The sequence below is a fragment of the Muntiacus reevesi genome, chromosome 3, assembly GCF_963930625.1.
Source record: "Muntiacus reevesi chromosome 3, mMunRee1.1, whole genome shotgun sequence".
Classification (NCBI taxonomy): Eukaryota; Metazoa; Chordata; class Mammalia; order Artiodactyla; family Cervidae; genus Muntiacus; species Muntiacus reevesi.
In genome coordinates this window covers 269,064,046-269,133,297 of record NC_089251.1, presented here as the reverse complement: position 1 = coordinate 269,133,297, position 69,252 = coordinate 269,064,046, and the positions used below count along the sequence as shown (strand labels likewise).

Here is a 69,252-nt window from a genome sequence, read left to right as displayed (position 1 = left end):
ACCTTCAGAAATCTAAAATTAGTAAAATTCTCACTTATTTATTATATTACTTTAAATAGAAAACATTACAGTTATAGCTTATGAGAGTTGCTGTTATGTGCTCCATATTAGCATTGTGTAAACTTAACTTTTTTTTGAAAAACAGATCATTGCTTCTTGCTGACCTTGACAAAGAAGAAAAGGAAAAAGACTGGTATTATGCTCAACTTCAGAATCTCACTAAAAGAACAGATAGCCTTCCTTTAACTGAAAATGTAAGTAACTTGACAAAATAACTTATTTTTATATCTGAAAGTGTATATAAGTTTATAACTATATAGTTATTTGTAAACTGTAATATGTTTTATCCAACTTCAACATAAATATATAGTCAATGAATTTTGTATGTAGAGATGATAAAACTAAAAGATTCAGGATTCAACTAGGTGTTTTATTATTTGACGTGTTGAATTACCAAAGATACTCTGTAGAAATGTTTATTACCGTCTGTCTGTTTTTTGAACTATATTACAGGACTTGTGCCAGATGGTTTTTGCAGTGAAGGTATCTTTGAGATAACCTGAGTCCTATTCTAGTTATTGTAAATGACAGTAGCTGTTGGCACAGATGTTAGAGCTTTTTGCAAGCACTAAAAGTTGTTTGTTTTGCTAATATAACTATGTAAAAAATAACTTAATTCCGTCAGCCTCTCCCTCCCCACCCAAGCTCTCCAAGTCAACTGTTCTATTCATGGGGTGACACGTATAAGAACATTTCTGAAATACATTAATAATTTTAAATAAGACTTTATTTTAACTGTTACCCATAAATTTTAAAACAATTTTTTAGAAATAGGCCAGTTAAAATTAATCTTCCACTCTTAGCTTAGATTTTTCATTTTCTAATAGTTTTGAGAGGACATTATAAAAGAAAAAGTAACAATGAAGGAAAAACCTTTTCCAGAACACGCAGTTAATCACATTCCTGCGTGGGTGGGCATTGTCTGGCGGGAGCTAGAACTAGAAACTTCAGTGGTCAGCCTCCTGAGCACAAACTTATCCAGGTTGTGAGAGGGAAAGAATCTCCCTTCCTGACAATGTCGTTAACATCATTTTGGGAGCTAAGGAGACACCACAAGTGAAAGAACAGTTCATAGAGAGTGTGGACGTATGAGGATTAGGAACTCAGTAGGGTTTGGAGGGATCGTTGCTCTTAATATTAAAGCACTGTTTTGCTTAACATTCACTTTGGTAATTAAAATGTACAGTATTTAGAGTCTAGCTGTCTGCATGCAGTTGTGTATGAAACAGTTCAAGAGCAATTGGTTAATACCTGAAACAAAGATCAGTTGTCAGCTCATTCCCATATTAATTTACCATATAGTCAGTCACATTTATTTAAGAGGATATGTAAGACATTATAGACCATTAGGCAACATTAGCAAATGTAAATTGCTTATATTTCATAAATATTTTTAAATTCACAAAATTTTTATTTTATATTGGGAAGGCAGGTTAAGAATGCTTTCATATAGAAATACTTATCAGGTTACCAGGCATTGCTTAAAACATCAAATATAAACCACGTTATTGTAATATAATGTGTCATCTTCAACCTTTTGCGCAAGGGATTTTTGGAAGTGGAGGACAAATAAGTGTAGTTATAACATGACTCACAGCATGGAGACTATTTCAACTGTGTTGCAACACATAATGTGGATATGCCTATAGGAACGCATCCTGCATATGTCGTCTGTATATTGCAAGGGGAAAGGGTGAAAGCTTCTCTAACTTAACCTGACAACACATTTTGGGATTCTTAGGCCTACAGAATGCTATTCTGAGTCAGACATTTCTGATCAGGGATCAGACCTTCACCCTTGACAGTGAGTGTGTGGAGTCCTAACCCCTGGACCTCCAGGGAATTGCCCACATGCAGCTTTTTATTGGACTTACAGAGCATGAAGAATCTACAGCACTTCCTTATTCCCTTCGTGGTCTGTTATAACTGTCACTCATTATTTTGTCCAGCTGTTCTTTTAGCCTTGGAGCATGTCTTTGTAAGTTTCTTTGCCTTCTCCTTTTTTCATTTTTTATACCTAGCAGTTACCACAACATCTGGAATTGTAGTTAAGAGGGCTAATAAAGTTTTGAATGCACTAACACCCACTCCATGAAGAAGTACTTTTTTTGGTTTGTTTCAACTTTGGTTCATATTTATATTTTTACCAAAAAGTTTGTGTTATCTTGCAACTTATTTTTATATAAAAGCTTTTCTTTATTCTGTCTTCTTTATTTTACATGTGGGAAAGTTCTCTCTATTTAGTCTCCATGTACATAAGAATCCTGAAGTGAGGTATAAACTTAAGGATGATGGACCTGATCCTTGATTTTTCTATTTTGTCCACATTAATATTCTAATTTTTAACAGTTCAAAGTAGTGCTTCTTCAGGGCAGAAGAATTGTAAGGTAACTGAAAATAGGCTTACCTTAACTAGATAAATATATATATTTTAAAGAGCTAGTACAATTTAATTAAAACTATTTGTGACTGTGGGGCAGTAAAAGTGTTTCAACTCTTCACTTCACATCAGAAAGCCAGGCTGAGCCTAGCAGTGATCATCAAGTTTTAGGACTTCTTAGAGTAAAAAATAACTTTCTTATGATAACTTATGTATTTGTTTATTCATTTTCTTTATGGATACTTATATGCTTTTTTATTTTTACTGATAAACACAAGATATTAACATTTCCATTTTACTTGTGGTTTTAGTTTTCCTTACAAACAGATATGACCAGAAGGCAGTTGGAATACGAGGCAAGGCAAATCAGAGTTGCAATGGAAGAACAACTAGGTAGTTGCCAGGATATGGAAAAACGAGCACAGGTAACATATTTATTATTAAACTATGAAACAGTAGTAGCTAGATTTCTATGAAGAATCTAATGAATTACAGCTCTGTTAACTTTGGTCAAGTTTTATTCTTAAAGATTTTTTAAAGTCTATCTTTACTTTGGCACTAGTTCAAAATAAGAATAGTTTACTATGGCTGCTGGGAAGCATAACCAGTATTCACATAATTCTGCCTTCATATTTCAATTCTCGGATACTGTTCTGCTATGCCTTGGAATTATAAGAGGGAAGAAGAATTCAATTCTGGTCATCTTATTAGTTGCTAGCTAACTTCAGTTATCCTTTGAGATTTTTACTTCTGTGTTTGTGTAATGAAAAAAGGAAAGTCTCATTCGGGGAGAGAAACATATAAAAAGAACCTTGGGAAGAGAAACAAATTGAATGGAGAACATTCTCATGTTTCTACCCTCAACTATGTAAAGAAAGAATATTGGCATAAGAAAGGATTTCTTAAGACATTAGACTAATTATAAAGACTGGTAAAATTCTACTATTTTAAAATTAAGAATTTATCTTATATTAGGTACCTTAAAGAAAATGAAAAGGGGAAAAAGCATGTTTGGGAATTCCCTGTCTGTCCATTTGTTTGGACTCAGTGCTGTTACTGCCAGGCCCTGAGTTCAGTCTGTGGTCAGAGAACTAAGATCCCGCAAGCCAAAATGGCACGGCCAAAAGAAGAAAATAAAAAGGTGAAAAGATAAGTTACATATTGGGAGAAGGTATTTATCACCATATAAGTGGTATGGAATCAAGAATATATAATGAATTTCCAAAGATACTTTAAATTATATGATACAATTAATACAGATTTAGTATTTGTAACAGTTGGTGTTTTCATGAAATTATTTTAAAATACCAGGCAGATTTTGTTTGTTGATAGAAAAACTATGAGAAATTTTACTCTGGTTTATATGAATTTACGTTTTTAGAATGTGAATTTATGGAATACTGTATACATGTTTTTCTATATCTGTTAATGTGTTTGCTTTTAGAGGTTCTTAAGAAATGAGATGTTGATATGAAAATGTCTGTATTAATGTATAAATATAAATAAGTATATTCCAGACAGCTTACTCTAGAACAGGTTAACCTGAGTTCTTTCTTGGCCATTTTGTCCAGATATGTGCAGATGTATTCATTTTAATTTTGTTCTGGAATATAGTGTTCTTTTGCTAGTTAATATTCTAAGGAATTTTTAGTCCATATTTTACAAATACAGCAAACATTCATTTATTCTGGAAATATATTAAGCTTAGGGCTAAAGAGATATTGTACACAAAGCAAAAATGGAAGTATTTGCAGTACATATGAGGAGTTACTATCCCTAATATACAGGGAGCACCTACAAATCAATTGAAAACAAGACAACCAAAGAGGAAAATAATCAGAAGGTATGAGTAGTCCCATCACAAAAGTACAAGTGGTTAATAAATCATTGTTAAAATATACTTAAACGTCACTAGTTATCAGGGAAAAGTAACATACAATAATGTTGTTTTTTGTTTGTGGTGGTGGTTTCTTGTTTGGTTGGTTAATTTTCTGCCTATCAGGCTGGCAAAAGCTTTAAAGTTTAGTGTCATGTAATACTGGTGAGATTTTGAGAGATTGTAATATGAAGCATCGTTGTCTGCCTGTTGTAAGAATAAACTGGTACAGTCCTGAAGGACTCTGTAGCACTACCTGTCAAAGTTAAAATGTTTGTACCCTCTGACATAGTAATTCTGTAAGACTCTCAGAATATGTCCTCCAGGAATGTCGAGTTAAAGCAGCAAGAATATAAGTATGGATTTTATGCTATTCATCACAACACTGTAAGACAGAGAGAGAGAGACGATTGCAGTGTCCACCATTTGGGTAGTTATTAAATTATTACATTAGTAGTATGCAACTCTTACAAACACTAATAATTAGGTAATGGGAATAATGAAAATAATTGTCCATAGTAATTCTCTCCCTCATAACTCTGCTTGAGTGACTCAGCACGTAAGACTAGAATGGTCAGCTAACGAACATGAAAGTGAATTCCAAGAAGGCCTGAGGCCATGAGAAAAAAATGTGTTACCTCCTTTGCAAGGAAAAGATGGATAAAAATTCCAAGTAAAATAAAAATAGAGTGAAAGTTTTTTTTAAAAACAATCATGTACCAGAAACAGAAGCCAACATTATATTAGATTGAGAAAATAGAGAAATAATTAGATTATTACCTTTGCAGTCATTAACATGGTTTGCCGCTTGCTCTCATCACTATTACTTAACTTTGTTTGGAGGTTCCACTAATTCAGGTAGAAAGAAAACAAATTGTTTAACTACTGCACTATTTTCCAACTAGAAGGGAAGAGAGCAAATAATTGTCATTTGTAAACTACATTGTTGTCTACCTAGAAAAACCATGGTGAAGAGCCAAAAAGTTTTTCAGCTAATGAGAGAACTCAGTAGGGTGGCTGGAGTTAAGATACATTAGGGTTTCTCTATTAGCAATGACTACCATTTGGAAATGGAAATTGGGTAGAATGATCTCTTCATAATGACAGGAAATTTTAAAATACCAAACACAGACCACATGAAGAAAAATATAAAATTGCTAAAGGACACACTATGGGGCCCTAGAAGTAGAAAAGCCTGTGTGGCTCTCTGCATTGTATTTGTGTTATCTGGTTGCAGCGATGCCAGGGATATCACAGAAGAGGGGCCAACTAAGATTGTAAGGTCCTGCAGGGTATGGAGGAGTGAAGTGAGTAGTCAGACCACTCTTGCTGTCTGTACATCCTGTGAGTGCCTGCTTCCCCTGCACCCTGCATACAAGCCTGACCTTCCCACACACTTGCCCCTGGCCCCAGCTATTGTCTGTGCTGATCACTGGGGCAGTGAAGGGCATTCCCCCTCTGTGGCTTTCCCTGGTAACTGATGAGCCAGCCTGACATCACTGTGTAACTGGCACTCTCCCCTTCCACCCAAGAGGGAAGCCTGCTGCGTGTCCTGCCTGCCATCCGTCACACATGGTAGGGTATCACTCCAGGACTTTGTTTCAGGTGTGTAAGATCCCCCTTCCATTAAACCACTGATGTCTCTGTTGCTAAAAATAAATAAGATCCCTGGGTGAGAAGATTTTAATATCCTAATAATGTCTTTCTTTAAAAAGTTGATATAGAAATATAATATGATTCTAGTCATAATCTTAATTTTTTTAGAGCCCGGAAAAATGATTTTTAAGTTTGTAAAGTAAGAATTTCCAAAAGTATTTAAGAAAATTATAGTGAGTGAGGATTTACCTTACCATTTGGTAAAATTTGCTGTAAAGGTGTTGCAGTAATCACAGTATGATATTAATAGCACAGGAATAGACATAGGCAAATAGAACAGAATAGAGACTAGAAAAAGATGTAAGAAAATCTGGAATCTTTTAATGATAGAAGTTGCAAGTTTGGGGGGGGGGAATGGTAAATAACTCAGTGAGAACATAGATGATAACTGGGAACCTTTCTGGTGGTGGTGGTTTTTTAGTCACTAAGTCGTGTCCGATTCTTTCGTGACCCTGTGAACTGTAGGCCGTCAGCCTTCTCTGTCCATGGGATTTCTCAGGCAAGAATACTGGAATGGGTCGCCATTTCCTTCTCCAGGGGATCTTCCTGACCCAGGGATTGAACCCACATCTCCTTCATTGGCAGGCAGATTCTTTACCACTGAGCCACCAAGGAAGCCCTATCTAGTAGTAGAGAAATTAAATTAGATCCCTACCTCACATCTTGTACATGAAGAGTTACAGGTGAGTTAAATATCTAAATGTAAAAAATAAAATTAATAGAAGAAAATATAGGACAAGAGAGATCTTAATTAAGAATGGAAACTCAAAAGCAATAGGAGGGGACAGGATTTATTTTGTAAAATTTTAAAGCATTCATCCTGCAGGAAAAAAAAATACGGGAAACTATTTGTGACACATCAAGGGGGAAAGGTTTAATATCCCTGTACTGTAAGAATTCTACAAACTAAGAAGAAAAAGACAACTTTTTATATGGGCAGAGGATGTAATCATTCAGTTTATTGAAAAGAAAATGCAGATGACCAATAAAACACATACAAATGACTGTGGAACAGTTTTGGGGAAATTGAAACAAAATCCACTCTTGCCCATGCCTATTTGAATTAGTCTCTGCCTGTCTCCATTAACAGTTTGGTTATTTATTTATTTGTTTCTTTATTTGTTCAACACAAATTTGGGCTCATAGTATGGTGCTCCCTACTCTCCTCTATGCGTGTAAGAAAAGGTTGGATAAATGTACATCAGCTTATTCATAAGAGCTTTTTCTGGGAGTTGGGGATTGGTAGAACGAAAGTTACTTATCCTTCTGTGCTGCTGTAATGTTTTATAAATACATGGATGACATAGTTCTGTGTAGCTTTACCTGTTTTCTGCTTGACATATATTTAGGTGATTTATAATTTCTCACTGTTGAAACAACTCTGATAAACATACTTATCCATATCCTATAAACGTGCACAAAAGTTTTTCTAGGTCAAGAGTCTTTTTCTTAGAGGGCTGTATGGTAAGTAGCTTAGACTTTGTCAGCCATGTGGTCTGTTGCAACTACTCAACTCTGCCTTTGTAGCAAGAAAGCAACCATAGACAACAGTATATGAGCAAATGAGCATGACTGTGTTTCAGTAAAACATGATTCATAAACAGATGACTGGCAAGCCTTAACTTGCTGACCTCTGCTCTGGTACACATACCTGAAAGCATAATTGCTGGTCCTAAGGTAGGAGTGTTCTGAATAGTGTTGGCCAGATTGCCCTCAAAATGATTTTATCAGTTTGCGTTTCTCCCAGGAGTATATGAGAATTCTGTTTCCTTTGACTCTTGTTTTCTTTTTTTCCTTCAGAAATTGTGAGTCAAACTTTATAATTAACAATCAATGAGCATATGAAACATTATCTTGTCATTTAGTTTATACTTTCATGAGTGCTACTGAAGTTGAATATCTTTTCATATATGTATTAGACTTTTAAGATTTTCTTTTTGCTGTTTTTTTCATATTGTTAGATGTCTTATTCATTTATATTTGAGAGATATTTTAATATACTCTTAATACCCATCTGTTATACATGATGTATTTCATAACTGTTCCCTGCCAAATCTGTTACCTACTTTTGCTTAATGATAACAAAAAATTATTTTTTATTGTAATGCTAAATTAGTTATATTGTCGTATTTGTGCTTTCTTCAACCTATTTTTACATCTTTTCCTATCTTTAAATATACCCTATTTTTTTCTAGTAAGTCTAATGTTTTATTTTTCAATTAGATCGTTAATTCATCTCAGATTTGCTATTATATATGTTTTAGAGGTCAGTAAGTCAGTTCAGTTGCTCAGTGATGTCCGACTCTTTGCGACCCCATGAACCGCAGCACGCCAGGCCTCCCTGTCCATCACCAACTCCCGGAGTCCACCCAAACCCATGTCCATTGAGTCGGTGATGCCATCCAGCCATCTCATCCTCTGTCATCCCCTTCTCCTCCCGCCCTCATCTTTCCCAGCATCAGGGTCATTTCAAATGACTCATTTCTTCACATCAGGTGGCCAAAGTATTGGAGTTTCAGCTTCAATATCAGTCCTTCCAATGAATACACAGGACTGCTCTCCTTTAGGATGGACTGGTTGGATCTCCTTGCAGTCCAAGGGACTCTCAAGAGTCTTCTCCAGGGAGGTGGGAGAGGGGATCGGGATGGGGAATAAAAAAAAAAAAAAAAGAGTCTTCTCTTTTGAACACCACAGTTCAAAAGCATCAATTCTTCGGCACTCAACTTTCTTTATAATCCAACAATCCATACATGACCATTGGAAAAACCATAGCCTTGACTAGACGGATGTTTGTTGGCAAAGTAATGTCTCTGCTTTTTAATATGCTGTCTAGGTTGGTCATAACTTTCCTTCTAAGGAGTAAGTGTCTTTTAATTTCATGGCTGCAATCACCATCTGCAGTGATTTTGGAGCCCAAAAAAATAAACTCAGCCACTGTTTCCCCAACTATTTTCCATGAAGTGATGGGACCAGTTGCCATGATCTTAAGTTTTCTGAATGTTAAGCTTTAAGCCAACTTTTTCACTGCCCTCTTTCACTTTCATCAAGAGGCTCTTTAGTTCTTCACTTTCTGCCATAAGGGTGCTGTCATCTGCATATCTGAGGTTATTGATATTTCTCCTGGCAGTCTTGATTCCAGCTTGTGCTTCATCCAGCCCAGCGTTTCTCATGATGTACTCTGCACATTAGTTAATTTTAGCATATGTGCTGCCAAAGCGAGCACTGCACTTTAGTTAAATAAGTAGGGTGACAATATACAGCCTTGACGTACTCCTTTTCCTATTTGGAACCAGTCTGTTGTTCCATGTTCAGTTCTAACTGTTGCTTCCTGACCTGTATACAGGTTTCTCAAGAGGCAGGTCAGGTGGTCTGGTATTCCCATCTCTTTCAGAATTTTCCTCAGTTTGTGGTGATCTACACAGTCAGAGGCTTTGGCATAGTCAATAAAGCAGAAATAGATGTTTTTCTGGAACTCTCTTGCTTTCTCGATGTTCCAGCGGATGTTGGCGATTTGATCTCTGGTTCCTCTGCCTTTTCTAAAACCAGCTTGAACATCTGGAAGTTCACAGTTTATGTAGTGTTGAAGCCTGGCTTGGAGAATTTTGAGCATTACTTTACCAACGTTTGAGATGAGTGCAATTGTGAGGTAGTTTGAGCATTCTTTGGCATTGCCTTTCTTTGGGATTGGAATGAAAACTGACCTTTTCCAGTCCGATGGCCACTGCTGAGTTTTCCAGATTTGCTGACATATTGAGTGCAGCACTTTCATAGCATCATCTTTTAGTTTTAGAGGTAGGAATCTAATTTTATGTATATATATATATAAACACTCATGCATATGATTTTTAAATGTGTGTATATAGTATATGTTATATGCAGTATAATTTCTATTCAATAATTATATAATTAGTGATATATACAGACATACAGATACACACAGATAGATATATATTTATGTTGTTAACAGAATTTTCCATTAACATTTATTGGATGCATCTCTGTTTCCCCATGGATTAGTAATGCTGTTTTTGGCATTTGAGAAGTTGTATTTGCTGAATATTTGTGAACTCTGTTCCATTAGTCTGTTTTAGCTTCTCTGGATACCACACTTGTTTTATTTGCTATAATTTTATTAATCTTAAGTCTTGTAGTATGAGTCCTACTTATTTACGTCTGTAAAAATGTGTTTATATTCTGTTTCATTACTCTTTTATTTGAAATTTAGTATCAGCTTATTTTCTTCAAGGAAAAACCTTATTGACTTTTGATTAGTTATACATTGAATTTATAAATTAATTTCAGGAGAATTTATATCTTTACAGTATGAAGATTGGATCTTGGTTGAAAGATTGGTCTCTGGATTCTAATTCCGTGTCACTTATCAGCACAGTGATCTTGTTTAAACTCTGCCTCAGTTTTCTCATTGGTAAAATGTAGAAAATGATTCCCTGTAAAAAATGTAAGGATTAAATGAGTTAATATGCATAAAACCCTTGGAGTTTAGCAAATTCCAAGTAAATATTAGGTACTGTTACTCGTTTTGTATCTCATTCATTTGGGTCTTATTTTATGCCCTTCAGAAAAGCTTTATAACATTCTTCATAAAACCCTTGTTGTTCAATTGTTAAGTCATGTCCAACTCTTTACAGCCTCATGGTCTACAGCATACCAGACTTCCCTGTCCTTCACTTTCTCCCACAGTTTGCTCAAATTCATGTCCAGTGAGTCTGTGATGCTATCCAAACATCTCATTCTCTGTAGTCCATATTCTTCATGATCCTCTTACACATCTTTTTTTTTTTTCATTTATTCCTAGATATCTTAGTTTTTGTTGCTATTGTGAATGGAATTTTCTCTAGTTTACATTACTAAATTTGATGTATCCAGGACTCTTCCTGAACTCTTTTGTTAGATTGTCTCAGTAGTTTAAGATTTTCTTGGATTTTTTCATTTAGATGTTAAATTGTCTCCAAGTAATGACAGTTTTGTCTTTTCCAGTCCTTTTTTCCCTCTTTGTATTATATAAGAAATGTAATACATCTTTGAATAAAGCAATGATAATTGGTCTTCTTCATCTCACCTTGGCTTTAAAGAGAATTCTGAAATTTCACGATTAAGTATGCTGTTTACTTAAGGTTTTTGATACCATTTATCACGTTAAGGAATTTACCTTCTATTCCTAATTTCTTGAGAGCTGTCCTGAATTCATACTGAACTATTCAGTTCACTTCTGTTCAGTGGCTCAGTTATGTCGGACTCTGCAACCCCATGGACTGCAGCACACCAGGCCTCCCTGTCCATCACCAGCTCCCGGAGTTTACTCAAGCTCATGTCCATTAAGTCAGTGTTGCCATCCAACCATCTCATCCTCTGCCATCCCCTTCTCCTCCCGCCTTCAGTCTTTCCAGCATCAGGGTCTTTAAATGAGTCAGTTCTTCGCATCAGGTGGCCAAAGTCTTGGAGTTGAATCTTCAGCGTCAGTCCTTCCAATGAATATTCAGGACTGATTTCCTTTAGGATGGACTGGTTGGATCTCCTTGCAGTCCAAGGGACTCTCAAGAGTCTTCTCCAACACCACAGTTCAAAAGCATCTATGCTTCGGCACTCAGCTTTCTTTAAGTCCTACTCTCATATCCATGCATGACTACTGGAAAAGCCATAGCTTTGACTAGACGGGCCTTTGTTGGAAAAGTGATGTTTCTGCTTTTTAATGTGCTGTCTAGGTGGGTCATAAATTTTCTTCCAAGGAGCAAGCGTCTTTCCTTTCACGGCTGCAGTCACCATCTGCAGTGATTTTGGAGTCCCAAAAAATAAAGTCTGTCACTGTTTCCATTGTTTCCCCCATCTATTTGCCATGAAGTGATGGGACCAGATGCCATGATCTTAATTTTGATGTTGAGTTTAGAGCCAACTGTCTCGCTCTCCTCTTTCACTTTTATTAACAGGCTTTTTAGTTCTTCTTCACTTTGTGCCATAAGGGTGGTGTCATCTGCATATCTGAGGTTATTGATATTTCTCCCAGCAGTCTTGATTCCAGCTTGTGCTTCATCCAGCCCAGCATTTCTCATGATGTACACTGCACATTAGTTAAATAAGCAGGGTGACAATATACAGCCTTGACGTACTCCTTTTCCTATTTGGAACCAGTCTGTTGTTCCATGTCCAGTTCTAACTGTTGCTTCCTGACCTGTATACAGATTTCTCAAGAGGCAGATCAGGTGGTCTGGTATTCCCGTCTCTTTCAGAATTTTCCACAGTTTGTTGTGACCCACACAGTCAAAGGCTTTGGCATAGTCAATAAAGCAGAAATAAATGTTTTTTCTGGAACTCTCTTGCTTTTTCGATGAGTCAGCAGGCGTTGGCAATTTGATCTCTGGTTCCTCTGCCTTTTCTAAATCCAGTTTGAACATCTGGAAGTTCATGGTTCACATACTGTTGAAGTCTGGTTTGGAGAATTTTGAGCATTACCTTGCTAGCATGTGAGATGAGTGCAATTGTGTGGTAGTTTGAGCATTCTTCAGCATTGCCTTTCTTTGGGATTGGAATGAAAACTGACCCTTTCCAGTCCTGCAGTCATTGCTGAGTTTTCCAAATTTGCTACCATATTGAGTGCAACACTTGCATAGCATCGTCTTTGAGGATTTGAAATAGCTTAACTGGAATTCCATCACCTCCACTAGCTTTGTTCGTAATGATGCTTCCTAGGGCCCACTTGACTTCGCATTCCAGGATGTCTGCTCTAGGTGAGTGATCATATCATTTTGATCATCTGGTTTGTGAAGATCTTTTTGTACAGTTCTTCTGTGTATTCTTGCCACCTCTTCTTAATACATTCTGCCTCTGTTGGTCCATACCATTTCTGTCCTTTATTGTGCCCATCTTTGCATGAAATATTCCCTTGGTATCTCTAATTTTCTTGACGAAATCTCATCTTTCCCTTTCTGTTGTTTTCCTCTATTTCTTTGCATTGGTCACTAAGGAAGGCTTTCTTATCTCTCCTTGCTATTCATTGGAACTCTGCATTCAAATGAGTGTATCTTTCCTTTTCTCCTTTGCCTTTCACTTCTCTTCACAGCTATTTGTAAGGCCTTCTCAGACAACCATTTTGCCTTTTTGCATTTCTTTTTCTTGGGGATGGTCTTGCTCCCTGTCTCCTGTATAATGTCACGAACCTCCGTCCATAGTTCCTCAGGCAGTCTTGTCTATCAGATCTAATCTCTTGAATCTATTTCTCACTTCCACTGCATCGTCATAAGGGATTTGATTTAGGTCATATCTGATTGGTCTGGTAGTTTTTCCCTACTTTCTTCAGTTTAAGTCTGAATTTGGCAATAAGGAGTTCATGATCTAAGCCACAGTCAGCTTCTGGTCTTGTTTTTGCTGACTCTATAGAGCTTCTCCATCTTTGGATGCAAAGAATATAATTAGTCTGATTTCAGTGTGGACCGTCTGGTGAAAACCATGTGTAGAATCTTCTCTTGTGTTACTGGAAGAGGGTGTTTGCTATGACCAGGGTGTTCTCTTGGCAAAACTCTATTAGCCTTTGCCCTGCTTCATTCTGTACTCCAAGGCCAAGTTTGCCTGTTACTCCAGGTGTTTCTTGACTTCCTACTTTGCATTCTAGTCCCATGTAATGAAAAGGACATCTTTTTTTGGGTGTTAGTTCTAGAAGGTCTTGTAGGTCTTCACAGAACCGTTCAACTTCAGCTTCCTCAGCATTACCGGTCGGGGCACAAGCTTGGATTACCATGATACTGAATGGTTTGCCTTGGAAATGAACAGAGATCATTCTGTCATTTTTGAGACTGCACCCAAGCATTTCGAGTGCTTTTGTTGACTTATGACATTTCTTCTAAGGGATTCTTTCCCACAGTAGTAATAATGGTCATCTGAATTAAATTCACCCATTCCAATCCATTTTAGTTTGCTGATTCCTAAAATATTGACGTTCACTCTTGCCATCTCCTGTTTGACCACTTCCAGTTTGCCTTGATTCATGGACCTAGCATTCCTATGCAGTATTGCTCTATCAGCATTGGACTTTGCTTCCGTCACCATCACATCCACAACTGAATGTTGTTTTTGCTTGGCTCCATCTCGTCAGTCTTTGTGGAGTTATTTCTAGGAGCATAGTGGGCACCTACCAACCCAGGGAGTGCATCTTTCAGTGCCCTGCCTTTTTGCATTTTCATGTTGTTGTTGGGGTTCTCAAGGCAAGAATAGTGAAGTGGTTTGCCTTTCCCTTCTCCAATGGGCCATGTTTTGTCAGAACTCTCCACCATGACCCATCCATCTTGGTTGACCCTACAAGGCATGCTCATAGTTAGATTGAGTTAGACAAGGCTGTGGTCCATGTGATCAGTTTGGTTAGTTTTCTGTGATTGTGGTTTTGAGTCTGTTTGCCCTCTGATGGATCAGGATAAGAGGCTTATGAAGCTTCCTGATGGGAGAGACTGACTGAGGGGGAAACTGGGTCTTGTTCTGTTTGGCGGGGCCATGCTCTGTGAACCTTTAATCCAATCCTCTGTTGAAGGGCAGGGCTATGTTCCCTCCCTGTTATTTATCTGAGGCCAAAGTATGGTGGAGGTAGTGAAGATAATGGCGACCTCGCTCAAAAGGTCACATGCCTGCACTGCTACATCCAGTGCCCCTGACCCTGCAGCAGGCCACCGCCGACCCCTGCCTCTGCCAGAGACTCCTGGACACTCATGGGCAAGTCTGGGTCAGTCTCTTGTGGGGTCACTGCTCCTTTCTCCTGGGTCCTAGTGCACACGAGGTTCTATTTGTGCCCTCCCAGAGTCTGTTTCCCCAGTCCTGTGTGAGTTCTGGCAGCTCTATGTTGGGTTAATGGTGACCTCCTCTGAGACAGCTTATGCCATACTCAGGTCTACTGTACTCAGAGCCCCTGCCTCTGCAGCAGTCCACTGCTGACCCACATGTTCACAGGAGACACCCAAACACAGTTCTGTCTCCGTCTCTGTGGAGTCTCTGGGTCCTGGTGCACATAAAGTTTGTTTGAGCCCTCTGAGTGTCTCTGGCGAGTATGGGGTTTGATTCTACATGGTATTTCAATATATATATCAAATTATATTACTAAATAATTTTTATATCAGTTTTTCAAAAGTCATACCATGTCTATATGCCTGAACAATTAAGCATGTTGCATTTTATTTAATTTCATAAATATTCAAGATTGTCATACAGAGAATGGAAAGAAGTGCTACTGACTTCTTCCATTTTATGTTGAGTAACGAAAGCACAAATGTTATTGTGGAAGCAGTCATCAAGGTGCAGACTTGATTACAGGGTCTAGTGACCTAATAGCAATACAGAAATACAGTTCTGTGAAGAGGAATGTTAGGTATATTTTCCTGTTTTCACCCTCTAAATATTAAAAATTTTGACTTGGGACTTTATTGGTGAGGGGGAGCTGGTTATATAGAGAGAGGAAAACAATGAAATATTATGAAACTAATAAGTGTAGATAGTTTTGTTGTTTCTGTAATGCCAGGATGTATTTGGTGTCTGATGTAGAAGTAATCACTCATCTCTGCAGAATCTTTAGAGAGCTACTAAAAGTATTTCTTCTTCAGCATGTTTTCATGGTGAAAATTGGACACGGTAAAATGTCTTAAATAGAAAATATTATTTACCTTCAGTTCAGTTCAGTCGCTCAGTCATGTCCAACTCTTTGCGACCCCATGAATCACAGATCACCAGGCCTTCCTGTCCATCACCAGCTCCCGGAGTTTACCCACATTCATGTCCAGCGAGTCGGTGATGCCATCCAGCCATCTCATCCTCTGTCATCCCCTTCTCCTCCTGCCCCCAATTCCTCCCAACATCAGGGTCTTTTCCAGTGAGTCAACTCTTCGCATGAGGTGGCAAAAGTATTGGAGTTTCAGCTTCAGCATCAGTCCTTCAATGAATATTCAGGACTGATCTCCTTTAGGATGGACTGGTTGGATCTCCTTGCAGTCCAAGGGACTCTCGAGTCTGCTCCAGTACCACAGTTCAAAAGCATCAATTCTTCGGTGCTCAGCTTTCTTCACAGTTCAACTCTCACATCCATACACGACCACTGGAAAAACCATAAGCTTGACTAGACGGACCTTTGTTGACAAAGTAATGTCTCTGCTTTTTAATATGCTATCTAGGTTGGTCATAACTTTCCTTCCAAGGAGTGAGCGTCTTTTAATTTCATGGCTGCAGTCACCATCTGCAGTGATTTTGGAGCCCAGGAAAATAAAGTCAGCCACTGTTTTCACTGTTTCCCCATCTATTTGCCATGAAGTAATGGGACCAGATGCCATGATCTTAGTTTTCTGAATGTTGAGCTTTAAGCCAACTTTTTCACTCTCCTCTTCCACTTTCATCAAGAGGCTCTTTAGTTCTTCACTTTCTGCCGTAAGGGTGGTGTCATCTCCGTGTCTGAGGTTATTGATATTTCTCCCAGCAGTCTGGATTCCCGCTTGTGATTCTTCAAGCCCAGCATTTCTCATGATGTACTCTTCATATAAGTTAAATAAGCACAGTGACAATATACAGCCTTGATGTACTCCTTTTCCTATTTGGAGCCAGTCTGTTGTTCCATGTTCAGTTCTAACTGTTGTTTCCTGACCTACATATAGGTTTCTCAAGAGGTGGGTCAGGTGGCCTGGTGTGACCATCTGTTTCAGAATTTTCCACAGTTTTTTGTGATCCACACGGTCAGAGGCTTTGGCATGGTCAATAAAGCAGAAATAGATGTTTTTCTGGAACTCTCTTGCTTTCTCGATGTTCCAGCGGATGTTGGCAGGTTGATCTCTGGTTCCTCTGCCTTTTCTAAAACCAGCTGGAACATCTGGAAGTTCACAGTTTATGTATTACTGAAGCCTGGCTTGGAGAATTTTGAGCATTACTTTACTAGCGTGAGAGAGGAGTGTGATTATTTACCTTAAGTTCACTATTTTCAGAATTGTGATAGAGAATTAGCATAGTTGTAGTGATACAACTGAGGGACTGAGAGAGGAAGGTTTCTTTTTTGGTGAGCACATCTGTTTTGAACTTTTCCAAAAAACAGCAACAATAATGATTCCTACTATGGCAATAAAATCATAAGGACATTGTATTTAAACAAAACTATGTATGATTCAAGGGTAAGTTTTGTATGTAAGCTTTTTAGCTGTATATACTTAAAGCTATTTGTTATAATACTTTAATTATCTATTGAAGTATACATGCTCAAAAATCTTTCATTGATGGGTGCATAATCATAAAAAGTTTGCAAATCACTCCGTCTATTTTCTGACACTTTTTCCTCATTGAAACAATTACTCTTACAATACAGTTTCTTATACCAATGTTACGGTGTCAACTATGGAATTCTGGCAGTTGATGATAAAATATTGGCAGTACTTATTTTTAAAACATTTCCCACATTTTTCACTTCCACATTGTTTGATCTGTAGTTACTGCTTTGTGTTCACTTGAAGATCTCAGTATATGGGGGAAGCAATAACTCCTACCATCATTGTGATCTTTAGTGTTTGGAGTAATGTTTAGCTGAAGTATTTGGGAAAGCTAACTCTGAAAGGTACTGCTGACCTGTAATAGGAATAACTTTAGGGAAGATTGTTCTTATTGTTTACGTACTGGTGCTTCTTAAAAAAAAGCAGATGCTCTTTCTCTTTACAGGATGCCATACTTTACATAAACTCATTATACTGAACTGACATCTGAATTAATATAAAAGTTTAAATTCAGATGTAATTTTCTTTTTGAAAGTTTTTGAGAACAGCTTTTATATACCAGTTTCACACTGTTATGTATCATGTGTTGTTCAGTTGCTCAGTCATGTCCAGGTCTTTGCTACTCTGTGAACTGCAGCATTGCCAGGCTTTCCTGTCCTTCACTGTCTCCCTGAGTTTGCTCAAACTCATGTCCGTTGAAATCCATGATACCATCTAACCATCTTATCCTCTGTTGTCCCCTTCTCCTTCTGCCTTCAATGTTTCTCAGCATCAAGATCTTTTCCAGTGAGTTGGCTCTTCGCATCAGGTGGCCACAGTATTGGAGCTTCAGTTTCAGCATTAGTCCTTCCAGTGAATATTCAGGACTTTAGGATGGGCTGGTTGGATCTCCTTGTGGTCCACTGGACTCTCAAGAGTCTTCTCCAACACCACAGTTCAGAAGCATCAGTTCTTCAGCCCTCACCTTTCTTTATGGTCCAAGTAGATACATAACTTGCATTTGTACAGTTTTCCTAAATTTAGGGATCTGTTTTATAAAGTTAGATATGTTAAAAAGTTGAACTGATGCACTGATGTCCTCAGTATATGAATATGTATATGTATATGTATCTAATTCTCACATAAGAATGACTTGGCATAGAAAAAAGAATGATTTGATATAATCCTACTTTTAAATGGTAACCATAGAATGGTTAATGTTAAATTAATATTAAAAACTAATGTTTTTTTTTAATAAAAATAGATCTAACTTGGTTACTTATTTTATTTTAGCGAAGAATAACCAGAATTCAACAAATAGAAAAGGACATACTTCGTATACGACAGCTTTTACAGTCCCAAGCAACCGAAGGTTAGTGAATTGTCTCTTTTGTTTGTAGTTATAATGATAGGTGGTTGTTCTAAGAAAAGAAAATATGTATAATTAGCATGGCGTCATTGAAATAGATGCTCTAGAGAATTGAGACACTTGATAAGCTTTTTCATTAAATTAAGTATAGATTTCAAAAATCTATACTAGTATGATTTCTTCATAACTTTTATGCAATTAAAGCTTATAGAGCCATAAATAGATACCTTACTTCAGTTATCTGTTTACATATAATTTGGCTACTAACAGTTTGTAAATAAGCTATCTCCTTGTGTAATCCATAGTAAAAGTTGATCATATACATTTATCTGTGCTTACTTTACAAACTTCATTAAAATGACAGTAAAAGGGTAAAATGAAAAAGCACAAATACCAGGGAAGGTGACAATAAAATTTGGAGAACTGCAAAGCAGATAAACAAACAATTCTTCTAGATTATGGTAGAGAGCTGACCCCAGAGTGAGCAGTAGGAGGTCACAAAGCAACTCATTTTACACTGTGGAGTCCTGAAAGTTTCCAGAGTTGGTTACACTAGGTACTTCTGGAAATGAGGATTAAAAAGGGGGTTAAAACCATATTTGTCAGCTCTTCAGCTGAAATTTGGTTTTGATCACTACACAGAAGGATGGGGTATAAAAAACCATCCCTTCAGCTATCTGTTTATAGCCACTGAATTTGGGCACTTGTCACTTTGTTTATGGGTAAATAAAAAGAAAACCTACATGGAACTTAAATGAACTATTGCTGAATAAGGAAAAATAGCATGTGGGAGGCTCAGAGAAAATAAAGTATTTCTTCTTAAGTCAACTACAGGATGACCTGTCTCTCTGCAATAAGAGCAAAAAGTGTTGAATAAAAGTCCTCATTGAACAATACAGAATTGTTGCTAGGAAAAATTGGCTCAGTATTTGGGGATATACCAATGCAAAGTTTCTAATATGCAGCCAGATTGAGACTCACATTCCAGATCATACAGGAAAAAAGAAGAGAATGCAAAGAATGAAATATCAACCTAGTGCTTTTTTCTAACTATAATTACTAAAAACATGATGAAGTGCTTGTTGATATTTTAAAATGTTTATGAGATACAAAATAGTATGTACACTTTGATCCCATTTTTTAATATGCACAAACAGTCTTTCAGAAATAATATGAAAAGGCAGGTAACCACTGCTAATACCTCCTTGTTTTCTTAGTTTGGCCAGTTTTGTAATGTTTTTATAGTAGCTGCACAGCTTTTAGAGTGAGAGAAAACTTTTGTATGCGAAACAAATCTGACGTGTCCTTTCATCACCAGCATGCTTCCCAAGTAGCTCGATGGTAAAGAATCCGCCTGCCAGCCCAGGAGACGCAGGTTCTATCACTGGGTCGGGAAGATTCCCTGGAGAACGAAATGGCAACCCACCCCAGTAGTCTTCCCTAGTAAATCCAGTAGAAAGAGACACCTGGTGGACTACCGTCCATGGGGTTGCAAAAGAGTCGGACATGACTTGGCAAGTAAACCACAGCAACAGCACTTACTGCCAGCCCTGAGAATCTGACTGGATAATGAACAGTTCTGTTTGGAGGCAGAAACTTAGTGCAAGCCCATTTACACACAGAGAAGACAACTAATTCTAATGTCAAAAAGTATAATTTTGAAAACAGTGTCTTTTAAGACTCTGGTCATGCATGCCTTGCTTTTTAAATCTCTTAGAAGCTTTGGCTTCAGTACATTTGAATTTGAAATATGTAGAAACATGTACTTGCTAAGTAGTCAAGTTCAGTGTAATAGTCATATTGCTAAAAGTAGTTTAATCTGGATGTTTTAAGTCAGTATGAACCAAATATTTGTAATATACAGACTGTGTCCTTTTTGCAATATTAACTCTTCAGTACTGTTTTTTTCTTTCCAAACTAAAACAAAACTATCTCTTTACTCCTTTTTCAATGTCATTGGCATTGCTGTATGTGGCATTCTGGTTATTATGGCCCCTTTGGGTTTCCAGGGTAGTTTATCTGTGGTGTTTTGTTTTTTTTTCCCCTTGATCAAAATTACTATACTCTATTTTTAAAACTGTTTTTAGAGAGGCAACTTTTGTTTTTTATTGAGCAGCACTGCATTTATATTTTCTTTTTATATATATTTTTTCTGCTTTGAGTGTTTGCTGTTGTTTTTCTAGCTTCTTTAGTTATAGTTAGCTTTTATTCACCATCTTTCTTGTATTATGATTTTTACTGTTTGGCTGCATCAACAGGGTTGTTTTTTTTTAAATTTCTAAATCAATATTTACACTTATTTTTTCTACTTGATTGACTCTTTCATGTGTGTTAAATAGCCTTCTTTGCTGTTAGTATTGCTGCACGGGGCTTCTTTTGGTCATCATTTGCCTGGTATAATATACTCACTGTCAGTACATTTCCAAACGTTACCAACATTCTGGCCTCTAGAAATTCCTAAGAAAAACTGTCATTTGTTAATAATAGTTCTCATTATCAGTACAATTATAAGTTTATTGCAGGTTGGGGGCTTGTTTGTGTTTTTTTATCTGTTCAAGATTTCATTTATATCATTGGATTTGGGACCAACTGTCTACCACCATAACCTAGTCTATTCTTGTTTCTTTTTGTTATAAAAATGGCCATATTTTTCATAGCCTTAAGTCGTTACATTTATTCAGTGAATATAAACTAAAAGAAGGTATCATGTCTTATTTAAGAAAGAAAGGTTTTTAATTTTACTGTTTGCTGTTTCTTTATTACTATCAGAAGGAGAAGCTAGAAAATGGAGAAAACGGGATCAGATACTCATAAATTAGTTCACATACAGTACTGAGAAGAAAAGATGTCTGCCAAATAATTTCTCCACCATGAAGCATCTTATAACACTATCTTTGCCCTACCTGCTAACAATTCTGGTTTAAGATCTAGATGCAGGATATAACTCAGATGATATAACTATTGCACTTGATTCAAATCTCAGAAGTTCCAAGAGGGTACATGAGGCAACCAGTCCTACCACTTTCTTTTGTATTCTATAGGTTATTTACTGACAAATGTATACCATTTGGGGGGGAGGGGCCCCAAAAGATGGGAGCTATAAGGAAAATTGTGGCATGATTTAATAGTCTCTAGAAAATAGCCAATGAGAAATAGTTTTTAAAATCCCATGCAGAGTACTCTTATAACTCATTAATAAAGAGACAACCCAACTTACAAATGGGCTAAAGATTTGAATACACATTTCACCAGAAAAATTCATAGGAATGGCTAATAAGCACATGAAAATAGGCTCGACATCATTGGATGTTAAGGAAGTCAAGTTAAAACCACAATGCTATATCACTCTATACTCACTAGGATGGCTGTAATCGTGAGGAAAACAATAAGCATTGGCACGGATGTGGATAAATAGAAGCTGTCATATGTTGCTGATGGGAATGTAAAATGGTTCAGCCACTTGGAAAAGTTTGGCAGTTATCTAAAGTATTAAAGGTATAGTTACCATATGACCCAGCAATTCCACTTCTAGCTATCTAAGAGAAATGAGCACATATGTCCACACAGAGACTTTAATTTGAATATTCATGGAAGTATTATTCACAGTAGCCCAAAAGTAGAAAAATGCAAAAGTGTATCAACTGGTAAATCAATAAATAAAATGTATACCGTTACAATGTAATACTACTCGGCAATTAAAAGGAACAAATTGTTGACACACACTATAACTGAGGTGAACCTCAAAAACATTATACTGAGTAAAAGTAGCTAGACATGTAAGTCCGTATATTCCATTTACAATAAACGTACAGAAAAGGCGAGTTTACAGAGCAGAGTCATAGTTACTTGGAGCTGTGAGTGGGAATGGGGATTACCTATAAATGAGCATGAAGGATCTTTTTAGAATGATGAAAATGGTCTAAAACTGAAATATAGTGATTCTTGGTAAGTTTATTCAATGTCATTGAGTTGTACACTTAAAGTGGGTGAATTGTCTTAAAGGCATTTTAAATCCAACGTAACCAAAGCACAACTAATGATGGTCTCCTCCTAAGTCCTCCTTGTGACCCCCACATCCTCCAAATCCTCCTTCTCCTTTAGTATTATCTGTCTCCATGAATGGTACCACCATTATTCAGCTGTGTGAGCTAAGAAACAGAAGAGTAGTTTGTGACCCCAGATCTCTTCTTCCACTCACTGTATCCAGTCTGTCGTGCAGTCCTTCAGGTTGACCTCTGTCTCCAAGCATCAGTGCTTCCCTGGGTGTAAAGGACTGTCATCTCCCACTTACTTTAATATTTAGTCTGCAAGTTGATCTCTTGTGTTTCCCATCTTCTTAGACCATTCAAAATTTGAGTTTAAACGATCAGAATACATGCACCTTTTTCCTTTAGAGTATTGGTTATGTGGGGGCATGAGTGCCATCTGAGAATCACACTAAAATTCAACAAAATCATTAAGTTCCTTTTTTTAACCATCTCTCTGTTCTACTCTTCACACTGTAATTCTTTGATATCCTAGAGCAAACCACGTTTCTCCCATCACAGCTCCTTTGCATATGGTCTCTATTTCCCTAAATTTTTGCATGTGGTCTCTGTTTCCTTCATCCTCTGCCATATCCCGTTTCCTAGAACTCCTGTTTATATTTTAGATCTCAGTCCAAACAATACTTCCTAAGAGAGCACTTCCCCCGACTCCCACAATGTCTGATGTCCCTCTGTTATATATCCTTATAAGCAACTTGTGCTCTTTTTTCAGAGTGCTTGTCGAAGTGTTTAACTTTACTGTTGTTTCTTTCATTATTTGATAGCATCCCTGACTAGACTAAATCTGGAAGAGTGCGTTGAACGATGCCTGGGTTTGTCAGTACTGTGTTCTCCAGCCCTATTGCAAGTAACTGACATAGCACATACTCAATAATTACTTTTATATTGACATCTTCAGTGATGTCAGTGTCAAATCTTTGTAGATTTAGTGCTCGTTGATTCATTTTTTCTCTTCACTGACTTTGTATTCTCTGCTTTAGATGATTTTGTTGAATTTTATGGTATCACTTTCCCAAGGTACTGTTTTTTCTTGTTTCTGAATTATTGGGACTACTTCTCTTTTGCCTATGTATAACTTACACTTGTTTATTGATGGAAATAGTATATGTAAATTATTTTAAAGTCACATTTTAAATGGTCTAGGAAAGCTTTATGTTTAAATAAATTCCAGTGGAAGCCATTTTGTAACATAGTTTTCCATTATTATGTCACAATTTTTAATGTGTAATTTTTAATTTTGCCTATAATGTTCCTAGAGGAGGCACACTGGTAATTGTTTCTATAAAAGATACTTGATTATTTTCTTTCTTTGATTCTGTGGTGATAGTTTTCAAAGTGACTGCTTTGTACTAGATATAATCTGTCTTGAAATTACTGCTTTTACTGGATATAATCTTGCCCTTTCACTTTACCTAACAGATGGTGGTTACATTAGAAAAGGTTTTGGTTTTATTCATATTAGAATCTAAGAGCTTATCTGTTGGTTTCATATTACTTTTATTAGCAGATGTATATAAAAATATATGTGTGTGTAAGTATAAATATACTTACATAGAAGGTATTTATAAGCTATAGTAACTGCTATATTTGCAGCTCTATTAAATACCAGAACCATGTGACCTTGCGGAAAAGACAGTTATTTGCTCTAGTTGGGTTATGTCCCCGATAGTGATGTGAGCACAGCTGGTGGAGGATGGTGTTTCTGTGGGTCTCAGAAAACCCTTTGTCTTGTGCAGCCCTAGTGTTCGAGGGACACACTTCACTTTGCTGTGACCGAGACAGGCAGCTGACAGCCCGCTGGAGGCTATGGAGTGCAGCTCCGTGCTTTTGTGAACCTGTGTCATTGAGGCCTTCAGAGCTTTAGAGCAAGAAAGAAGGAAAGCTGTGGGCTGAGAAAGCATGCACCGTTTTTGTATGTATTGATGTTAACTCCATATTAACAGAGGTCATCTCAGAGCAAGCATGAAGCTGGCTCACATGAAGCCGAACGGCAGAATGAAGGTCAAGGAGTGGCAGAAATCAACATGGCAACTGTGGGTAGCGGTCAGGTAAATAGATTATTTTATTAATTTCTTTTCTAGTTAACTATTTAAATATTTTAAAAGAAATACTGAGTGAGATGATTCTCACATGACCTGTTTCCTTCCTAAATGGATATCTCCAGAAGAATTCAGTACTAAAATGCTATGTCATTTTTCTTTATTATATTTAACTATGAAGCTTTCAAATTTCCAAGTATATTTTATAGCTCTAAAGTATGTGTCTCTGTTTTAGCCTAAAATGATTAATGTGAGTAGAGTTTCTTTGAAAAATAAATACTAAGCTGCATTTTGGTCATATGTGATTTGACCTAGTTATTACTGCTTGCATTGAATAGATTTGCTCTTTCTCTGTGGCATTCTAAGATATTTTTGTGTTTTTTAAAAAAATCATAAAGAGTTAATATTTTCATCTTCAGTTGTATTCCAGGATTATAGAAACCTAGCATTTAAATAAACAATTCTAATGCCCATTAAAATAAAAGTAAATAAATACCCTAGTCATATTTACTATTATCATCTTTAGCAAAATTATGGAAGACAATTTTTTAAAATGTAGAACATTATCTTGTTGTGCTGCCATCAGTTTTCTATTAGAGTTTGATTGGAATGTATCCTAATGAGTATTTTTCTTTGGAGTGTTCTGTATTCTCCACATTTTTTCAAGCAATATTTTATGTTTTAAATGAATGATTTTTTAAAATACAGTTTCAACTAAGTTGATTTTAAGGAAATTTTCTTACTGTTGATATAAAATATTCCTTTAGTGCCTATAGATTACTTTTAATGATACTATTTATTTGTTCTATTAGTTCATTAAAATTTAAAGCTTAAAATGTCTCATACTTAATTTAAATATTTAAATTTACCACATTTAAACAAAAATATACTTCATTTTAATATTACTGGTCCACATTGTACTGGATAATACTCTACAGATGGTAAATTAGGGCAAAAAAAAATTATATTCCAATAGTACATTTGGGTTCTTTGTCTACTACTTAGGGAGTTCTCTGAGATTATCATGTGTTCCTACACATATGTAGAAAGAAGTTCTGTCTTCTTGACAAAAATCTTTTTTTTTTGCTTTAGGATTAAGACCCACTATTAATACTTTGGGGTCATATTTCAATTATTATATCCTTTAAAGCCTCACCTAGCCAATAAGCTCAATATTTATTTTTTTAATTGAATTCTTATCTCATTTCTTATATCAGAATTTAACTCTGAATATATTAGATTTAATGTCAAAGATGAAAACTTTAAAAAACAGTTTACTTATTTACCTATGTTGTGTCTTAGTCGTGGCATGTGAGATCTTCTTCCCTGCGGCATGCGGGATCTTCTGTTACGCCGTGCAGGCCCAGAAGTCGTGGCCCTCGGACTTAGTTGCCTTGCAGTATGTGGGATCTTAGTTCCCAGACCAGGGGTCAAACTCGCATCCCCTGCATTAGAAGGCAGATTCTTAATCACTGAATCACCAGGGAAGTCCCCCAAATGAAAACTGTTAGAAATATTAAAAGTTAAGGAAATGAGCATAGAGTTTTTATAATCATGAAGTGAGTAGGAAACCATAAAAGAACCATAGGCTTCATTTAAAAATGTAAGACTTTAGTGTGCGATAAAATCATAACAAACTTACAAGACAAAAACCAAAATCACATTAATGACGCTACAGCTACTTCCAGATCTTAATGTAGATAAGAGGTGTGTCTGTGAGACTGTGATCCAGTTATGCCAAAATCCCTTTACCTGTCAGACTCTTGGGGTTTGTTCATTTCTTTTGTTATTTGCTCCAGAGACAAAACAGTTGACACTAACAAAACTGAAAATAATCTCTTTGACTTTCTCAGAATCACAGTAATATGATCCATCAAGCTCCTGCCCTAGTGCCCTTGGGGAAGGAAGTTCATTGTACCTCACCTGGTTTCCTGCCCACAGCCACTCTGCCAGAATGATCTTTCACGAGTAAATCACCCTCTTGGTAAAATCCTTTGTTGGCATCCATTGATTCTCAGAAAAAGACAAGCCTTACTACGACCTGTATAACCTGGCTCCTGCCTAAACTTGCCAGCTGTCTGTCACCCTTTGCTCTCAGCACGCCTGCCACGCTGGCCCTTCAGGACTTCCCCTTGACGGCTTCCTCTGCTGCAGCCTGCACACCATCTGCCCGTTCCCTCTTGTGCCTTCTCATCCCACTTCACTCAGTTAACAGCAGTTTGTGTGTGTCTGAACTTTAGCGTGATTTCTCTCAAGAGGCTTGAACTGTTCACATCCCATTACAGGCTGTCCTCGCTTGTTCTTCTCACCTTGAAGACCACATTTGCAGTTTTATATTTATTTATGTGGTTATTTCTGTTCTCCCTACTAAATTGTAAGCTCCAGAAAGACAAAGATTCTTTCCAGTTTTATTCATTTTTATATCCCCACAGTCCCTGATAAATAAATAGTAGATAATAGCAATGAATATATGTAGGTTGGAAGGGATAACTAACATCCCTTCTAGAAAGAGGGATTTTTGATCTGTGATTAATCTCCCTTGAATGTTAAATGAAAAGAGAAAGCTAGAAATAAATTATATGGGCTAGATCCCTACTTGCTTAGTATATAACTTTATGTGTAATTCATTTATGAATCGATCTCAGCTTTTCCATTTAATGTTTAGAACCAGATCTCTAGTGAGACAACCAGTAAGTAGTGATGAAGTTCAAACAAGACTGGGAAAGAGATGAAATGGTAGGAGAACCTTTTCCACTGCCAATAATATGTTTTTAAGCCTGTTATTATGGAAAATTTCAAATATATACAGAGGCAAACAGAGTAATAGAGTAATCTGCAGGTACCCTATATACTTTGTCCTCTGATTTTATTTTTGGAAAAGATCCCAGACATCATCATTTTTTGCTTAAATATTAAATACTTCACTGTGTATTTACAGAATATAACATTTTTTTAATTGAAATGTAGTTGATTCCTAACATTGTTAGTTTCAGGTATACAGCAAAGTGATTCAGTTATATTGTATTTTTCCAATTCTTTTCCATTTTAGGTTATTACAAGATATTGAATAAAATTCCCTAGGGCTTCCCAGGTGGTGCTAGTGGTAAAGAACTTGCCTGCCAGTGCAGGAGACAAAAGAGCTGCGGGTTTGATCCCTGGGTTGGGTAGATCTCGAGGGCATGGCAACCCACTTCAGTGTTGTTGCCTAGAGAATCCCACGGACAGAGGAGCCTGGCGGGCTATGGTCCATAGGGTCACAAAGAGTTGGATGTGACTGAAGCGACTTAGCATGCACACATGCACATACTATAAAGTAAATCCTTGTTTATTTTATATATATCAAAGTGTATGTATCTGTTAATCCCATACTCCTAATTTATCCCTCCTCCCATTTCCCCTTTAATAACTATAAGTTTGTTTTCTGTGTCTAAGAATACTTTCTTTTAAATTGAAAATACAGTTGATTTACATTATTGTGTTAGTTTTAGCTCTACAGCAAAGTGATTCAGTAACATATACATATTTTTTGGATTATTTATATCTGTTGATCCCATACCTTTAATTTGTCCTTCTCTGTCATCTGTGGTAACCGTAAGTTTGTTTTCTGTGTCTGTGAGTCTATTTCTGTTTTGTGTGTAGATATATTTGTATTATTTTTTAGACTGTACATATAAGTGATCTCATATAATGTCTGTCTTTGTCTGACTCCCTCACTTAGTATGGCATTCTCTAGCTCCATCCATGGTGCTGCAAGTGGCAGTATTTCATTCTTTTTTGTGACTTCTTAAACCATTGTATCTTCTTAAAACCATCATCTGTTGATGGGTACTTGGGTTCTTTCCAGGTCTTGGTTAATATAAATAGTGTTGCTGTGAACATTTGGGTGCATTTATCTTTTCAGATTAGAGTTTTCATCTTTTTTGGATTTATGCCCAGGAGTGAGATTGCTGGATCATGTGGTAACTCTATTTTTAGTTTTTTAAGAAACCTCCATACCGGTTTTCATTGTGGCTGTACCAATTTATATTCCCACTAACAGTGTAGAAGGATTTCCTTTTCTCCACATGCTCTCCAGACTTTTTGCTTTGATGGTGGCCATTTTTAATTTGAATTTCTCAGTAATCAGTGATGTTGAGCATCTTTTCATGATTTGTTGGCTATCTGTATGCCTTTTGAAGGAATGTCTGTTTAGGTCTTCTGTCCATCCTTTGATTTTTGTTGCTTTTATTTTTTATTTTTATTTTTTTGATACTGAGTTGTATGAGCTGTTTGTACATTTTGGATATTGACTGTCAATCAAATATTTTCTCCCAGTCTGTAGGCTGTGTTTCTGTTTTGTTGATAGTTTTCTTTACTGGAAAAAAATCTTTTAAGTTTGACTAGGTCCCGTTTATTTATTTTTGCTTTTATTTGTTTTCCCTTGGGAGACTGATCTAAGAAAATATTGCTATAATTTGAGACTATGAGACTATTTTGCCTATGTTTTCTTCCAGAAGTTTTATGGTATCATGTCTTATACTTATGTCTTTAAAACAATTTGAGGGATTTTGGGGGCTTGTTTGTTTATGGTGTGAGGGTGTGTGCTGACTTCACTGATTTACATGTAGCTGTCCAGCTTTCCTAGTGTCACTGGCTGAAAAGACCGTCTCTTCTCCGTTGTGTGTTCTTATCTCCTTTGTCAAGGATTAACTGACTGTAGGTATGTGGGTTTACTTCTGGGTTCTCTATCCTGTTCTTTTGGTCTGTGTGTCTATCTGTCATGTTTCTGTACAAATGCCATGCTGTTTTGATTACTGTAGCTTGGTAGTATTGTCCGAAGTCCCAAAGCACTCTGCAGATTTAATGCAATTCCTGTCAAGATGCCTATGACATTTTTCACAGAACTAGAACAAATAATACTAAAATTTCTATGGAACTACAAAAGGCCCAGAATTGCTAAAGCAGTCCTGCAGCCAGAGGACACCTAGAATACATAACTATTATGCCATTATTACACTCCCAAAGAAACTAACAGTAGTTCCTCGGTAGCATCAGATTTCAAATTTGCAGTTGCTTCGTAAATGTCATAATTTTTAAATTTATGTGACACAAGGGCCAGATAAAGTCCATGCACAGAGATTGGTTAGTGTGTCTTTGAAGTTTCTTTTAATCTATAGATTTCTTCTTTGTCTCTTAGATTTTTGCTGTATATTTATTGAATAACCAAAGTTATTTGTCTTCTCAAGTTTTCCATAGTCTGAATTTTGCTAGGAACATCTGCATGGTGAAGTTTGACCTATCTCTCTGTCTTCTGTATTCCCTGTAAATTGGTATTGGGTCTAGCAATGTGATCAGATTTGGTCTCAGGCCCTCATTCTATGCCTGAGACTTTCATAGGTAGCATAGTGGTCTTCCACCAGAAAGCACATAACATCTTTTTGTGATATTCACAGCATTTATACTTAATGTCTACCTTTATTAATTCACTAAGGGTTGTAGAATTAGCTGTAGTACTTTAATAAAGAGAAACTTCTCATCTACTGTTGGGCCACTTCCGTGTACCATCTGTATGAAAAAAGGCAAGGTGAGGAGGGTGCTTGCTTCTTTTGCTTCTTCTCCCTCTTACACAGTTTCACAGAGAGTTGGAGACTGTTGCTACCTTTATGGTGAACTTCTTAGAGTCACTTTGTTTTGTTTTGTTTTGTTTTCTCAGAAAAATACTGTTTTTTGAGTCCCTTCCTAAAGTGAGCAAGTAGATAATAGAAGAGGGATTTGTACCCAGCAAGTGTAGTTGAAATTGACTGTGTCCCAGCTGTACTGATTGAACTGCCAGGCATAGTCCTTCTTGGGCCCCTCGGCACACATTTGAGTGCCTCTGATGGCAGTGGATATTGAAAGGTGGATAAAGGAGGACCAGAAGATAGAGAAGTGCTTGATTCTAATGTGTGTTGAAAAGGAGATGCAGGTCAGAAGCAACAGTTAGAACCAGACATGAAACAACAGACTGGTTAAAAATCTAGAAAGGAGTACATCAAGGCTGTATATTGTCACCCTGCTTATTTAACTTATATGCAGAGTACATCATGAGAAATGCCAGGCTAGGAGACTCACAAGCTGGAATCAGGATTGTTGGAAGGAATATCAGCAACCTCAGATATGCAGATGATACCACTCTAATGGCTGAAAGTGAAGAGGAACTAAAGAACCGCTTGATGAAGGTGAAAGAGGAGAGTGAAAAGGCTGGCTTAATATTCAACATTCAAAGAATGAAGATCATGGCATCCTGTCTTATCATTTCATGGCAAGTCGATGGGAAAAGTGGGAACAGTGGCAGATGTTATTTTCTTGGGTTCCAAAATCACTGCGAATGGTGACTGCAGCCATGAAATTAAAAGACACTTGCTCCTTGGGTGAAAAGCTATGACCAACCTAGACAGCATATTAAAAAGCAGAGGCGTCACTTTGCTGACAAAGGTTCACATAGTCAAAGCTATGGTTTTTCTAGTAGTCATATACGGATGAGAGATTTGGACTGTAAAGAAGGCTGAGCAGTGAAGAATTGATGCTTCACTGTGAAGAATTGAACTGTGGTGTTGGAGAGGACTCTTGAGAGTCCCATGGACTACAGGGAGATCAAACCAGTCAATAGTAAATGAAATCAACCCTGAATATTCATTGGAAGAACTGATCCGGAAGCTCCAATACTTTGGCCACCTGATGCAAAGAGGCAAGTCATTGAAAAAGACCCTGATGCTGGGAAAGATTGAGCACAAGAGGAGAAGGGGGCAAAGGAGGATGAGATTGTTGGATGGCATCACCAACTCAAAGGACATGAGTTTGAGTAAACTCCAGGAGATAGTGAAGGACAGCTTGGCATGCTGCAGTCCATGGGGTCACAGAGAGTCAGACTTGGCTTAGCGACCGAACAACGATAACCATTTCTTACAGGTTACTGCTTCTCTGGTCCCTCTGAAGGATGTTGGTGCAGACTTAATCATAATAAAAAGGCCCAGGAAAGATTCTCAAGACTCAAGTTCTGGCTTATAGGTAGTATGGGTATGGGAATGTTCTCTTGGAATCTCCTTATAATAAATCCATCTAGGTTTCTAGCTAGAGAGTTTGGGAGAGCAGAGTGGAGAGTGTCCCAAAATCAAGAATCTATATAGAAAGATACTAAGTCTGAAGCTTAAAGGTGATTGATGTCTACACTGAAATGAATGTCAGAACATGTTTCATCGTAGACATGGGTTTTTCCTTGCTTTGTAATGTAACCTCTTGTTTCTCTTCTGTTTCAAACAATATGTTAGTTATCTATTGCTGCCTGACAAATTTAGCAGCTTAAATCAGCAACCATTTATTGTCTTTGTAGGTCAGGAATCCTGGTGCAGCTTAGCTGAGTGCCTCTGGTTCAGGGTCTCTCATAGGCTGCAGTCGCCATGTTGGCTGGGGCCACAGTCATTTCAAGATTTGATGAGGGGAGGATCTGCTTCTAAACTCACCATATGACTGTTAGCAGGCCTGAGATGTCCAGGCTGTCGGCCAGTGGTATCATTTCTTGCCACCAAGGCCTCTGCAAAGAGCAGTTCATAGTGTAGTATCTGGCAATCCCTCAGAGAAGAACAAGAGAGGGTGTCCAGGATGGAAGCCACAGTTTTTGTAAACTTATCTTGAAAGTGACTTCTCATCATATCTATAGCAGTCTGTTCGCTAAAAGCCTTACACAAAATCTGGCCTACACTTAACCACAGGAGTAGTTCACAAGGTGGTGAATTCTAGAAGACAAGGCTCCTTACGGGTTGTGTTACATCCTCACTACCAGAAACAGTCAAAGTATTTAGATATCCTTAAAGACAGTATGCTTGCTTCAGCATAAGGAGTCATTCATTTCCTCCTGTAGATCAAAAGCAGCCCTTTGCCAAAATTTCCTTAAAAGTCTCCCACCTGCTCTCTTTATCTTGAGTCTTGGTCCCTCAACTCCATCCTCCTTATTGCAATCAGAAGAAGCTCTTAATCTCCAAGTGAGTCAGTTTCTCTGTCTCTCTCTCTCTCTCTCTCTCTCTCTCTCTCTCTCTCTCTCTCTCTCTCACAGGCACACACACACGTACACATTCTTTGTGACCTGTGCTTAGGGCCTCTGCCTCATCTGAGCTGCTGTGTGGCTGACCCTCCTCTTTTTTAAGGAGACACCTCTCTGTCGTTCACAGTCAGACAGCCCTTTACTCTACAATCCCGAGCTGAGTGCCCGCCACTCCTGTCTGCACACCTGCGCTCGTCACGGCACTGTGTGTTTACATGTTGAGCAACCTGTCCAGGCTCCATATGCAGCGAGGGTGGGGGTGTCTTACTCACTTACATTCCTACAGACTAGCATTGCACCAAGAAAGGACAGAAATGGTATGGACATAACAAGCAGAAGATGCTAAGAAGAGGTGGCAAGAATACACAGAAGAAGTGCACAAAAAAGACCTTCATGACCCAGATGACCACGATGGTGTGGTCACTCACCTAGAGCCAGACATCCTGGAGTGTGAAGTCTAGTGGGCCTTGGGAAGCATTTCATCACTCAATGGGGCTTTCTTCCAGCCAGTGTATATTTAGCTGAATATGGTTTCATGCCTTTTGATTTGGGAAAGAATATTACTCTTAGAATGTCTTCAGTGTTTGGTTTCTTCTACATTGTACTTTGTCTTTTACAACAGTTTTTTTTTTTCCTCCTTCAGTCTTTCTCTAAATTCTACTCAAGTTTATAGATAAAAATACTCATTTTGAGCAGTTATAAATGTTCACACTTTAATGGTATATTTAGCTATTTACCCTAAAGACAGTTCATTTGGAGTATCTTAGCATGAAGCTAGCTATATTTATCTATAATCTAAATTATACTGTCTATAATTTGCTTAATTTCTAGGGGTCAAGTACACGAATAGATCATGAAACAGCCAGTGTTTTGAGCTCTAGTAGCACACATTAAGCTCCTTGAAGGCTGACCAGTCATCTGGGAACCAAGGTAACGGATTATAGAGTCTTGTCGCTAGAACTCTGAGTGCTCTACTAAAACATTCTTCATGCTTCTTTTAATTTTGGCTTAAGTATTCTTTTGTTTCCATCATCGCAGTCTCTTAAAGAAATGACAGCCAGGTCTCTGCAAGCATCCTGAGGTGCAGCCCACAGCTGGCTCGCCCCCCTGAGCTCTCCCCTCCCCGTGACTTTCTGCCTGGCTGCCCTGGCTGCAGTGGTGCAGCCCTCCGCTTCCCACCCTGCTGCACAGTGACCCTCAGGGTCCTCGCCAGCCTGCAGAGCTCTTCTTGGGCTTTCCTTCTTTACAGAGCGTTTTCTGACCCAGGGCCCTCGCGCCTGCCCATGCAGTCTGTGTCTGCCTCCTTTGAAGCACTACATTTGGAGCACGGGGACTATTTTTTAAACAGTATATTTTCCATTACATCTAAATACTTCCTTGTTTTCATAGCATATTCTACATACTCTTTCTTTACTTTAGTAATATAATGGCTCTGAGGAAAAGCATTACATAACTAATGTCGATATAAGAAATGAATTTTAGAGTAGCAGTGATATTATTAATATAAAACTTAATCCTTTTAGTAACTCACAATAGTTACTACTTGGGATCACTAATATGCCAGTAACTGCTAAGACTTGTACGTAAACTATCTCTGATCTTTTCCAAAACCCTTTGAATGTATTATTCTTGCCCCTCTTTTAAGTGAGAATACTAAAGCCAAAAAGATGGTAATTAAATTAGAATTCCACCCCAGTCTGTCCAACACGAGTAGTTTTTACTGTAAAGAAAACCTTTAATATATAAGAGTACTATTGCTTGAAAACTGGCAGCTTGAATACCATTTCCTTTTGGAGTGATTTTTGCATGATAATATTAAGACCTTACTACATTTTTGAATGCCAGCTACTGTCCTGTATACATGTGTGACTTTAGTTAATCTTCACAAAGAAAACCCTATTAGGTAAATTACTCCGTTTGGCAGCTGAGACAGCTGGACCTCAGAGAACTCTGGTAACCTGCTTGTGTCACACAGCTCACTTGCAAATAGTAGGACATTACCAGAAGAGTCTCAAGGTGGCTAAAGTTGCCCCTGGTTTGGAACCACTAATTTATAGATATGATGCATTTCTATAATAGCCTCAACTTTCACACAGTAGCTCTTGCTTTTAAAAAATGCGGTTGATCACAGGACAGGATGACTGGGTGCTATTTCCTGTTTCTGATCTGCTTCTGAGTAAATTCTTGGAATTTACAGGAAGGGAGTAATGATGCTTACCAGCTGCTTAAAAAAAATTAAATAAGAATATTGACTTTGTATCTCTATATGATCAGGGATCATCCCTATATGATCCCTTTATGAGAAAATACTTTTACATGTATAAGGGAGATATCATAATTTTAACAATATTATAATCTGGTGACGGTTAGCAATTGCTTAGAACCAGTACTTAGTAAATAGTAATTGCTAAAAAACATTTTCTCTTTACTGATTATGGTTGTAGATTTTAAAAAGTAAAATTTTTAATTGTGTAAAGAATTTTAGATAAACCACATTTCTTGCTCTGTATGTGTTGGTAGGTGTGTGTGTGTGTGATGGGTGGGGGAGATGTGAGAAAGAGAAAAATCAGTTGATTGTCTTTCATTATGATAACAGATTTTCACCCACTGATCCAGATAATAGCAGTTTAGGTATGCAAGAACCTACTGTCTCCTTATGACTATATACTACCACTACTAATATTTACTCATAAAGAAGATGGTGATAATGATTATAGCAATATGGATTTTGAAATAACGCTCATTACTTCATCCTGGAAAGAGATTTTTGTTTTTGTTTCTGTTTTTGTTTGAGTTACAGCTAATATCCCATTCATCACTTCATTGGTGTTGGCTTTTGGCTATTAAAGTCATAATTTTGTTTCTAAACTCATTTGGCCCACAGGTGGAAATGGTGTATTCATTGTTGTCAATGCTTGGTACTCATGATAAGGATGATATGTCGTGAACTTTGCTAGCTATGTCTAGCTCCCAAGACAGCTGTATATCCATGCGACAGTCTGGATGTCTTCCTCTCCTCATCCAGCTTTTACATGGCAATGACAAAGACTCTGTGTTGTTGAGCAATTCCTGGGGCGGTAAAGAGGCTCTGGCCAGGGCCAGTGCAGCACTCCACAACATCATTCACTCACAGCCTGATGACAAGAGAGGCAGGCGTGAAATCCGAGTCCTTCATCTTTTGGAACAGATACGAGCTTACTGTGAAACCTGTTGGGAGTGGCAAGAAGCCCATGAACAAGGCATGGACCAGGACAAAAATCCAAGTATGTTCCATATGGTGCATGTGACAAAGCAAATGTAAAAGTTTTTGAAATGAAAAGTTTTTTAATTAGGACGGTGTCTTTATGAATCAGAGTGGGAAATTCATATTAGCCACCTGCACCGCTCACATAGTTTAAAGCTTAATTTCTCTATTTCCCTAGGAAAAAAAGTTAGCAAAGGGAAATGTTGTGTGCACTACAGTACAACCAGAAAATAACAGAAAATCAAAGTAGACTTAAACAGTCATAGCATAGTTGATCTAGAAAGAACTTGAGCGATTATGTTCTCCTTCTCTTGAGATTAAGCTCAGGAAAGTGACTTTACGTAAGTTCCTTCAGCTGTGAGTGACCAAGCCGTTCTCTTATATTTGCATATCGCTTTACTCAGTGGATGCAGAGCTGTGTTATATCTGTTATTTGATCCTTAGAACAGCCTTGTGAAGTAGGAAGAGAAGATATTATCATCTTCATTTTACAGATGAAGAGACTGAGGTTCAGAGAGGCCAAAAGACTTGCCTGTGGCTTCACAGGTAGTGGGTGGGGGATCCAGGGCCAGAGGCCAGACCCCCTGACCCTCAGCCCAGTGTCCTTCCCACTTCACTGCCTGTCTTCAGGCCTTGGGGCCCCAGCTGCTGGGGTGATCAGCCACCCAGCTCTTTTCTCAGGGAGAAACCCTCTCCCCCAGGAGCAGGGATCATGGGAGTTGGGACCCTTGAGGAGATAAGTTACTTCATTCCTGTAGGAAGAACCAAAAGCAGTAAGTATATAAGGTAAGACCTCCTTTCACCTGGTAAGAACCCACACATAGACATACACACAGCAAAGGACTATCGAGTCAGTATCTTGATTGGGGGAGCAGGAGAAAGACTGATGATGAGAACTTGATCTATAAAGATTTAGTAGATTTCTCTTAGGGTTAGGTATAAAGGTGAATTTATTTAAAATTAAAAAATTTTCAACAGTAAGAATATAGCAGAAATGTCCTTTCTGTTTGTCCTAGGGCTAGGGAGAATTAATAAGTTGCTTTACTGGGAGAACATTATCTTTCTGGATTGTTTTCTTTGGCTGTCCACAATTATGTAATGACTTGTATTGTGTGCTCTTAATACCTGTTCTCAGACAAGTTAAATAGAATAAATACTATTACTTCTGAAAAATAGACTTGGTTTTTCAATTTTTATTTCAAGTAACAGTTTTGAAACTTTATGTATAGCACTAAATGTGTAAGTACATTTTCTTAGACACTTTTCCTTTAAATTTTTATTTACTATCTGGTGTCTATATAATAAACTTTCTCTACTAGAGTTGCACTAGGTTTCTCTATACATTTCTATACAGCCATGTGCCTTTCAGCTTTGAAAATATAAATTATAAATAAATAGTTTTATACCAAAATGTTTTTATTATTTCAAATAACCAGTATAATTTTTAAGTTATTAGTTGAATTATAGCATAAACCTACATGGGAGTTAGTCCAGCAGACTTGGTGAAAGGCTGGTGAGGGGTAAACATTTTTACAGAACCAAAGAAAGCCCTTTACCTGTATTTTCCTTTCCATGTGTATAGTAGTTATTCATCTCTTCAGCAAATACTTGTTGATTCACTAAGCTACCATGCATGAGAAGTATATCTGCAAACTCAGTATTTTTTAGGTATAATAAACATCACTACTTTGAGAAAACAAAGCATTATGGTTTATGTCAACTTTATTTTTCAGTGCCAGCTCCTGTTGAACATCAGATCTGTCCTGCTGTGTGTGTTCTAATGAAACTTTCATTTGATGAAGAGCATAGACATGCAATGAATGAACTCGGTAAGATAAAAATGTTTCTTAATGCCATAGAAGAATCCTGAAGATTTTTTGTCATTGTTGAATTAGGATATAAGGTCACTAACTTCTATTACCATCTGTTTCTTCCTTGTAGCAAGTGACTGGTTTCAAGAGAAGACAATGTCCTAAGTGACAGAAACTGCTACCCTTTTATAGCCTAACTTGGGTTTTTAAAATCTTAGCCAGAGATGGGCGAAAATAAATAAATAAATGGGCCACTCCTGCCAATATTGTCAAGGTAGACTCTGGGTGACAGTTGGTGGGAGGGTAATTTGAATCGTTTTGAGATGTGATGATGTGGAGCTTTGTAATTATTTTTGAACTCAGTCACCTCTGATGGACACAGGAATGAATTATTATTAAGATTCTCATTTATCTTCATGGTCATCCGTACTTTACTGGATTTTCATGATAAGCAGTGTGTTTGGTATCTCTGAAACTCGTCAATAATGGAAAAAGCATTATTCTCTAATTTATGTTAGAAAGCATTCCATTAATTTTGGAAGGATTACTCTCAGTATGTATTCTCACATACTCTGAACCTTACAGAACCTGCCTCTGTGGCCCGCATTTTTCATGTGATGGTTTCTCTTTGGTTTCTAGGTTCATTTTGCACATGTGGTATTTGTAAGTTGCATCATGCTGAGCCATCTCATGTGAACCTGGATAGCTGTAGTCATGCCACAAGCAAGAAGCACGCACTGAGTCTCCATCTTGGTGTAGCTGTGCCCTTGCTTTCTGTGCTGTTTATGTTACCTTTCATTCCAGGCCCCGCTTTGCATCTCTGCCACCCTTACCATTTTCATTCATCATTTATCTTCAAAGTGACAAAGTTGTGAGTTTCTTAAGACGCAGAGAACCTGAACAGCTGAGAATGAGTGCTGTCCCCTTGAGACCGTCATTTTGGGAGGCTGTGTGTACTTGGTCTCCGCCGGCCCCCAGCTGCACGTTTCTCCCCACAGGCCCTAGCCCACTTGATTCTCTTCCCTTACTCCCCAGGTTCCTGTGAAATTGAGTATGCACTTGTGAGTTCTCCCCTCCTCAATACAATCCAGCATTGGTGAAATTTCAAGTTTGGGTGGTTTTTTTGGTTTTTTTTAACACTCATAATAATGAGAAAAATAATGAACAAACAGGAAAACTAATCCAGTTTTAAGCTCCCACAAATGTTTTCTCTAAATGTCCCTGTGTTCCAATGAACTGTAGACTAGGACTGACCCACATTAATCATCTGAATTTCCAAGTGAAATCTGGACTCAGTATTTGTTCCTCTTCCTTCTTCAGGTAGGAAGGCTACCCGGGGCATTTCATCCCAGGAGCTATGGCAGGGGCTTTCAGGTGAGGAGCAGGATGGGGCCTATGGGGGTGTTACTGTGGGGATGTAGCCACAGGGGATTACCTTCTCACTCCTAGCCTCTGACTTTGCGTTGGAGCCAAAGAAGAAACTAGGTGTGTAGACTGTGGATAGATGCAGTCAGGTAGCACAAGGGATCTGACAGTGAGGGATAGGAGGAAAGAAGTCCCAAGTAGATGAAGAAAAATTCCTAAGCCCAGTCAGCTAGGACTGTCTTTTGTAGATGCAAGAAAATTCTACAACCATTAGGGTCATTTAAGTTTGCAACTATTAGTGTTGCAAGTTTTAGACTATAATACCAGGAATGTACACATTTATTAATTTCCAACTCTGTCCTAGAAACTGTGCTAGGCACTAGATAACAAAATGAAATCCAGTAAGTGGCCCAGGTGATTCTTATGGGACTAAAAATGCCAAAGCTTCTTTCTTTCTGGCCTCTTAAAAAATACAAAGTCTTTTACACTAAATTTCATTCTGCTCAACAAAATTAATTATATGCTCTTATTCAAGTTATTTGCTTATATCCTTACCCGATTAATAACGTCTCTGGTGCTAAATATTCAGTTTTTGTTTTACTAGATACAGAAACCTCCACCATAAACTCCTAGTTCTATTAAAACAGACACTGGCCCTGCCTATATTTCTAGATACTTTAAACAATTTTTACAATCTTTTTCTATTAAACATATTATAAGTGTTCCTTATAATCCACAGACACGAGACATAGTCGAACGAGCACCTCACACACTAAAGTTACAAATAAAAAGAACTTAAAGAAAGGGGAATACACAGGAACACTGCTGTCTTCCTTATCCAGAGCAGACTTTACTAGATTCCAACATAAGATATTTTCTCAACCCATCACTATTGTTAATACAGCTTTATTCATTTTAAAGTTTTTAAACCTGCCACAGGGAAATATTTTAACCAGGGCAGAAAGGCATTTCGAGGAACTGAAGGACACGTCTCTTCCCCTGCCCATTTGGTACCAAGACGGGTTAATGAAACAATGGAAATCTGGGAAACTAATCTTACAGGGAAAAGGATATGCTTGTATTTCCCCAGGTGGATCCAACAAACTTTTTCCTCGGAAAATTCGACCCAAGGGGGCCCCCGACATTCAAAATGGAAACAACAAAAGCCCTAAGAGGAAGACGTTCCAATACAGGCCATGGCTGCGCTAAAGATCTCCAGAAAGCACCACCCTCAGTGACATCTGTAAGGCATAGTTCCGGCCAGGCAGAAAAGGAGAGCCGACCTCAACAGAAGTAGGTTGCCTTTGTTCAGGCAAGGAGGGGCGACAGTCGGCCTAACGACAAGGCTGAGCACCGAGAGGGATCAGGGAGGCTTCATACTTATAGGGAGGTTTGTGGAAGCAATAAGGGAAACGTCAATCAGGCGGGATATTTTAAGTATTCTTTTGTTGAAATGACACTCTATAGTTGGGCAGAGGGTGATAAGTCTTCTGGGCGGGTGTAGGGGGTGGTAGGTTTCCGGACAGGGGGTGATAAGTCCCAGATAGATGCAACTGGCCTGGAGCATCAGGATGGAACTAAAATTATGCTTTGTTTTCTCCAAAGTTAGATGATTCAGCAAGGGGCCTTTGAGACTGTTGCTCTCTTTTCTAGGCCCAAAAGACTCCTTCATTCCAGACCCTGAAATCATAAAAAAAAAAGGGGGGGGGGGGAGAAGGGCGCCTTATCTCTCTGGCTACTTCCTGCCGGATGGTGCGACGGTTTTGGGTCTGGAATGGAGGATCGTCCTAGGGCCCACAGTCTCCTTTTTTCTGAGCTTGAGGTGAGGCTCTCGAGAAGAAGAAAACAGTCTTGACCTGATCTCAAGAGATGGCCCGAATCCGTTCTTGGAGAAACCTTTGAAAGAGATTAAAGAGACAGGGTCCAGATAAGAGGAATAGAATGATAAATACTAATGGCCCCAGAAAGGGAGCAGCCAAGGGAGGATCTGTGGGAACAGGTTTTGGGGAATGTAAAGGTTTTCTAACTCTTTCTGCGGCATTCAATTCTGTCTCTAAGTTCTCTGACTCGACCCTGGACTATCCCCGTTTCATTAGCAAAATAGCAGCAGTCCTCTCCTAGGAAAAGGCAGGTCCCTCCCTTTTCTGCAGTGAGAAGGTCCAGGGCTCGCCTATTTTGTAGGGCCACAGAAGCTAATGAGTTAATTTGTTTTGGGATTGAAACGAAGGACTCTACTACCTGCTCCATGTCTTCATTAAGTTCTTGGGACAGCTTGTAATAGAAATGGGCAGAGGTCGAGATGCCTCCCATCCCGGTGCCTTAGGGCTGCTGCTATCTATGCCAGTCCCAACCAGGAGGGGGGGGGGGCGATGACAGCTCATCTTTTTCTGTGGGAAAGTTCCCCTTGGGGGGTAAACTCTTTGTTCTAGCTCTCCCTCTTCGAGGAATGTTAGGCCTGGGGTCAGGAAGACCAAGATGCAGGGTCCACGGGGGTCTAAGGAGAGGCATGAATATGCATAGGTCCCACAGAGAATGAAGATTCCTGGATTGGTGCAATTATTTGTGCTGTTCCAGAGAACCCAAGTGGAACAGAAGGAGGGAGTGGAGTTTGTAAGACCAGTGCAGTTGGGACTAGAGTAGTCAATACAGGTTAGGTTTGAAGAGGCTGAGAGTAAGGACATTGTCAGAGACTGGCCCAATGAGTTGTGTAGTTTTCTGTTGGGAAGGGGAAGTACAGTTGCCCTGTGACAGCCAGGTTGAGGGTAAGGGAATGGCTCTGTGTGGTGAGGGAGAGAGTGACATGCATATCCAACACTGGGATGTGTGTGGTGTGTACTGGAAGAATTGAAAGGAAGAGTTGAGAAGGCGGGGAAGGTGTTGGTTGCCAGAGGTAGGTTTTAGGAGAGGCCGTAATTGGGAAAGGAGGTCTAGGTGTTTGTAAGGCTCAGGGGTCAACTGTAACCGGGAAATTATGTTCTTTGTAACTTGTTCTTGTTTCTTTTCCCGATTTTGATCTAGTACCCCACCCCCGTCTGAGTACCCCCAGTGGGTAATGGGATAGAAACATATGTTTCTTCCATTTGGCTTATGGCAGGTACTCATGAAACTCCCTCTCTTTTGTACTTTGACAGTGAGTAGGGATTTGGACTTCCCGCCCCCGAGGTTCATGTCATGGTGCATGGTTTTGGAGCTGTATTGTAACATGAGGAATGTACGTAGGAATAAATGTCTGAGCAGGGGCAGGGAGTAGCCAGGAGGCTGGGGAGTGCAGCAAGGATAAGGAGCAGGGGAGTCATGGGGCTGTTAGTTAGACAGTACAGAGGAAATAGCACCCTAGGAGTAGAACCCAGCTAGCAATGTAGGCGATACCCACGGAAAGATGAAGAATAGGTGGCCAGTCCTGAGGGGAGACAGTTACTAGGCCTACAGCAAGGATTAAGATTAGGAGTGCAGCTATAGTTAGAGAGACAGGGAGAGGTCAGTCAGGGTGAGGGGCAGAAGGCCCCAAGTTGGTGGTGATTTGAATCTGAGGAGGAACAGTGCTCATTAGGATGTAGAATGATGTAGAGAATGAGAGTAAAGAAATCAGTTTCGTCTGGAGTCAGGTTGTAGAAGGTTCCCTGGAGCCACAGTTGAGACACCAGTGCAGTCAGGTCTTTGAAGGAAGTTCCTGTTGGGGCGCTGATCCAGAGGTCTTGTAGTAGTTGGGTCAGGAGCAGTTGTAGGTTGAAGAGAGTCCAGGTCATTCAGTGTCCTCTCCGATAGTTGGCAGGGGTTGTCGCTGGGTGAATTTTAAGGAGGTGGGTGCTGTGCGGGAGACCTGATAGGTGTCATTTAAGGAGGGCAGCGCAGGATTGGAGGTGACCCATTTTAGACGAGAGAGGTGTACCCAGGAGGCGACCTTTTTGAGTTTAGCTGCAGTTGGGGCAAGGAGGATGACTTTGAATGGTCCCTGCCACTGTGGGGTTAGGTCACCCTGGGGATGATCAGACAGATAGGCCATGTCCCCAATTTGTAAAGGGGGCAGGGAGGCTTGGGGGTCAGGGGCAGGCAGATTGTGACTGATGTATTTCCAGAGGGCATTGCGGAGTTGCGTCAGCAGAGGGGGGAGTGTAGGAAGCTTGGTATGGGAGGAGGCTCAGGGGGGAGTCCAGGAGGGAGCCTGGGCCTTCCATACATCACCTCAAAGGGGCTCAGCCCCAGGGGCTTTCTGGGCAAAGCCTGTATTCTGAGGAAAACAATTGGTAAAAGTTTACTCCAATTCAGATGTACCTCGAGGGTTAGTTTGGTAAGGGTTTTTTTGATTGTTCTACTCATCCTTTCTACCTTTCCTGAGGACCGGGGAGGGTATGGAATGTGAAATTTCCAGGGTGTCTGTAAGAATTGAGGAAGTTGTTGGGTGCCCTTGGATGTAAATTCTGGGCCATTATCAGACTGTAGGGATGAAGGCAGGCCAAACCTGGGGATAATTTCTGTGAGGAGGATTTGGGCCACTGTGTGGGCTCTTTTGTCTGTAGTGGGAAATGCTTCTACCCATCCCGAAAAGGTGTCCCGCAGGAGGCTCCGAGGACCGCGGCCCCGGGCCAAAGCGACACACCTCCGGAGCCACGTGAACCCTGAGTAGCAAACGGGATGGTGGGGGGCGGTGGGGGGGGGAGCGGTGCGGCGCCGCTCGCTGCCCCACCCAGCTCCCGCAGGCTCGCAAGGCCGCTCAGGTTCCCAGAAGCGCCCCGGGCCGGGCCAGGCGGGTGCTGGCTGGGGGTGGCGGTGTGCGGGGCTGGGGCGGTGTCGGCTGCTCTCCGAGCTGCAGGGCCTGGCCGGCCAGAGTCCAGTCACGGGTCGTGCGGCTGGCTCAAGTGCAGCGCGCGCCCCCCGTGGAGAGCTGCGGTTCAAGGCCCGACCAGCAGGTCAGAACAAAAAGGGAGGTGCAATGCAGAGCTCTTAGGGCGCCTGGCAGCTGCCTCGGTCTAAGGACATACCACCCTGAACGTGCCCTGTCTCCTCTGATCTGGGAAGCTGAGCAGGTTCGGGCCTGGTTAGTACTTGGATGGGAGACCGCCTAGTAGTTAGACAGTTTTTTTATTTTTCTGAATGCTTACTTCAGAAAGTTAGAATTGGATGACTGTAAACAATAAAACGAATAATATTTTCATAATGTTAAGAATACAGAGTTGGATATTCTTTTTCCTGTTCTACCACAGCTAACTGGAAGTCAGTTGTAGTAAGTGTATATATATATATATATGTATGTATAATTTTTCTTCTCTATATGAATTTGCAAAGAGGTTTCTCTTAAAATACTGTGTTAATGTGCTATACATTTACCCCAGACTCTGTCTTCAAGTTGGTTCTGCCTAAGACTCATATTCAGACTTGACAAACTGGTATGTTTACTCATGCAAATGTTCTCTTAAGTTATGTGAATGAAAGTGTATTTGCTAGAAAACCTGCCTTTCTTCAAGATTCATGTCAATCATTTTGTGGCCGAGACAACTCACCGGGTGCTTAGGTTTTCGCAGAGTACATGTTGTAGGTGAGGGGCCTGGTGCTATTCTCTTCAGTTTTGAGACATTTCCTTTCTCTAATTAACAGACTGCTGGTAGTTATATGACATCTGGCCAAAGACTAGCAGGGGGACACTCTTTCCGCCCCCTTCTGATGCCTATGTCAGAGGCTTTCTCTATCTCCTTTATACTTTAATAAAACCTTATTACGAATAAGTCTCGATTTGAGAACACATTACCAACATATACTGGTTTCCAAATAACTTTTCTAAAATACTGTAGAAAAATTTCATATCATGATCCTTCTGGTAAGCTGTGAAATTTCTTCAAAAACACTAGATTTATTATTTCTCGCATTATCAACTCACAGCCTATACCACAAGCTGAGGTTTTTTTATATAAATGGGACTAAAAAACGCCGAAGCTTCTTTCTGGTCTGTTGAAAAATACAAGTCTTTTACACTAAATTTCATTCTGCTCAATGAAATAAATTATATGCTCTTATTCAAGTTATTTGCCTATATCCTTACCCCATTAATATAGTCTCTGATTCTAAATATTGAGTTTTTGTATTCCTAGATACAGAAACCTCCACCATAAACTCCTAGTTCTGTTAAAACAGACACTGGCCCTGCCTATATTTCTAGATACTTTAAACAATTTTTGCAGTATTTTTCTATTAAGAAAAAACGCCTCAGGGTGGTCCTCTCTCAGGGTCCTTGCCCCTGAGCCTGGGGGCCAGCGAGGGGCTCCACACTCCCAGGCCAAGGCAGAACCACATGCACACGTCTGTTCCTGCCCCCTGCACCGTCAGAGAGCTCGGGTGAGCCAGAGTCTGTCAGGCAGCTCCTGGGCAAGCCCAGCAGCACCGCCTGTTGCCGGGAGCCAACACATGAGACCCTACCCCTAAAAAGGCCATAGGGGAGAAATCCTGACAGGCAAGGCGAATCAGGTTTTCAGGGGTTTCGAAAAAGTCAGCTCACGAAACCCTACCCCTAACAAGGCCATGAGGGAGAAAACCTGATGGGCAAGACGAATCAGGTTTTCAGGGGTTTTCGAAAAGGCTAGTTCACAAGATCCCACCCATGACAAGGTCACGAGGAGAAAGCCTGACAGGCAAGGCAGATCAGGTTTTCAGGGATTTTGAAAAGCTGCCCCCGGCTCTAACCTTAAAGATGATATCTGTCTTTCTGATGCCTGCCTCAATGGACTACTCCCTAATTTCTCTGACACAGACAGGAAGGCCTTCCCCGATCTCTTCCCAAATAAGAATCAATTTAGAACTTTAATCAATAAGTTTCCCAGGTGGTAGTTTTTTATGAGATTATTCAGGGTGAAAGGAGTGTTTTAATTCAAACACCTCTGCTGGTAGTTTTGTTAGCCAAATGCATTTATGCGCTTGGTACTAATATGCATGATTGCTTATAATATCCTAATCATAAAATAGCATGAAGAACCTGATTATATAAAAGCCCTAATAGACATAGAGCCCTTTTAAGGGGTAAAGGAGTCCTATTAGAAAACATAAGAAAATTATTCTATAGGTGGTTATTGGGTTGTGATTTGCTTGCTGTGTTTTGCTTGCTGTATTTTTGCCTTTAATGTGCTAAGGTTGTGTTATAAAAACCATTGTTAATATAGTTAAAGATCTAGACAAATAAGAACTTAGCCCTAGTGTGGTAACAATGAGACGGTTGTTAATTGTTAGCCAGGAATACTAGGCAGAAGTTGCCTCACTGAAGCCACAGAGTCTGTATGGGGTAAACTTCTTAGATAAACGCAACTGACAACTTTTGCAGTAAGATTAATTTTTGTATTAACAAGAATATAATTCTACTCTGTACTGTTTCCCTATGACCCTGTTACCTTTCAGTTAAGGTCACCATAAAATCGGAAAATAGGTTTACAATCACTTGACCTGCATAAAATGTTAATAGCCTCAAGGCCAGAAGATCATGTGCTAAAAATTACTATAGAATTAGAAAGCAAAAAAATCCTGCTTTTCCTAAAATTCAAAATGATGTAATGCTAATCCTGTGAAATCATGAGTAAACATCTTGTACCTTAAAAACATTCTGTGAAAGGGTATAAAACCGGTTGTCAGAAAGTAAAACACAGACTTGGGCCTATCAAGGCTAGTCTCACGTCTCTCTCTCTCTCTCTCGCCGACGCCGTTCATCCTGAGGGTACCCCCTGGATCATGTCGAGGCTGGATCCCGGCAAGTGGCACCACGAACAGGGAACCCGAGGGTAAGCCCCCCCCCCCCCCATTGTTCAGTTTTCAGGACGGCTAGGACCCCACTAGGGTGCTGCAGGGCCCCCTGCATAAGATAGGTAGGGTGAGGAAAGTGGGTAGGCTTTAGGTTTCTTCTTTACAACCCTACTAGGGCGCTACAGGCCCCCCTACATAAGAAAGGTAGGGTAAGAAAAGTGGGTACGTTTCAGTTTCCTTCTCTAAATTAAGCCTCTTCCTTTTTTCTCTTTTTTTCTTCTTCTAATTAGCAACAAAAATGGGTAACAGTGAGTTAAAAGAAAGACAACTTTTTATTGGAATCATAATGCAACTTCTTAACTACAGAGGAATTAAAGTTAAAAAGACCAGTGTTCAGTCCTTTTCCCCCTTTGTCCAAGAGCAATGTCCTTGTTTTCCAGAAGACAGCAGTTCTCCTGGGTTCCCTTACCCTCCTGCCCTCCACCCCGGTGCTCTTTCCAATGAGATCTCTTGCTTTCTCAGCACATGTGTCTCCTCCGACAATTCATTTATAAGAGCTCAGTTACGGGCCCTAGAAGGGGTCCCCCTTCCTGCAACTGGTGGGAACTCTTCTTCCCTGAGACTGACATCCTGACCACTCAGGGTACTCAGAGGCCAGCTTGCCTGCCAATGGACCAGACCCAGCGGCCGCAACTGGGACCCTTTTGTCCCTGGTCTCCTCCTGACACAGACAACTGGCCAGAGTGCCCCGACTAGTAAGGAACAAGAGACTTTATTGACCTCTTTCCCCTTCCCTCTCTCTGTCCTCTCCTTAGCCCTTCCTATCCCTCCCGTTTTTCTAATCCCCCAGTAATTTGGTCGAAGGGCCTCAGCTTGAGCTGAGGATTGGAGACTGATCACCTCCTCTTGGCAGAGAACTCGAATTCCGGTAGGGCCGAGTTCCAGTCCTCCCTTCTCTGGATGCCTGGGTACCTGCAGGTGGCAGGAGACGTCTGTAAGGCCACCCTTTTTGCCCCCCCCTTTCCCGCCTCCTCCTCCTTCTCCTTTTCCTTTCCTCCTTAAAATCTTTGAAGACATCTGAAGTTCTGTGTCTATCTAGAAGGTTTTCTGAGAGACTGTATTCTTGTATTTAAGGGAGTGTCTGATGAGGACTGCCAGGTTTATATGTGTGTGTTTTAACTCTGTGTTCTGTGTTGTGATTTTTGATGGCTATTTTGCTTTTTGTTAGAACTTGATTTTCTTTCCCTGTGCCTTGAGACCAGGGAACACTTATCTAGACCATCTCTAACTCCTGAGACTGAGAGAAAAAGGGGAAAAGCCTTTAAAAATTTTTATTTATTTCAACTTTTTTATAAACTAGTAAATTTTATATTATAATATCTAATTCATCACCAAACTTAAAATATGAAGCTAGATCTCGCACTGTGTCTGTCTAAATATGTCTTGGTATATATTTGTCTTTGGGTAGTATTTTTTAGGTTAATTTGTAAAAGAGCTCTATTTAATTGGCTTAAAAAAAAAAAGGTAAGTGCTTACAAATCAAATAATTCTAAATTAAACAATAAATTCCAGGTTCAGGTAAACTAAAAAATATTCAATATTAAATACCTGATATTAATGTTTGTTTGTTGACCTATCTAATATAGACATGTCTTAGAGTAATTAACATCTAGTAAAATATTTTCATTATGCCTAGGTTTATTATAAGTTAAATGTTGTTATACTGTAATATCTGTTACAAGTTTGTCAGCAAGGAAAGTACCTCAAGTAAGAAACTTAAAAAAAAAGAAGGTAAGTGAGATATGAGCTTTTAAACTTTATTAAGATTAAAAATATCTGTCTAAAACAGTTTCTCTAGGTTTTGGTAACCTAAATTTCTAAAGTTGTGCTAAACTAATAGCAGAAGTTTATTAAATAGCTTGGTCATTTCCAAATAAAATAAGATTCTGAAACATTCATTACTGAATACTAACTTACAGAGAAACTAAAGATTTTAGACTATTAATAAATAATGTTTGATGCCATCCTGAGATGTTCATTAGAAATTTTTTAGAAATTATCACTGGTATTTATGTTCACCAATCTATAGAGTGCTAATATAAAGGTAAATTCTTGGTTGCTTAAAGAAAGTAGGATGTGTGTGTTCAGTAAAAAAGGTATAAAAAATAAAGTTACATTTTACGAAGGGAAAAGAAAGTAAGTCTGACTTACAGGTGGCTGTTTCAGGATGGGAGAACAAAGTAATGGGTACAAAAAGTGTTAAGAAGGCTTGATGGAAAGTACACTCCAAGGGAAGAGTTTTGTGCATAAATACAAGTTTTCTTGAGACGTTGAACTGCCTTTGATAATGGATTTTAAGTTTCTTTACCTCTAAAGTGGTCTGTTCTATGTTTACCTTTAAAATCTTTTTTACTTTGGCTAAGTAAATATATTATTTCACAGTGATCTATATGATTCTACCTGACAGAGTACTATAAACCCTTTTGATATTTATTGACAAAACTGCCTAAATAACTTGACTTCTAGCTGACTTTGGGATGCTTCAGAGGGCCCCTGAGACATCCCAAAGAGCTATTAAACTACCTGAGTTCATTTGACCTGTTAAATTGCATGGGAATTACTGTTGGAGGAGTGATAAATCTTCAGGTTATATTGTATGGTTGATGTTACTTATATAGATATCCTAGAAATTATGTGAAATTCATGAAAATCTGATATGTCCTGGTAAAATATTGTCAGTTATAATTTTAGCTATCACGTTAAAGTGTTAGAAGTCACAGCAATGACCAGGCTACAATTTAATTAGATTTTAAACATGCCTTGTATGGTTTCACTCTCATGCCTTTTAAAAAAATACTGCTAGTTCTTCGAGATTTATAAAAAGACTTTTCTAAGATTAACTAAAAAAATTTGTTTGTTTGCTATCCAGTAAATTGGTAACAGACTGGAATTTAGTCTACTCTCTATGTTAAGAGAAAAAAGTTTTCTTAGAATGAATCTTTCAATAAATAAGTGTTATTTAAGATTATGGTACATATAAAAGCTCATTCTGCTTCTACCAAAAATAACCCCTCACTGTTAGACTTGTGCTATCTTAATGTCTTAAAACTGACAACGCCCCTGCTTACACTTCTAAACCTTTTCAGGCTTGAATATTGGGGCAACGACATTAAACCCATTCATACCCTTCGTCCCGTCACAGAACTCATCAGAGCAACCCCAAGCAGTGCAGGACTGGACCTCTGTTCCACCGTCACAACAATACTAACACCTGACTCCACCGCTGTGAAAGTTCCCACTGGTGTTCATGGCCCTTTGCCTAGAGAAACGATGGGACTATTAATAGGCAGGAGCCCCACATCCTTACATGGGATCACAGTGATTCCAGAAGTCATAGACTCAGACTATACTGGTGAAATTCAAATAATGGTGTCTCCCCCCACTAAGACTATTCAAATCTATAAAGGACAGAAAATAGCTCAGTTGCTGATGCTACCTTGTCATGCTGACACAAGAAAAGCAGCTTCAGCTGCCAAGTGTTGGGACAGGGGGTCTGATTCAAGTGATTATGCCTTTTGGGTTACACAAGTTACTCAAAAAAGACCTATGAAGACAATTCTAGTTAATGGTAAAAAGGTGACTGGCCTGCTAGACACGGGAGCAGACATTTCCTGTATTGCGGGCAGTGACTGGCCCAGTGCTTGGCCAACTCAAACCACAGCTAATGAGTTGGTTGGCATTGGTAGAGCACCTTCAGTGACAAAGAGCTCACAAATTTTACTTTGGTATGTAGATAAAGACTGCCAGGGACATTTTCAACCTTATGTAATTCCTTCATTGGGAGAGATATTTTTGCTCAGATGGGAGTTTTGCTGTATTGCCCAGATGAAAAGGTGGCTGCACAGATGTCGCAGATAAGTTATAATCCTTTTATGGGTCTGAGTAAAGATCAAGAGAGACAAATTGAGCCAGTTGTCCCAAAAATAAGAAGAGAGAGACAAGGCTTAAGATATCCAAATTTATAAGAGAGGCCATTGTTCTCGCTGCTGACCCCATAGTCTGGAAATCTCCTGATCCGGTGTGGGTGGAACAATGGCCTTTAAATTCAGAAAAACTTTCAGCAGCACGACAGTTAGTGAGAGAACAATTAAAGGCTGGACATATAGAGTCTTCAAATAGTCCATGGAACATGCCAGTTTTTGTAATAAAAAAAAAATCGGGGAAATGGAGACTCTTGCAAGATCTAAGAGCAATAAATGCCACTATGTAAGATATGGGAGCCTTACAGCCTGGCCTTCCCTCCCCTGTGGCTGTTCCCCAAGGCTACAATGTTATAGTGATTGATCTTCAAGATTGCTTCTTTACTATTCCCTTAGACCCTCAAGATAAAAAGAGATTTGCCTTTAGTCTTCCCTCAGAAAATTTTAGACAACCTCATCAGAGATTTCAATGGAAGGTTCTTCCCCAGGGTATGAAAAATAGTCCCACATTGTGTCAAAAGTTTGTGGACGCTGCCCTACAAGGTATCAGGGAGAAACATCGGGATGTCTATCTAGTCCACTATATGGATGATATATTGCTAGCACACCCGGATAGGGTTTATTTACAGTAAGTTTTGATTAAATTGCAAGAGACTTTGAATCGCTGGGGCCTAAAGGTGGCCCCTGAAAAAATCCAAGTGAATATGCCTATAACATATGTGAGAAGAATCCTAAATAATGAAACAGTTACTCATGTACCTTTGCAGCTTAGAAAAGATAATTTGGTTACTTTAGATGATTATCAAAAGTTGTTAGGGGATATAAATTGGATTCGGCCCTTTTTAAAGTTGACTACTTCTGATCTTAAGCCTTTCTTTGACATTCTTCAAGGGGATCCAGACCCCACCTCTGCTAGAATGCTGACACCTGCAGCCAGGGAAGCCTTAATGAAGGTAGAAGAAGCTTTAGATAAAAATTATATTAAGAGACTTGATTATAGTATGGCATGGCAATTTATAGTGTTGCCCACAGCTGTGGCCCCTACAGGGGTGCTTTGGCAAGAGGGTCCCCTAGAATGGTTGCATTTACCTGTCACGGCCAAAAAGGTTGTGGCCTGTTATCCAGGACTAGTGACTACTTTAATAATTAAAGGGAGACATAGAAGCATTGAAATGTTTGGAAAAGAACCATCTGAAATCATAGTGCCTTATAATAAAGAGCAACTAAATGCCCTTCTATCATTAAATGAAGACTGGCCGATTGTCATTGGTAATTATCCAGGACAAATTTTACACCATTTACTTGCTAGTCCTTTATTAAATTTCCTCTCACGACATCCGGTGATATTTCAAGAAAGGTGTCAAGTTTCCCCTATCGAGGGGGCAATGTTGGTGTTTACAGATGGGTCTTCTAATGGAAAGGCTGCTATTGTCACCCAGACTTCAAAAAGGGTTTTAAATACTGGGGAAACATCAGCCCAGAAAGCAGAATTAACAGCCGTGATAGAGGCGTTCAAAGAATTTTTAGACCAGGCTTTTAATTTATTTTCTGACTCACAGTATGTAGTTAGGTTGTTCCCTCAAATTGAAACGGCTGTTTTACCAGAAAATAAAACCACAATTTTTATATTGTTATCTACCCTTCAACAGCAAATTTGGAAAAGGTCAAAACAATTCTATGTTGGACATATAAGAGCTCATTCTAATTTACCTGGACCCCTCCATACGTTTAACCAAGAGGCAGATTTGCTAACCCGAACCATAGTGGCCAGTGATTTTGAAGATGCTAAAGCCTCACATGCTATGCATCATCAAAATGCAACTGCCCTTCAATACCAGTTCCACATTCCTAGGGAATCTGCACTCGAGATTGTTAGAACATGTCAACTTTGCCCTACTTCAGTTCCCGCTTTGCTTTTTGGGGTAAATCCCCGTGGCTTACTACCTAATGTGCTTTGGCAGATGGATGTAACACATGTTCCTTCTTTTGGAAAACTATCCTTTGTGTATGTTACTGTAGATACCTTCTCCCATGTCATTGTGGCTACTGCCAGAATGGGAGAAGCCTATAAAGATGTAGTTCAACATCTTTTTGCCTGTTTTTCCTATTTAGGAATGCCAAAATCAATTAAGACAGACAATGCTCCAGTTTATACATCTAAGTCCCTTAAAAATTTCTGTGCCCAATTCGGTATATCCCACTCTACAGGAATTCCTTACAATCCCCAGGGACAAGCAATTGTAGAAAGGGCACATCAGACACTTAAAACACAAATTTCTAAATTACAAGAAGGGCAGTTCAAATACAGTTCTCCACACCACGTTTTGCAGCACGCCCTCTTTGTGCTCAATAACCTTAACGCTGATCAAGCCGGTTTAACAGCTATGTTCCGTCACTGGAACCCAGAACAAAAAGATATGAAACCTTTAGTAAAGTGGAAAGACCTCCTTTCCGGACTATGGAAGGGACCTGATCCCTTGCTAACCAGTGGGCGAGGGTATGCTTGTATTTTCCCACAGGGTGCTGACTCGCCAATTTAGATCCCAGACAGACTGATTTGCCATGTCGAAGTCCCCCAGACCTCCGGTTCCCTCGCAGCCTCAGCCACAAAAGAGGAAGAGCACTCCTCTGCCCTCGCCTCGGTCACTCACCCGGGAAGTCCAGCAGACTTGGAAATGACCGGCAACAGAGATCCCGGAGGAACCAACGGCGGATCCACCCACTAAACAGATGTCATGGCTTTGCATGAAAGATGGCGCCCAACCTCCTACTCCTTCACGTCGCAGAAGACCACCAGGACGTCCTGCGCGGACAACTCAACAAGCCTCCATACCCACATGGGGACAAATTAAGTCACTCTGTCATCAAGCACAGGGAATAGCTTCCCTGCAGGGATCTTCAGCCTCTCCCGAAAGGGTTTTTATTGCTATGCTTGCTTTACTGTCTTGTCAGGCAAGTGCTACCTCCTCTACTTCAGAAAAATACTGGGCATATTTCCCTGGTCCCCTGACCTTCCAAGTAGTTACTTGGAACAGCGACCCTATACGGGTCAACACAGACCAGCCTCATCTCTTGGGAGGATCCTATAGTTCTTATGATAAAGATCATTATCCCATCAATTTTAACTATACTTTTAGGGGATTAACAGATGACCTTCCCCTTTGCTTTAACTTCCCCCATAGTCATACAAGTGATCTCATCACTCCCTCTAAGGAGGGACGTGTTGGAGCCTCCAAAACAATTCTGACAGATTCTCCAGCATCAAAATTTTCAGACAATACAGGAGATCGGCTGGTTTGGATATTACAGGCTCATATGCCTGGGGTCCTTGACCCCTATAAATCTTTGTTCCTTAATGCTCCACCAAAATATCCAAATTGTATTGATGTTGCTCCGTCAGATGTCATATGGAAAACTATAGACAACCGCCTGGGATACCCAGTATGGAAATCTTGTACTTATAATTCAAACATAGATTATAGAATACCGGGAGGTGGAAATTATTTGGTACAAGACTGGAGCAATCCAAATCCAAGTCAGAATCTAGGAGCTGTCAGTAGGCTTAGCAATTAAAATAATGATTCCCTCCCTTGGCCATTGGTGCCCAGCAGATGGCATTATAATCAATTTGTTCCCCCCATGTTGTCCTATACAACTAAGGGTAAAACTTTTTGACAGCCAGAAATTTGGAGAGCCCTTGCTGCCACCTCCATTGTTACTTTAACTCGACCAGAAAACAATTCCACCTATTCTGTGCTGGCTTGTTTACCCTCCCCTTAGGTTTTTTTGTTTACTAATGATTCAAAAAGACTTCATATACAAATGAATCATTCAGGTGGACCAAATATAGTCTACTGTGAACAATGCATGCTTTCATCCTGTTTAACCCCTCAATGTAATATTTGTTCTTTTGTGGTACTGCAACGTCCACCTTATCTTATAGGTGTCCACATCACCTAGTCTTTCTGTCCTTTATGTGCTGGTCTCACTCCCACCTCAAGAATGAGAGGTTTGCTGCATTTGCTGTTCTTCTGTCTAGAACGCTCTGCCTGGATGATTCTCATAGCTTCTGGCCCCAGTGGTCAGTAAGGCCTCAGATCAAGTGTCATCTCTGGAGAGAGATCGCTAATTACCACCCCTCACCCAACATTAACTTTGGTGGTTTTTTCCTCTTCCCATCCCTCACCACTATGAAACGTTATTTCGTTGATTGTTTGAAGTTTGTTTTTTTTGTTTGTTTGTTTTATACTCTCCCCTAAAATAGAAGTCCCATGAGTTTATATTTCTTATTGCTATAACCTAGACACATATCTAGAATATAAATGAAACTCAAATAGTACTTGTTGAATTTACAATGAATGAAATAAAGCTTAAAGAGGTAAGGCGAGGTATTAGAAAAGAACTAACCAAATTGTGTGAGAGTAAGGACTTCCAGGAAGAGGTATGTTTTCAGTTATTAAAATCAAAGGGGCAAGAGAGCGAAGCTGGCGTGCAGGTAACAAACAAGAATTGTGGAAATCACTCGTTCATCCCCGTCCTTTTTCACTAGATTAGGAACACCTTTAGCACTGGACGGAGAAGGTGATGGCACCCCACTCCAATACTCTCATCTGGAAAATCCCATGGACGGAGGAACCTGGTGGGCTGCAGTCCATGGGGTAGCAAAGATTCGGACATGACTGAGCAACTGAATTGAACTGAACTGAGTGCTTCCTGGGTGGCTCAGATGGTAAAGAATCCGCCTGTAATGCAAGAGACCTGGGTTTGATCCCTGGGTTGAAAGATCCCTTGGAGGAGGTCATTGCAACCCACTCCAGTAATGCATCACTAGCTGCATATCAGCGCCACAGGCTTAAATGATATTTTGCATGCATGTGTGCCTGCTAAATCATCATTTAGCAGACATCTCAGACTCTTTGATACCCCCATGGGCTATTGCCCATCACGTTCCCTTGCCCATGGGGTTTTGCCAGAAAGAATACTGGAGTGGGCAGCCCATCCCCATCTCTTTCCTCTTCTTCAAGCCCTGACAGTCTCTTTTCTTTACTTCACGTCCTCACACACAAACACACACACACACACACACACACACACACATACACACACACACACACACACACATACACACACACACACACACACACACTAGGAGAGAGTGGGGTGTATTAGATTTTAAGGCCGCTGTAACAAATTGCCATGAACTGGGTAGCTTAAAACAATGGGTATTTATTGTCTCACAGTTTTGGAGCCTCTACATCTGATATCAAGTTTTTGACACGACTGTGTTTCCCCTGAAATCTGTAGAGCAATCCTCACTTGCCTCTTCCTCAATTTTGGTGGCTGGCCAGCAGTCTTTGGTGTTCCTTGGCTGCAGGTGAACGACACCAATCTTTGCCTTTGCCATCAAACAGCCTTCTCCCCGTGTGTCTCTTCCTCCATTTGGCTGACTTCTTAGAAGGACACTAGTTATTGGATTAGGGGTCCACCTACTCCAGTATGGCCTCATTTAAACTTAATTACATCGGCAATGATCCTATTCTGAAAAAGTTCATATTGTTGAGTACTTTTTGTTAGGAATTCAACATATCTTTTGAGGAGTGCGAGAATATTCAACCAACAACAGATGGTAACCATGAGGAGAGCATCCCACAGAAACCAAAGACATTGCCTTGATTCCAGAATTTATTTCAAGAAGGAGTCCTACTACAGTGGGGGTAGAAGATCGAAGAATCTTGTTAAGTATGTATTCCCACCTACTATTTGGTTTCCTTATGGACTAACTGGGTTTGATTGACAGGTGTATGCTATCATGAGTTAATGATATTAAAAAAACTGAATGCCTTCATATAAAGGCTGAATGGCCCTGGATACAGGATAGCGGCCCTATCCTTTCTCGTAGTTTCCCCCTGCTATCCCGTTTGGAGAGAAATGTTGGTGTATAATTTTGATGAGCAAATGGGATAAGTGATTGTTGTGATGAGGCTGTCACTCTTTGCCAGAGAACTGTCTTTGATGTCTAAAGGATTACTTGGGACCTAGATGAAAGAGTCATAAAATAACAAGCCTTACCAAGGGGATGCAGCTAGCATTTAGGAAATGCACACATTTTTCTGTATCTCCTCTTTTCCTTTGATCAAATGTGTACACATTATTAATAAAAAGAAATACAAATTTTAAAAAGACATGAAGAGGGAATGGTCAAATGAACCCTGCCATAGTGCATAAGAGAAAAAAAAATCTCAGCAATTTCACATCAGGCCCTTTGTTGAGATCCTATACAAGAACAGCAGGATGATTGGGATTCTTAAATGACAGTGGCTGAAATGGCTAATAAAAGCCTGCTAATGACACAGAATCAAATCACCAAACAAACCCATCTCAAAATCCAGTTTCTCTCGAAGGGAAGGGCATGAACTTTATGGTTGGCACTGTCTCTTAATGTAGGACCTTAGGCAAGTTACTTAATCTCTCTCAAGTTTGCTATGTATAAAACTAAGGATAACTACCTAGCAAGGCTGTAGTGACCATTAAGCCAAACGCAGGACACATGTAACAGGTGCTTCACTAAATCGAAGCCTTCCACCTCCCAGCCCTGCAAATATATGCAAAATACAATCTTTGCACACTACCCCTCACCTACTCTTCATCTCATTCTCTTCCTCTCTCTCTCTGCCAAAGTTCTTATTTATAGTCTAGCAGAGGGTATATAAACAGGAAATGACTTGCATTTATTTTTAAAAACCAGTGTAAAACAATGGAGTATACCCCTGGCTACTTAAGTGCTGACAAACTCGACATTCCTAAAAACAGCAAACACATATTGAGTGATCATTCATGCCAGGCATGGTGCTAGGCATGGAGTATTCACTAGTAAGTGAAACATCTTCCCTCCCTGATGGAGTTCAGTTTAGTGAACTGAATGGTGAAGAAGCAATGAATATATAATTGAAAAATATGTTCAGTGCCCATAAAGAAATGATCAGGTGCAATGATGGAGACTAATGAAAGGGCAGGTGGGATACTTAGTTTAGGAAGGATGGCCTTTCTGAGGTGACATTTAAACTGAAACCTGAAAGATGAGAAGCTAGATGTGTAAAGAACAAGAGCAAGTGTCTTCAAGACAGTGGAATCAGCATGTCCAGCGAGGCAGTCAGGAGCTAGAAGTGTTTGAGGAGGAGTTCTGGCAGTGTCAGCAAGATGGAGGGGCTGCCATCGGGTAAAAATCCAGTTTCTTACCATGGCCTCAATGTTCCACCTAAACTGCCCCTGTCCCCCCCCCCGCCCCCCCACATATCCTCCCCAGGTGTCCACATCACCTAGTCTTTCTGTCCTTTATGTGCTGGTCTCACTCCCACCTCAAGAATGAGAGGTGTGCTGCATTTGCTGTTCTTCTGTCTAGAACGCTCTGCCTGGATGATTCTCATAGCTTCTGGCCCCAGTGGTCAGTCAGGCCTCAGATCAAGTGTCATCTCTGGAGAGAGATTGCTAATTACCACCCCTCACCCAACATTAACTTTGGTGGTATTTTCCTCTTCCCATCCCTCACCACTATGAAATGTTATTTCGTTGATTTTTTGAAGTTTGTTTTTTTTGTTTGTTTGTTTTATACTCTCCCCTAAAATAGAAGTCCCATGAGTTTATATTTCTTATTGCTATAACCTAGAACCATATCTAGACTATAAATGAAACTCAAATAGTACTTGTTGAATTTACAATGAATGAAATAAAGCTTAAAGAGGTAAGGCGAGGTATTAGAAAAGAACTAACCAAATTGTGTGAGAGTAAGGACTTCCTGGAAGAGGTATGTTTTCAGTTATTAAAATCAAAGGGGCAAGAGAGCGAAGGTGGCGTGCAGGTAACAAACAAGAATTGTGGAAATCACTCGTTCATCCCCGTCCTTTTTCACTAGATTAGGAACACCTTTAGCACTGGACGGAGAAGGTGATGGCACCCCACTCCAATACTCTCATCTGGAAAATCCCATGGACGGAGGAACCTGGTGGGCTGCATTGCATGGGGTTGCTAAGAGTCGGACAGGGCTGAGCGAGTTCACTTTCAGTTTCATGCATTGGAGAAGGAAATGGCAACCCACTCCAGTGTTCTTGCCTGGAGAATCCCAGGGACCGGGGAGCCTGGTGACCTGCCATCTATGGGGTGGTACAGAGTCGGACACAACTGAAGCGATTTAGCAGCAGTGGCAGTTAGCGCTGAAGCCGCGTTTTACTAATCTTTCACCAGAGCCTGTCCCGGGACCTGGCACACAGATAGGGTTTTACACAATGACTGACTGTGAGGTGCGCAGAAGGGTCTATTAACTCGGCTGCGGTGCAGTTTGTGGCTGGCCACTAAGCTTGGCAGCACCCGTGCGAGGGAGCAGACGGCTTTGCGGAAGACGGCCTCGGCGGGTGGGGGTGGGGGGTGGGGTGGGAAGCGCCCCCCGCGCCTGCGCGTTATGGCGGGGAGCCGGCAGCGTCGGCGCGCGCCTGCGCAGTGCGGTCTTTCCCGCCTCCGACAAGATGGCGGCGGCCGAGTAGCGCGGGGGCGGGTTGTGGCCGCAGGAAGCCCGGCCGCTGCAGCGGGCCGAGGCGGGATGCTGTTCCCAGGGAGCGCCGTTGGCCACCGGTGAGGAAGGTCAAGCACAGAGCTGCCTTCCCGAGCCCCCCGGCGCCCCCTACGTACACCCCCGTCTGCTCGAGTGCGGTCGCCGCTTTGCCTACTTCGCTACCGCCCTGTGCTGTCGGGTCCGGAGCTCCGGCGGCGGCAGGGGCTGTGTCCGGCAGGAGAGGAAGCGCCCGGGCTGCGTCCGTGCTTCTGTCCGCGGGGCGAGCGTCTGGCAGGTGGGTGAAGCTGCAAGCTTCGGTGTCTCCTCTTGGGGCAAAGCTTTCTCGGCTTTGCCCCGCCGTGGCTCAGACCCTGGTGGTGTTCAGCCGGAGTCCACCGCTGCTTTGTCTCCACGTCCCGCCCCCTCTCCGCGCCCCGCTCCAGGCCTCCGGCTGGCCCCTGACTTTGCGTGCCCTCCATTCCCACGCAGGGGCCGGGGGTCGCAGTGCCGGCCGCCCTCCGCAACCTTTCCTGCCTCCTGCTGAAGCGTCAGCCCTTGCAAGCGGTCCCTCCTTTGCGTTAGGTGGGTGGGTCGTCTGCCTGTTTTAGTCACCTCCCCATCTTCCTGGTCTCGACCTTTTGCTTCCTTGAGAAGTCTTTTTAACTGTCTGGAAAGCTTTCCCAGGCTTATAGACTTACAGAGAAAAGCTTGCTATCCAGACGCCAGTGGATTTTGTTCATCTTGTCGGGGGGATCCAGCCCCCAGGAGACTTTGATGGTTTTGAGGAATGGTGCCAGTGACGGCAAGTGATTCTTCATCTAAATTAATCCTTTTCTGACTACAGCGAGTCTTCGGTCTCTAACCTTTTTTTGGAGGGGGGGGGGCAGACGGAGGGACATATGTATACTAGATCCAGGGAAAGAATTGAGAAGTGGTCCTGGTTTTAAAAGAAGGCTTTGTGAGGGTAAGAAATGTAATAGCCCAAGAAAGGATAAGCGATTTTAGTGATTCTTTTATTCACTGTTAGGCTAAATCGTCCGTTGAAGCTTCACAATCTTGTGTTGTCCAAGCCCTTTGTTTTATTTGGAAAGGACTGAAATGGAGAAAACGCTTTTTAAACTTGAAACTTCTCAAATTTCTTGGGTTCTCAATTGTTATTAGTACTACTTGGCAATCTTTCTTGTACTTGATATTTTCTGCAAAATTTAGGTTGTGCCAGTGTCATTTCTTCTTCATTTATTACTAGGGCAAGAGTAGTCAGAATTAATGGTGTAAAAAGTGCAAACTGAAGGAGGGATGTGGTAGTGGAGGTTGCCATGTCTGATTTTTCCCAATTTTTTCCTGTAATTGGATAATGTGTCAAGAGCAGCAGAATGGTGAAAAATGAAGCTATGAGTATAAATGGTAGTGTATCCACTGAGATTGCAATGGGTGGAGCTTTTAAAATTAAATTGAGTGATATCCTTTTTTTGAAGCCATGCTAGGTGCTCTCCAGAGTTTCTAAAGCACAGACTGTTGTTGCCTTATTGGAAATTTATGCTAAAAGTCTTTTAACAGGTGGGTTACAATTGGCCTGACAGATTTAACTTTTTGTTCTACCTCCTGACACACATCTGCCTTAACCTTTATTGTAGACTTTTAGCCTCTTGATGAATTTCTTAAATTTGGAGATAGAATTGTTCATTTTAAAAGGAGAGGAGATATTTTAAGTGTTTGATTCCTGTACGGGCAGATTCATTCACTTGTTTGTTGCTGTGCTATGCTAAGTCGCTTCAGTCACGTCCATCTCCTTGCAGTCTCCACAGGACAGCCAGACTCCTCTGTCCATGGGACTTCTCCAGGCACGAATATTGGAGCAGGTTGCCATTTCCTCCTCCACAGGACCTTCCCGACCTAGGGATCAGAGCCACATCTCTTCTGTCTCCTGCGTTGGCAGGTGGGTTCTTTACCACTAGCGCCACCAGGTAAGCCTGTTTGTTTCCTGCACCCGAGGACTGCGTGTTTTTACAGGCACTTGTCTCTCAATTCTGTGCTTTTAGCTGACGGGGTAGTGCTCAGCCCTAGGCAGTAGCTCATTGCCTGAGGCATTGTGTCAAGACCTGTCTGACCACAAACAAGCACTCTTCCACACTTATGGAACCCGTTTTCTCTCTCTCTTTCTTCCCCTCTTCCTGTCTTTAGGAACCCTCCCGTCTTTGTGTCTATTCATTCAATTCTTTAGCCTACTGCTCTTTTCATTTGCCTCCCCTAGTCACCAGGATCCCATGGTCATCAGTTTTTACCAGCCCATCATTGATACCTTAGAATACTTAACTTTATGTCAATTTATCTTTCTAGTGCCCAGTTCTGAACAGGCCTAATCACTATCTTGATCCCTGAAGGATACAAGAGACAGTTGTGTGAGGATTTTGGATTGTTTTCATACCAGTTAGTGTTCTGTTATCCTCCAGATCTATAATGTCGATTGTGAGGGGTTTTTTTTGGTCTTACTTCATGAAAGTGTTTATAGCAAATAACTTGATCTTTTCCTTTCCTGAGAAAAATCTCAAGCATCTGAGGTATAATCTTTTCTATCCTGATATCATTTCTTTATTTACTCTTCTCTGAAAAGAAGGAATTGTCCTTCCTTTTCTTCAAGAGCAACCTTCTCCAGATGTGTCCATGATCATCCCTCTTTATCTTTCTTTCTCAGTAATTATCCATGATCACTCCTTTTTAAGTTTTGCCCTCTCTAGCCTCCATGCATGCTTAAATATACCTTTGCCAGGGCTGCCAAACACCGTGCTGTGTGCCGTGCAGCTCACAGAAGCCAGTCTGAATTTTGAGCCTGCTGTGCCACTGTATTTTTATTCTTTAATCCTAGGAGCCTGGTGTAGTTGTTGTTCAGTCGCTCAGTTGTGTCCAACTCTTTGCAACACCAAGAACTGCAGCATGGCAGGCTCCTCTGTCCTCCATTACCTCCTGGGGTTTGCTCAAATTTATGTTCATTGAGTCGGTGACACTACCTAGCCATCTCATCCTCTACCACCTCCTTCTCCTTTTGCCTTCAGTCTTTCCTAGCATCAGGGTCTTTTCCAGTGAGTTGGCTTTTCGCATCAGGTGGCCAAAGTATTGGCGCTTCAGCTTCAGCATCAGTGCTTCCAGTGAATATTCAGGGTTGATTTCCTTTAGGATTGGTTGATCTTCTTGCAGTCCCAGGACGCTTAAGAGCCTTCCCCAGCACCACAATTCTCAATTCTTTGACACTCAGTCTTTATGGTCCAACTCTCACATCCATACATGACCACTGGAAAAACCATAGCCTCGACTCGACGGACCTTTGTCGGCAAAGTGATGTCTCTGCTTTTTAGTATGTTGTTGAGGTTTGTCATAGCATTTCTTCCAAGGAGCAAGCATCTTTTAATTCCATGGCTGCAGTCACCATCCACAGTGATTTTGGAGCCCCAAAAAATAAAGGTCTGACACTGTTTCCACTGTTTCCCCATCTATTTCCCATGAAGTGATGGGACCAGATGCCATGATCTTAGTTTTCTGAATGCTGAGTTTCAAGCCAACTTTGTCATGCTCTTCTTTAACCCTTATCAAAAGGCTCGTTAGTTTCTCTTCACTTTCTGCCCTTAGAGTGATATCATCTTCATATCTGAGGTTATTGATATTTCTCCCAGCAGTCTTGATTCCAGCTTGTGCTTCATCCAACCCAGTGTTTCTCATGATGTACTCTGCATAGAAGTTAAATAAGCAGGGTGACAAGATACAGCTTTATTATAACTCTTTCCCAGTCAGTTGTTCAATGTCCGATTCTAACTTGCTTCTTGACCTGCATACAGGTTTCTCAGGAGGCAGGTAAGGTGGTCTGGTACTGGTGTTTCTTTAAGAATTTTCCACAGTTTGTTACGATCCACACATTCAAAGGCTTTAGCGCAGTCAATGAAGCAGAAGCAGACGTTTTTCTGGAATTCTGTTGCTTTCTCTATAATCGAACAAATGTTGGCAGTTTGCTCCCTGGTTCCTCTGCATTTTCAAAACCTAGCTTGTACATCTGAAAGTTCTAGGTTCACATTCTTTTGAAGCCTAGCTTGAAGGATTTTGAGCGTAACCTTGTTAGCATGTGAAATGAGTGCCATTGTATGGTAGTTTGAACATTCTTTGACATTACCTTTCTTTGGGATTGAAATGAAAACTGTGACCTTTTTCAGTCTTGTAGCCACTACTGAGTTTTCCAAATTTGTTGACATATTGAGTGCAACACTTTAACAGCATCATCCTTTAGAATTTCAAATAGCTCAACTGGGATTCCGTCACCTCCACTAGCTTTGTTGGTAGTAATGTTCCCTAAGGCCCCCTTGACTTCACGCTCCAGGATGTCTGGCTCTGGGTGAGTGACCACAGTGACTGGTGTACTGTTCTCTGTGTATTCGTGCCACCTCTTCTTGATATCTTCTCCTTCTATTAGGTGTGTACCATTTCTGTCCTTTATGGTGTCCATCCTTGCATGAAATGTTCCCTTGATGCCTCCAGTTTTCTTGAAGAGATCTCTAGTCTTTCCCATTGTGTTGTTTTCTTTGCATTGTTCACTTAAGAAGCGTTTCTTATCTCTTCTTGGTATTCTCTGGATCTCTGCACTCAGTTGAGTATATCTTTCCCTTTCTCCCTTGCCTTTCACTTCTCTCCTTTCCTCAGCTCTTTCTAATGTCTCCTCAGACAATCACTTAAGCTTCTTGCATTTCTTTTTCTTGGACTAGTTTGGTCACTGCCTCCTATACAATGTTACGAACCTCTTTCCAGTGATGAACCTCGTATATAAACTCATATAAAACATATGAATCTCTTTCAATAAACTCATATATGAACCTCTTTCAGTTTTACGAATCTGGTAGACACTTTCTCTACCAGATCTCATCTCGAATCCATTTGTCACCTCCACTGTATAATCATACGGGATTTAATTTAGGTCGTATCTAAATGACCTAGTCGTTTTCCCTACGTTCTTCACTTTAAACCTGAATTTTGCTATTAGGAGCTCACGACCTGAGCCACAGACAGCTCCAGGTCTTCTTTTGTTTGTTGTTTTTTGGTTTTTTCCATGTCCAGTTCTAACTGTTGCTTCCTGACCTGCATACAGGTTTCTCAACAGGCAGGTCAGGTGGTCTGGTATTCCCGTCTCTTTCAGAATTTTCCTGTTTGTTGTGATCCACACAGTCAAAGGCTTTGGCAAGTCAACAAAGCAGAAATAGATGTTTTTCTGGGACTCTCTTGCTTTTTCGGTGATCCAGCAGATGTTGGCAATTTGATCTCTGGTTCCTCTGCCTTTTCTAAAACCAGCTTGAACATCTGGAAGTTCACGGTTCACGTATTGCTGAAGCCTGGCTTGGAGAATTTTGAGCATTACTTTACTAGCGTGTGAGATGAGTGCAATTGTGTGGTCGTTTGAGCATTTTTGGCATTGCCTTTCTTTGGGGTTGGAATGAAAACTGACCCTTTCCAGTCCTGTGGCCACTGCTGAGTTTTCCAAATTTGCTGGCATACTGAGTGCTGCACTTTGACAGCAAGCATCATCTCTTAGGATTTGGAACAGCTCAACTGGAATTCCATCACCTCCACTAGCTTTGTTCATAGTGAGACTTCCTCAGGCCCATTTGACTTCGGACTCCAGGATGTCTGGCTCTAGGTGAGTGATCACACCATCGTGATTATGTGGGTTATGAAGATCTTTTTTCTCATGTCACTACATGGTTCTTTATTGCATCCATACTGGTCTTAACTAAAGCAGATATTTTCAATGCCAGCATTGGATAAATGTCAGCCAAACAGAGCCAAAACAAACTTTGCCATTGTTCTGAGCTTTAGGGCAAGGGTCACAGTGCTCTGGGGCTCATCTTCCCCATGTAAGCTCATTCTTTAGAGTGTGTTCCTTCTTTAGGGTTGCAGGCTACCATATGGCATGCAGAGAAAGTGCCAAACGAGTGACAGTGAATCTTGTCTCCTTTTTTTTAAAGTCTGCTAGTTAATAACTTTAGTTAACATCTGCCAAGTCCTTCTTACCATGTAATATAGCGTATTCACTACCGTAACACCAGGGCATACATGTTTGACGTCTTTAATATCATATAAGAGCAGTGAAGCAGAATTAACTCTGACAGAGTTAATTTTTGAGTCATTCCAGTTTTTAAATTTCTTTTACCTTTACTTATATGCCTACCTTCAAGGATTACCTTGATAGTGACGCCTGATAGATTAGCCATACTCCATAAGACAACCCGAAACTGTTTATCTTTAGTTTTAGTTATTTAACTAACTGAACATAAAAATGTGGAAATGCCTCTTGCATTTAAAGAGATTTTGTTCTAGATATCTTCCAGAGAAAGCTGTGGTTACTCATTGATAAAAAGTTGTGGGTCAAGAGAATTTATTGATACTGTCTAAGCTGTTTGAGATTTTTTGTTTTCACTTATTCTGATTATTTAAAAGATGTATTCACTCAATAAATGTTTATTGAGCAGCGCTAGGTGCTAGGATGATAATAACTGAACACGTAACTTCTTTTGGTAATTAATTAATTTATTTCAATTGGAAGCTAATTACTTTACAGTGTTGTAGTGTGTTTTGCAGCACATTGACATGAATCAGTCATGGGTGTACATGTGTCCCCCATCCTGAACCCCCCTCCCACCTCCCTCCCCATCCCATCCCTCTGGGTCATCCCAGTGCACCAGCCCTGAGCACCGTGCCTCATGCATCAAGCCTGTCCGGGTGATCTGTTTCACATATGATAATATACATGTTTCAATGCTATTCTCTCAAATCATCCCACCCTCGCCTTCTCCCCCAGAGTCCCAAAGTCTGTTCTTCACACATGTGTCTCTTTGGCTGTCTCGCATATAGATAGGGTCATCGTTACCGTCTTTCTAAATTCCATGTATATGCGTTAGTACACTGTATTGGTGTTTTTCTATCTTCACTCTGTATAAATAGGCTCCAGTTTCATCCACCTCATTAGAACTGATTCAAATGCATTCTTTTTAATGGCTGAGTAACATTCCACTGTATATATGTACCACAGCTTTCTTATCCGTTCGTCTGCCGATGGACATCTAGGTTGCTTCCATGTCCTGGCTATTGTAAACAGTGCTGCGATGAACATTGGAGTACATATGTCTCCTTCAATTCTGGTTTCCTTGGTGTGTATGCCTAGCAGTGGGATTGCTCGGTCGTATGGCAGTTCTATTTCCAGTTTTTTAAGGAATCTCCACACTGTTCTCCACGGTGGCTGTACTAGTTTGCATTCCCACCAACAGTGAAAAGACAGCCTTCAGAATGCGAGAAAATAATAGCAAACAAAGCAACTCGCAAAGAATTAATCTCAAAAACATACAAGCAACTCCTGCAGCTCAGTTCCAGAACAATAAAAGACCCAATCAATAAATGGGCCAAAGAACTAAACAGACATTTCTCCAAAGAAGACATACAGATGGCTAACAGACACATGAAAAGATGCTCAACATCACTCATTATCAGAGAAATGCAAATCAAAACCACAATGAGGTACCATGTCACGCTAGTCAGAATGGGTGCTATCCAAGAGTCTGCAGGCAATAAGTGCTGGAGAGAGTGTGGAGGAAAGGGAACCCTCTTACACTGTTGGTGGGAATGCAAACTGAACACGTAACTTTTTAGGAATCATGAGACTCTGAAGGAGAAACAAGCTGCTCTGGGAGATAACACAGTCATCGTTTAGTAACTGTGAGTGGTTGGTTCTGAGACCTTGGAGGATATCAAAACCCAGAGATGCTCAAGTCCCTTTTATTAATATAAAACAGTATAGTATTTACATATAGTCTACATATATCCCTCCCATTATACTTTAAGTCGTCTCTAGGTTTGTTATAATAACCTTGTAAGTGCTATGTAAGTAGTTGCCAGGCTGCTTGGCAAATGCAAGTTTTGTCTTTTGGAACTTTCCCCAGATCTTTTCTGTATAGTTTTGACCCGTGGCTGGTTGAATCCACAGTGGTTGAATGGAGAACCCAAGGATACAGAGCACCTACTGTACGTATATCTAGGTAGGTGGTCTAGCATGATCTGCTCATGAGGATTTGACCAACACTGGCTTGCCACTTCACTGTGGGTGGACCTGAATTAACCTTGAAATTTCTTTGAGCGTCAGTTTTCTATGTATGTGAATAGTAATCTTTAATTGGAGTTCCTGTGCCCTTTTGCAGTAGCACTAGCAATTTTGAATTAATTTGTATTAAGAAAGGCTCCCCCACAATTTATATATGTACCTGAATCTGCCTTTGGCTCCCTTACTTTTCTTCTCCTTCAAATGTGATGATTTCAAATTGTGTCCAAACTAGAGGTACTTAACTTTTGGAGGAAAAAAATACAGAAATAATGTGTGTTAGTTGGTAGAAGTGTTATAAAATTTAGAAAAATCACGATTTTTATCATTTCTACACCCAGGGAAGACCCTTGACATTTTAGTGATCTTTCAGTCTTCTCTGTGCACATACATAGTTCATTTAAAAAAAGACAAGGCTAGTTGGCTAGATAGTATCATATTACAAATACAGTATGTATTTAACTTTAATTCATAATTATTATGATCACTGTCATTTAATAAGTTTATATAATTATTAGATTATATAAATTATACAACTATCATAATTTATATAATTTAACAAAATATTTATAATATATGTTATCTAGTTATAAATATTTGTGTATTAATAATTTGATAATTCTGCATTTTCACTTAATGCCACATGAATTACATAATACAATTGTATCTAATTATCTTCTATGACATAATTTAATTTTGTTAAGGTTGGAATGATGCATTTCTCAAATGTTTGGTAGAAGGTGTTTATAAAGCCATTTGAATCTGGTATTTTTGTGTGTGTTGGACAGAGGAAAGGGGAAACATTTAAACTCCTCTAGCTTTCAGTAGTTGTAGAACTATTAAGATTATCTATTTCTTTCTTGAGTCAATTCCCCCCACCTTTAAACTGTGTTCACTTTATATATTTGGGATCTTGTCTGTCTCTAATATTCAATCTTTTAAAGAAACTAACCTTTTGCTCTGAGCTTCAAACTTTACAAAAACGTATACAATGAAAAGGAAGGCATCTTCTCAGCAGAGCTGAGACCTTTCCAGAGGCAGTCAGTGTACTTTTTCTCAATGACATTTTTATCTTTTTACAACCCTTTTATTTTTTACTAAAACAGGATGAACAGTATGAGACGTAGTGATCAGTACTCTCTTGTTTTCTCTCTTCTTTTTGTTTGTTTGTACATCAACCTCATTTTTAATGCCAGTGTAATATTCCACTTCATGGATGTATCCTGTTTAATTAAAAGTAGTTATGCTTTTTTCCCAGTAAAAACCTGTCCCATTTGTTTGATATAACCTAAGAACTTGATTTATTAACCCTATTGTAGTAATAGACATAATCATTTCAGAGGTCCAACAAGCCTTCCATGTGCCTTACCCTTTCACAAATAAGTTGAAATTAAAATGTTCGTTGCTCTATAATAGCCTCCTTGGAAGAGGGTATGTTCCATTTAAGTATTTTTAATTACAAACACAACTCTCTTCTGTAATTTAAATGCCATGTGATGTTGTTAGCACTTGAACCCCTGTTTCTTCTATAACTTACCCTAATGTGCAGTTTGAGAGATAGGTGCCGTCTTATGCTTCCTCATGGCTGCCCTTGCCACTTATTTATTTATTTATTTTTCATTTATTTTTATTAGTTGGAGGCTAATTACTTTACAGTATTGTAGTGGGTTTTGTCATACATTGACATGAATCAGCCATGGATACACATGTGTTCCCCATCTCGATCCCCCCTCCCACCTCCCTCTCCACCCGATCCCTCTGGGTCTTCCCAGTGCACCAGCCC

At 39.9% G+C, this 69,252-nt stretch overlaps 1 long non-coding RNA gene and 1 pseudogene across 1 annotated transcript; both read left to right on the top strand.

Annotated features, from left to right (window-relative positions):
- The first annotated feature begins 17,212 nt into the window (after positions 1–17,212).
- LOC136164259 (adenomatous polyposis coli protein-like) lies at positions 17,213–39,018 on the top strand (annotated as a pseudogene).
- Positions 39,019–46,280: 7,262 nt separating this feature from the next.
- On the top strand, positions 46,281–55,027 carry LOC136165512 (uncharacterized). The gene is made up of 2 exons (XR_010662535.1): positions 46,281–46,866; positions 53,328–55,027. It is a non-coding gene; the product is annotated as an uncharacterized lncRNA (long non-coding RNA).
- Positions 55,028–69,252: the final 14,225 nt, after the last annotated feature.